Source organism: Hordeum vulgare, chromosome 1H, assembly GCF_904849725.1.
Source record: "Hordeum vulgare subsp. vulgare chromosome 1H, MorexV3_pseudomolecules_assembly, whole genome shotgun sequence".
Classification (NCBI taxonomy): Eukaryota; Viridiplantae; Streptophyta; class Magnoliopsida; order Poales; family Poaceae; genus Hordeum; species Hordeum vulgare.
Window position 1 is genome coordinate 379,377,352 of NC_058518.1, and position 71,140 is coordinate 379,448,491.

General features: G+C 45.0%; 4 protein-coding genes across 5 annotated transcripts; 2 read left to right on the forward strand and 2 right to left on the reverse strand.

The window, feature by feature from the left end:
* Positions 1-22,404: 22,404 nt before the first annotated feature.
* LOC123438693 (linoleate 9S-lipoxygenase 6-like) lies at positions 22,405-26,180 on the forward strand. Its single transcript, XM_045115796.1, has 9 exons — positions 22,405-22,883; positions 22,954-23,237; positions 23,346-23,583; positions 23,659-24,003; positions 24,104-24,189; positions 24,284-24,373; positions 24,463-24,764; positions 24,861-25,124; positions 25,222-26,180. Exons 1-9 carry the CDS (start codon positions 22,721-22,723, stop codon positions 25,982-25,984), a joined length of 2,535 nt encoding a protein of 844 aa, XP_044971731.1. The 5' UTR covers positions 22,405-22,720; the 3' UTR covers positions 25,985-26,180.
* Positions 26,181-26,926: 746 nt separating this feature from the next.
* On the reverse strand, positions 26,927-31,472 carry LOC123438709 (pyruvate kinase isozyme G, chloroplastic). The gene is made up of 12 exons (XM_045115797.1): positions 31,143-31,472; positions 30,180-30,443; positions 29,939-30,104; positions 29,362-29,496; positions 29,168-29,278; positions 28,992-29,080; positions 28,563-28,625; positions 28,237-28,412; positions 27,982-28,084; positions 27,665-27,840; positions 27,372-27,480; positions 26,927-27,243 (listed from the first exon to the last, which is right to left on the reverse strand). The coding sequence occupies exons 1-12, from the start codon at positions 31,338-31,340 to the stop codon at positions 27,130-27,132; spliced, it is 1,704 nt and encodes a 567-aa protein (XP_044971732.1). The 5' UTR covers positions 31,341-31,472; the 3' UTR covers positions 26,927-27,129.
* A 3,087-nt stretch (positions 31,473-34,559) lies between these two features.
* On the reverse strand, positions 34,560-37,874 carry LOC123438725 (NADH dehydrogenase [ubiquinone] 1 alpha subcomplex assembly factor 3-like). Its single transcript, XM_045115798.1, has 6 exons — positions 37,687-37,874; positions 37,516-37,587; positions 35,648-35,764; positions 35,457-35,491; positions 35,037-35,137; positions 34,560-34,889 (listed from the first exon to the last, which is right to left on the reverse strand). The coding sequence occupies exons 1-6, from the start codon at positions 37,794-37,796 to the stop codon at positions 34,803-34,805; spliced, it is 522 nt and encodes a 173-aa protein (XP_044971733.1). The 5' UTR covers positions 37,797-37,874; the 3' UTR covers positions 34,560-34,802.
* Positions 37,875-37,935: 61 nt separating this feature from the next.
* On the forward strand, positions 37,936-40,447 carry LOC123438741 (tobamovirus multiplication protein 2B). 2 transcript variants are annotated; one of them, XM_045115801.1, is made up of 5 exons: positions 37,936-38,127; positions 38,724-38,789; positions 38,869-38,933; positions 39,227-39,377; positions 40,181-40,447. In XM_045115801.1, exons 1-4 carry the CDS (start codon positions 38,008-38,010, stop codon positions 39,357-39,359), a joined length of 384 nt encoding a protein of 127 aa, XP_044971736.1. In that variant the 5' UTR covers positions 37,936-38,007; the 3' UTR covers positions 39,360-39,377; positions 40,181-40,447. The 2 variants fall into 2 exon arrangements, with proteins under 2 accessions (XP_044971736.1, XP_044971735.1); XM_045115800.1 differs by having other exon boundaries at positions 40,184-40,447.
* Positions 40,448-71,140: the final 30,693 nt, after the last annotated feature.

Here is a 71,140-nt window from a genome sequence, read left to right on the forward strand (position 1 = left end):
GGGTTCGATCATGTCTTGCTTGTGAGAGAGGTTTTTAGTAAACGGGTCTGAACCTTTCAGATCCGTGTGTGCTTTACAAATCTCTATGTCATCCTATAGATGTTGCTACGACGCGCCATTTGGAATTATTCCAAATGACTACTCCACTATACAAATCCGCTTTACTACTTAGAGTCATCCGGATTAGTGTCAAAGCTTGCATCGACGTAACCCTTTACGACGAACTCTTTTATCACCTCCGTAATCGAGAAAATTCCTTAGTCCACTAGTTACTAAGGATAACTTTGATCGTTGTTCAGTGATTCAATCCTAGATCACTCTTTGTACCCCTTGACAGACTCATGGCAAGGCACACATCAGGTGCGGTACACGACATGTCATACTTTAGAGCCTACGGCTAAGGCACAGGGGACGACCTTCGTCATTTCTCTTTCTTCTGCCGTGGTCGAGTCTTGAGTCTTACTCAATACTCACACCTCATAACACAGCCAAGAACTCTTTCTTTGACTGATCTATTTTGAACTCCTTCAAAAACTTGTCACGCTATGCATTCATTTGAAAGTTCTCTTAAACGTTTTAATCTCTCTCCATAGATCTTGATGCTCAATGCTCAAGTAGCTCAATACAGGTTTTCCTTTGAAAAACTCCTTTCAAACAACCCTGTATGCTTTCCAGAAATTCTACATTACTTCCGATCAACAATATGTCAACCACATATACTTATCACAAATTCTATAGTGCTCCCACTCACTTCTTTGGAAATACAAGTTTCTCATAAACCTTGTATAAACCCAAAAGCTTTGATCATCTCATCAAAGCGTATATTCCAACTCCGAGATGCTTGCACCAGTCCATAGAAGGATCGCTGGAGCTTGCATACTTGTTAGCATCCTTAGGATCGACAAAACCTTCTGGTTGTATCACATACAACCTTTCCTCAAGGAAACCGTCGAGGAAACAATGTTTTGACATCCTATCTGCAACTGCTAACATAATTCCAACAAACTTTTAGTATCACCACGAGTGAGAAAGTCTCATTATAGTCAACACTTTGAACTTGTCGGAAACATCTTTGCGACAAGTCGAGCTTTCTTAATAGTGACTTTTCACCATCATCATTTGTCCTCCTTTTAAAGATCCACCTGTACTTAACAGTCTTACGACCATCAAGTAGTTCTTCCAAAGTCCACACTTTGTTTTCATACATGAATCCTCTCTCAGATTTCATGGCTTCCAGCCATTTGTCAGAATCTGGGCCCACCATCGCTTCTCCATAGCTCGTAGGTTCATTGTTGTTCAACAACATGTGACAGCCCGAGACCAACGTTCCAGAAGATTCCCCCTTTATTCTGTTTTCGTCGTGTGTGTATTTTAGTTGTCGCATCTTCATCGCATCATCCGCATCATCAGCATTGCATCGGCATCCCGTTGCCGCCAGTTTTCAAAACTTGCATCCGTTGTTAGTTGCCGGTTCTTGTCGTTGTACGTTCTCAGCCCGACCACACACGCACGCGCCCGCGGCATCGTCAAATCCTTTTTTTAAGTGTGTTGAAAACTTTCTCTGATTGGGTTGAGACTTGACGTGCGATCTTAATTAGTTGTAGCTAGGTCGCCTGTCAAATTTCGTCGCAATCGGAGTCTGTTTGGTACCCGAACGGTCGACCGTAGCGGCACCGTATTCGGTCTATCGTCGGACGTCTTTCGGTATTCTAAATCGCGCTGCCGGGTGCCGTTTTCCCTCTCATCTCCGACTAACCTACTCTACGCAGCCACTTAGCCCGTGCCGCGTTCAGAATTGTTCGAATCCGACCGCGCGGTTGAAACCGGGGAGAAATTCCGTTAAACCTAGCCCCCCTTGCCTATAAATAGACACCTCCCCTTCCATTTTTAGCCTCTCCCTAACCCTGCCTCGGGATCCATGCAACCCTAGCCTCTCTCTCTCTCTCCTCCCTCCCTCCTCAGCCGACAGGGCCCGCCCGAGCCCATCGCCGGCCCTCCGGGCCCATCCGGCGCGCCGCCGCCCGACCGAGCTCCACGTGCTTCTCCTCCTCGCATGGCAGCCTCCCGTGCTCCTCCTCCTCGTCTTCCCGTGGGAAGCCGGCCAAAGCCCTTGGTCCCGCCGGCCACGAGCTCGCCGGAGCAGTGCCATCCCGCTCCTCCTCCCGTCCAGATCCGGCCGCCCCATCGCCGGATCTCGCAGCCCTCACCGGTGCTAGCCCCGTCGCCGTGAAGCTCGCGCCGCCTCCCTATCACGCCGCCGCCTCCTACCTCAACCGACGCCGCCAGTGACCCCGCGCTGACCGGATCCCATAGAGCCCTTCGCCGGAGCGCCTCCACCAGAGATGGCCGCCGCCGGAAGCCCGAGGTTGCGCCAGTCATCGCCTCCCGATCGAGATCTGATCGAGGACAAGCGCCCCGTCCTCCGGCCGCGCGTTGACCCCTCCTGGGACGGCCTCCTCTCGTGGCGGCCCAGCTGGCCAGCACCGTCGGCCCAGCTTCTTCGGTCGCCTACAGGCCCGAGCAACTCCTCCCGCCTCGGCCCAGCTTCTCCTCCCACCAGACCGGCTCCGAGGCCCAAGGTAATCAACCCCCTGGCCCCTTTAATGGGCGCCCGAGCGGGACTTGTTATGTTGCGCCCGTGCGAGTTCCAGCCCGTAGATGGTTTAGGCCCAATAGTGTTTTTTTAGGAATTAGAATTTAATTCTATCTCAGGAATTATTAGTTATTTAAAACGCTCGTAGATTCTTAAGCGTAAGTCGGATCGAGGCAAGTTGTATATGGATCTTGTGTAGTTTTGCGTGTAGATTATGTTTTTGCAACTTGCATATATGTTTGAAGTAGTTTGACCCGCCAAATGCCTAGTTTTGCATGCTGTCCCAATAGGAATTGTTCCGTATTTATTTTCCGTGCGTGTCCGGATTGCTCAAACCCCGTAGATAAAATGTTCATGTTTTAGGAACCCTTTTTCCATGTATTTTAGGGTAGTCGTTGGTATTTTTGCATGTAGGATTCCGTAGCTAGTTTGATGTACCGTCTTTAGGACATTATCTCGCATATACGTGTGGCGATTTTCTTGTGTTGCAACCCCTCATATTATATATGTTTTCGGGGTAGAAAAATCCATAGAATTTAACTGTGCTTTTAGTTTTAGCTTTTGAGCAAGCTAGTGCGCGTGATATTTTGCGGTGATGCCCTTTTGTTTATTTTTGTGTGATTTAATCCGTGCGTGTTATGAAGGAGTTGTCAACTAGAGAGTTGCTCTTGGATGTTAGTCTAGCCCCTGGTATTTTTGGTTGCAATAGAAATCCATGTTTAGGTGTGGTTTGCTAGCTCTCAACTTGCTAGGAAATAGAGCTGATTTGGAGATGCTGAAATATTTCTAAGTCTGAATCTGTTATATTTTGTTGCTGTCTTTGCATGAGTTTATCTGGTGATCTGTAGCTCTTTTGAGATTGGTGCAATGGAGTTAGTTGCAGGCTTTAGGATTCTCTAGCATGATGTGAAGTTTCATGCCATTTGGAGTCCTTTAGCTTATGGTTTTGCTGCTGTCAATATGCCTTCAGATCGAAAATTGCATTTTCATAAACTGTTATTTTCACTAAGTCTGAAACAATGTGCGAGAAGCCATTTTGTGACTTCTTTTCCTAGTGATCCATGCTTCCATGCTAGGTGTTATTACTTGTATGTTGTAGTGCTTCTTGCCCTCTACCGTCTCATGTCTTGGTTGTGCATTTTAGATTTGTGTAGCTCGTAGTTGTGGGGTGTAGAAAATGCTATGTGGCTGATTTTGGCAGATTGTAGTGATTTCTTGTTTAGCTCGTAGTTGTTGAACCGTTGCTCCGTTTTGATCGTGTCCTATATGGAACTTTCTTAGAATCTCGTGTAGTTTCATATTATATTGCTGGTTGTGTGTTTTAAAATGCATGTGACTGTCGTTGCACACATTTTGCATTCATGCCATCATATCTTGCGGTGTTTGTATCTTTTGAACCGTAGCTCCGTTGGAGATGTTCTCTATGTGTAAATTGCTTGTAACGACGCGTAGAATCACGTGAACATATTTATTTTGCTGTTTAACAACTATTTAAAAGTGTTAGTTCAGATCTGGACAGAATTACAAATTAACATGTGAGGTCGTTTCGGAGATGCTATATGTCATTTCCGACCTCATTTAAAATGCCTAGATAGGTAGTTTAATTACGCTTCACCTCTTGCCATGTTTAACCACATCTAATATTGCCGTGTATCTAATAGGGATAGAACTAAATAATTAAATTTGGAGTTTCGTCAATATGCAACTCGTTGCATATTGAACTTCACTTAATGTGTAGTGTTTGAGTGTTGTGAATTGCCATGCCATGTCTTGCATATATTCTCCGTTCATGCATCATATGTGTTGTGCATCGTGTGGTGAATATCGTGTGTTGATTCTTGTTTCCGGTTTCCTTCGTCTCGATAGAGTTCCGCAAGCGTGTCGAAAAGTGAGGACCCGTTCGACTACATCGGTTCGTCTGCTTCATGGAGTCATTCTTCTTCCAAGCGGGATATCAGGCAAGATGACCATTTCCCCAGATACCATTACTATCATTGCCATGCTAGTATCATCGTTTCTGTCGCTATGTCTCGTTGCCTACCACATGTTAAATATCAGCCTTTCATCATTGCCATGAAAACCTTCAACCTGTTCACAACCTAGCAAACCACTGATTGGCTATGTTACCGCTTGCTTAACCATGTGTTAGCGTTGCTAGTTGCAGGTGCAGTTGCTTCCATGTGACAACATGGTTCCTTGTTATATCACCCTATTAAATGTTATTTAATTTAATGGACCTATATACTTGGTAACAGGTGGAAGGCTTGGCCTTTCTAGCCTGGTGTTTTGTTCCACCTTTGCCACCTTAGTTTCAGCTACCGGTGTTAATTTCCATAAATGAGCGCTCCTAACACGATCGGGGTTGTTATGGGGACCCCCTTGATAATTCGTTTTAGATTAAAGCTGGTCTGGCAAGGCCCAACTTTGGTACTACATTTGCCTAATAACTAATAAAATTGCATAGGGACCCGCCGGCACCCGCGGAGTAATTTAATCAACCGCCGGGCCAGTGCTCCGCATGAGTGTTGGTCCACCCATCTAACAGTCGGCGGTGCCACCTCGGGGCAACTCGAGCATTTGGCTACCGTACACTATGCATAGACGGTGTGTCATGAGAACGAGATACGCTGCTCCTATCGGGTTCGTCGACACACCGGGTGGCCTTGCTGGATTAGTTTTACCTTTTACGAGATATCTTGTGCATCGGGATTCCAGTGATGCTTTGGGTAATCTCAGAGTTGAGGTTTCCACTAAGGAGTCCGATGAGATCGCGAGCTTCGTGATCAAGGATTTCTATGCGGCTTGTGGTAATTTGTGATGGACTAGTTGGAGCACCCCCGCAGGGTTAAATCTTTTCGGAAAGCCGTGCCCATGGTTATGTGGCAACGTGGAAACTTTGTTTAACACTGGTTCTAGATAACTTGAAGTCAACTTAATTAAAATATGTCAACTGAATGCGTAACCGTGACTGTCTCTTTCGTGAGTTCCTTCTCCGATCGAGGACATGGTGGGTTTATGTTTGACGTAAGTAGGTGTTCAGGATCATTCATTTGATCATTAGTAGTCACGTCCGCTATGCGTAGATCTTCCCCCTCTTATTTCTTGTACTCGTAAGTTTAGCCACCAAATATATGCTTAGCCGTTGCTGCAGCCTCACCACTGAACCATACCTCACCTATTTGGCTTTGCTAGTCTTGATACCTTTGGAAATGAGATTATTGAGTCCCGTGTGGCTCACAGATTACTACAACACCAGTTACAGGTACAGGTAAAGGTTACTTGACGCGAGCGCGTTGATTGTTCATTTGGAGTTGCTTCTTCTTCTTCATCATCAATCTAGGATGGGTTCCAGGCCGGCAGCCTGGGATAGCAAGGATGGACGTCGTTCTTCTTTTCTCGTTTGTTTTCGTCTGTAGCCGGACCCTGCTCGTCTTCATGATGATTATGTATTATACTGATGTGACTATGATGTAGCTTGTGGCGAGTGTAAGCCAATTCCATATATCTCATTTTTTTCAGTACATGTACTTGTAACGATATCCATTCTTGCGAAACGACGAGATGCGCTTCTATCCCTGACGAGGCCCTCGTGCCAAATTAAGGATAGGATCGCATCTTGGGTGTGACAAGTTGGTATCAAAGCAGTACCGACCTAGGAGCCCCCTTGATTGATCGAACTTTGCCGAGTCGAGTCTAGTGAAAAACTACTTTGAGTCTAGTTATATATCGGAGTGTAGGATTCTTTTTTTCTCCTCTTCTATGCTCTGGTGAGGAATCTTTACGTAATAATTTTAATTCTACTGCTCTTCTCGCTCAAAAAAATTTCAGATCACGCGGATATTTTTGGAATCTATATGATGCCGATGTGACGGAGTTCTGTCTTGGTGCCTCCTGTCTGACTTGATTTCTTCCGGGGAGTTGAGCTCCAGGGGATTCTCGAGCACATTGCTATCATTCAGATTTCTTAGTATCTCAGAACGAAGGATGTTCGTAATTGCTTCAATACTAGTGGTGGCGAGATAACCCCGATGTCCCCAGTACTGGTGCAGATTGTTCGGGAGTACTGCCATACTTTGTATCGTTGTGATCACGAGGGTCTGTAGTAGATGAAGGTACGAGATTCTGGTTATGTGTTGACGGATGTGATACACTGGATGGGTTAGTATAGGAGTTGTGTGAAATATTACTCCTTGTATCCGTATACCAGATTGCATGACCAGTAATTTCGGGAGTTCTTAGGTGGGAATTCAAGTAGTTACTTATAGGAAAATCTTCCAACAAATGCATGATGTTCGGTTGGGGTTCGACATCTAGTGGATTCGTTTGTTCACGATCGACTTACAGCGGTTCTCGTTGTGTCTTAAAGAGTCCTTGTAGCTTGCTATGACTCGGGGACGCTTCGTATGTCGTGTGCACTACCTTGCACGGGATGGCTACTGTAAGGATCGATCCCGTGCGATCCTGTCCACGAAAATATCGGACGAAATCTTTCTCATGAATTTGTTCTGGCTTGTTTCATACGCCTCATCCCTTTGTTTTGTTGGAGTTTGGTAAATCGAGTTGCTTGGATGTCAAGTGGTGATTTTAGATCTTTCCTAATCTATGTTCTCATATTTTATGTGAGCGCTAATTCTTTTTCTCAATCAGATTGTCTTATCATTTCTTGTCGACTGGAGTCATCATGTTAATTCTTTTCCACCCGGTGTGTTTCTCTCCAAGTGAACTCAATCATCTCCAATATTTGCAAGATCAATCTCTCTATTCTTATTTCGGAGTTTGTCTCATCGGTCCCAAGTTGTCTTTGTTTTTCCCCGCCCTCCCGCCCTTTTTTCAGTAATTGGATTTCATCCAAGTGTATTCCATTTCATTGTTGCTTCCGCTATCTTTTCTTCTGTGTCCTATCCGGTGATTCGTTGTGAAGATTCTCAGGATTTCTAGTTCATCATTTCTTCATCTTGCTACCTTTTCCGGTGAATTCAATTCAGTTATCCGTGTTCATCATATCCTTGTCTTCCTTTAAATTCTTTCCCATGTTGGAAATTCTTATCAGTCTTCTTGTTGTCATTTCTCTCTATTCTATCCGGTGTGTTGAAGATATCTCAAAGTTCCTTGTTTTCAGATCTTTCTTTATTTCTAGGTTTTCAACCTCATCTAGTTTTCATTTGTACCGGTGCAATATCTCTCTTTCTAAGCAATCTTTCAACGGTGGTTTCTTTGAGTGGGCCCATAACCCACAGGTTTTTCCCAGGATCGTATCTCTCTCTTCTAATCCTTCCAGAGATCTTTAATTATTTTCAACTATGACATAAGTATGAATTTCATCAGTCATATCCCTTCTCCAAGATCAATTTGAATTAACTCTCGTCTTTGGATCAACCTTTCATTCTTCTTTATTCCGGAGTGTCTCATTATCCCTGATTTTGTTTCTCGTCATCATTTTCAGCTTGCAAATTCGAAGGAGTGTTCCTCGTAAATCTTGCTCCATTCTTGTGAAGATGTCATCTCAGCTTCGTGTTATCCTCTCATTATTCCCAATCATGAGTAATCCCTTTCTTCCTATCCGGTGCATTTCTGAATTGTTTCATTCCCGATCCTCCGAAGGCCATCATTTCAGAAGATTCTTCGTTCTCAGCTTTCAGCTTTCATCCTCAATTCTTCTCAAATGTTGTCTCTTCGTTCGTCTCTCGATTATCCGGTGCATTGTTCTAGTTTTCTCTAAGGTGGCTCATGATCTCTTCTTTGTCATGTATCTCCATTCATTCATGGTTGCCTCATTCATTTCAATTCTCACCAGTGTTTCTTTCAAGATTTCTTCTAGTTTGTGCTCATATCTCTCCTCAATAATTTTAAGAAGAATAAGTGGTATGCTAAATCCGTCGCTTTTCATCAATTAAACTTGATGAAGGATAAGCATAACATAATTCTTATTCTTGTTCATAGTGATCTGAATTCTTCTTCCGGACTGGCTCATCATATCAATTCTTATCCCATGTGCTTATCTTTCTTTTCCGGAGTTCCAAGTTCTTTTAAGTATCTCTTTGTGAAGCTTCATCTAAATCTTGGCAAAGTCATAATCTTATTATTTTCTACCTTCATATCTTTGCATCATTCATTTGTATACGGAGGTCCTTCATGGTGATTCATCAAGGTTTCAATCCATTCTCACGAGTTCTTCAAGATTCTTGTGAAAGTAGTTGTCATTCTCTTATTCTTTCTTTGTTCCCAATGATCTAGTTTTATTCTCTTGTTTCGGAGGCATTGTGATGTTGCTCTTTTAGGTCAATCATGTTCTTCTATCAAGATCATGGTGTTCCCTTGTTCTACTTAGTTGTTTGTTATGAATATTGTCTAATTCTCCCATCTTATCGAAATTTTTGTCCCATTTTCCTACCGAAGTGCTGCCGAAATTTTCCGTGAATTCTTGCTTGTTTCTCATATCATTCCTCATCGCTTAGCAAACTTCAAGGATCGTTGGTTTCACTCGTTTGTCAAAGAAGCGATTAAGTTTTACCTCTTGCTTTCTCATCATCTTCCCCTTTCATTCTTGGATCTCGGGTCGAGATCCTCTTGTAGTGTAGGAGAGTTGTGACAGCCCGAGACCGATGTTCCAGAAGATTCCCCCTTTATTTCATTTTCGTCGTGTGTTTATTTTAATTGTCGCATCTTCATCGCATCATTCGCATCATCAGCATTGCATCGGCATCCCGTTGCTGCCAGTTTTCAAAACTTGGATCCGTTGTTAGTTGTCGGTTCTCGTCGTTGTCCGTTCTGAGCCCGACCACACACGCACGCGCCCGCGGCATCGTCAAATCCTTGTTTTTTTAAAGTGTGTTGAAAACTTCCTCTGGTTGGGTTGAGACTTCACGTGCAGTCTTAATTAGTTGTAGCTAGGCTGCCTATCAAATTTTGTCGCAATCAGAGTCCGTCTGGTACCCGAACGGTCGACCGTAGCGGCACCATATTCGGTCTATCGTCGGACGTCTTTCGATATTCTAAATCACGCTACCGGGTGTCGTTTTCCCTCTCATCTTCGGCTAACCTACTCTACACGGCCAATTAGCCCATCCCGCGTTCAGAATTGTTCGAATCCGACCGCGTGGTTGAAACCGGGGAGAAATTCTCTTAAACCTAGCCCCCCTTGCCTATAAATAGACATCTCCCCTTCCATTTTTAGCCTCTCCCTAACCCTGCCTCGGGATCCGCGCAACCCTAGCCTCTCTCTCTCTCCTCCCTCCCTTCTCAGCCGACAGGGCCCGCCCGAGCCCATCGCCGGCCCTTCGGGACCATCCGGTGTGCCGCCGCCCGACCGAGCTGCCCGTGCTTCTCCTTCTCCCAAGGCAGCCTCCCGTGCTCCTCCTCCTCGTCTTCCCGTGGGAAGCTGGCCGAAGCCCTCGGTCCCGCCGGCCGCGAGCTCGCCGGAGCAGTGCCGTCCCACTCCTCCTCCCGTCCAGATCCGGCCGCCCCATCGCCGGATCTCACAGCCCTCACCAGCGCCAGCCCTGCCGCCGTGAAGCTCGCGTCGCCTCCCTGTCTTGCCGCCGCCTCCTGCCTCAACCGATGCCGCCGGTGACCCCGCGTTGACCGGATCCCGCAGAGCCCTTCCCTGGAGCGCCTCCACAGGAGACGGCCGCCGCCGGAAGCCCGAGGTTGCGCCAGTCGTCGCCTCCCAATCGAGATCCGATCGAGGACGAGCGCCCCGTCCTCCAGCCGTGCGTTGACCCCGCCTGGGCCGGCCTCCTCTCGCGGTGGCCGAGCTGGCCAGTGCCGTCGGCCTAGCTTCTTCGGTCACCTCCACGCCCGAGCAACTCCTCCCCATCGGCCCAACTTCTCCTCCCCATCAGACCGGTCCCGAGGCCCAAGGTAATCAACCCTGTGGCCCCTTTAATGTGCGCCCGAGCGGGACTTGGTTATGTTGCGCCCGTGCGAGTTCCAGCCCGTAGATGGTTTAGGCCCAATAGTGTTTTTTTAGGAATTAGAATTTATTTCTATCTCAGGAATTATTAGTTATTTAAAACGCTCGTAGATTCTTAAGCGTAAGTCGGATCGAGGCAAGTTGTATATGGATCTTGTGTAGTTTTGCGTGTAGATTATGTTTTTGCAACTTGCATATATGTTTGAAGTAGTTTGACCCGCCAAATGCCTAGTTTTGCATGCTGTCCCAATAGGAATTGTTCCGTATTTATTTTCCGTGCGTGTCCGGATTGCTCAAACCCCGTAGATAAAATGTTCATGTTTTAGGAACCCTTTTTCCATGTATTTTAGGGTAGTCGTTGGTATTTTTGCATGTAGGATTCCGTAGCTAGTTTGATGTACCGTCTTTAGGACATTATCGCGCATATACGTGTGGCGATATTCTTGTGTTGCAACCCCTCATATTATATATGTTTTCGGGGTAGAAAAATCCATTGAATTTAGCAGTTCTTTTAGTTTTAGCTTTTGACCAAGTTAGTGCACGTGATATTTTGCCGTGATGTCCTTTTGTTTATTTTGTGTGATTTAATCCGTGCGTGTTATGAAGGAGTTGTCAACAAGAGAGTTGCTCTTGGATGTTAGTCTAGCCCCTGGTATTTTTGGTTGCAATAGAAATCCATGTTTAGGTGTGGTTTGCTAGCTCTCAACTTGCTAGGAAATAGTGCTGATTTGGAGATGCTGAAATATTTCTAAGTCTGAATCTGTTATTTTTTTGTTGCTGTCTTTGCATGAGTTTATGTGGTGATCTGTAGCTCTTTTGGGGTTGGTGCAATGGAGTTAGTTGTAGACTTTAGGATTCTCTAGCATGATGTGAAGCTTCATGCCATTTGGAGTCCTGTAGCTTATGGTTTTGCTGTTGTCAATATGCCTTCAGATCGAAAACTGCAGTTTCATGAACTGTTATTTTCACTAAGTCTGAAACAGTGTGTGAGAAGCCATTTTGTGACTTCTTTTCCTAGTGATCCATGCTTCCATGCTAGGTGTTATTAGTTGTATGTTGTAGTGCTTCTTGCCCTCTACCGTCTCAGGCCTTGGTTGTGCATTGTAGATTTGTGTAGCTCGTAGTTGTGGGGTGTAGAAAATGCTATGTGGCTGATTTTGGCAGATTGTAGTGATTTCTTGTTTAGCTCGTAGTTGTTGAACCGTTGCTCCGTTTTGATCATGTCCTATATGGAACTTGCTTAGAATCTCGTTTAGTTTCATATTATCTTTCTGGTTGTGTGTTTTGAAATGCTTGTGACTGTCGTTGCACACATTTTGCATTCATGCCATCATATTTGTGGTGTTTGTATCTTTTGAACTGTAGCTCCGTTGGAGATGTTCTCTATGTGTAAATTGCTTCTAACAACACGTACAATCACGTGAACCTATTTCTTTTGTTGTTTAACAACTATTTAAAAGTGTTAGTGCAGATCTGGACAGAATTACAAATTAACATGTGAGGTCATTTCGGAGATGCTATATGTCATTTTCGACCTCATTTAAAATGCCTAGATAGGTAGTTTAATTACGCTCCACCTCTTGCCATGTTTAACCACATCTAATATTGTCGTGTATCTAATCGGGATTTAACTAAATAATTAAATGTGGAGTTTCGTCAATATGCAACTCGTTGCATATTGAACTTCACTTAATGTGTAGTGTTTGAGTGTTGTGAATTGCCATGCCATGTCTTGCATATATTCTCCATTCATGCATCATATGTGTTGTGCATCGTGTGATGAATATCGTGTGTTGATTCTTGTTTCCGGTTTTCTTCGTCTCGATAGAGTTCCGCAAGCGTGTCGGAAAGTGAGGACCCGTTCGACTACATCGGTTCGTCTGCTTCACGGAGTCATTCTTCTTCCAAGCGGGATCTCAGGCAAGATGACCATTTCCCCAGATACCATTACTATCATTGCCATGCTAGTATTATCGTTTCTGTCGCTATGTCTCGTTGCCTACCACATGTTAAATATCAGCCTCTCATCATTGCCATGAAAACCTTCAACCTGTTCACAACCTAGAAAACCACTGATTGGCTATGTTACCGCTTGCTTAACCATGTGTTAGTGTTGCTAGTTGCAGGTGCAGTTGCTTCCATGTGACAACATGGTTCCTTGTTATATCACCCTATTAAATGCTATTTAATTTAATGGACATATATACTTGGTAACAACTGGAAGGCTTGGCCTTTCTAGCCTGGTGTTTTGTTCCACCTTTGCCCCCTTAGTTTCGGCTACCGGTGTTATGTTCCATAAATGAGCGCTCCTAACACGATCGGGGTTGTTATGGGGACCCCCTTGATAATTCATTTTAGATTAAAGCTGGTCTGGCAAGGCCTTAACTTTGGTACTACATTTGCCTAATAACTAATAAAATTGCATAGAGATCCGCCGGCACCCGCGGAGTAATTTAATCAACCCCCGGGCCAGTGCTCCGCATGAGTGTTGGTCCACCCACCTAGCAGTCGGCGGTGCCACCTCGGGGCAACTCGAGCGTTTGGCTACCGTCCACTATGCATAGACGGTATGTCCTGAGAACGAGATACGCGGCTCCTATTGGGTTCGTCGACACACCGGGTGGCCTTGCTCAATTAGTTTTACCTTTTACGAGATATCTTGTGCATCGGGATTCCGGTGATGCTTTGGGTAATCTCAGAGTAGAGGTTTTCCACTAAGGAGTCCGACGAGATCGCGAGCTTCGTGATCGAGGATTTCTTTGCGGCTTGTGGTAATTTGTGATGGACTAGTTGGAGCACCCCTGCAGGGTTAAAATTTTCTCGGAAAGCCGTGCTCGCGGTTATGTGGCAATGTGGAAACTTTGTTTAACACTGGTTCTAGATAACTTGAAGTCAACTTAATTAAAATATGTCAACTGAGTGCGTAGCCGTGATTGTCTCTTTCGTGAGTTCCTTCTCCGATCGAGGACACGGTGGGGTTATGCCTGACGTAAGTAGGTGTTCAGGTTCATTCATTTGATCATCAGTAGTCACGTCCGCTATGCGTAGATCTTCCCCCTCTTATTTCTTGTACTCGTAAGTTTAGCCACCAAATATATGCTTAGCCGTTGCTGCAGCCTCACAACTTAACCATACCTCACCTATTAGGCTTTGCTAGTCTTGATACCTTTGGAAATGAGATTGCTGAGTCCCGTGTGGCTCACAGATTACTACAACACCAGTTGCACATACAGGTAAAGGTTACTTGACACGAGCGCGTTGATTGTTCATTTGGAGTTGCTTCTTCTTCTTCATCATCGATCTAGGATGGGTTCCAGGCCGGCAGCCTGGGATAGGAAGGATGGACGTCGTTCTTCTTTTCTCGTTTGTTTTCGTCCGTAGCCGGACCCCACTCTTCTTCATGATGATTATGTATTGTACTGATGTGACTCTGATGTAGCTTGTGGCGAGTGTAAGCCAATTCCATATATATCATCTTTTCAGTACATGTACTTGTAACGATATCCATTATCGCGAAACGACGAGATGCGCTTCTATCCCTGACGAGGCCCTCGTGCCAAATTAAGGATAGGATCGCATCTTGGGCGTTACACAACATGACCTCCAAGACAGGGTTATCGTACCACTCTAGAGAAATACGTGACCTTGTCGACCTACGAGGTTTGTAGTAACTTGATCCTGAAGCTTCATGATCACTATCATCAACTTCCAATTTAATTGGTGTAGGAACCACAGGAAAAACTTCATGTGCCCTACTACACACTGGTTGAAGTGACGGTTCGATAACCTCATCAAGTTTCCACCATCCTCCCACTCAATTCTTTCGAGTGAAACTTTTTCTCAAGACAGGACCCGTTTCTGGAAACGAACACTTTGATTCCGGATCTGAGATAGGAGGTATACCCAACTATTTTGGCTATCCTATGAAGATGCATTTATCCGCTTTGGGAGCTTATCAGACTGAAACTTTTTCTCATAAGCGTCGCAGCCCCAAACTTTTAAGAAATGACAGCTTAGGTTTCTCCAAACCATAGTTTATACGATGTCATCTCAGCGGAATTATGTGGTGCCCTATTTAAAGTGAATGCGGTTGTCTCTAATGCCTAACCCAAAAAGATAGTGGCAGTTCGATAAGAGACATCATAGTATGCACCATATCCAATAGGGCGCGGCTATGATGTTCGGACACACCATCACACCATGGTGTTCCAGGTGGCTTTAGTTGTGAAACAATTTCCACAATGTCTTACCAAACTCGCAACTCAGATTTTACCTCCACGATCACATCGTAGACATATTATCCTCTTGTCACGACGATCTTCATCTGAAATAGCTTGAACTTCTCAATATTTTAGACTTGTGATTCATCAAGCAAATACTCTTGTATCTACTCAAATCATCAGTGAAGTAAGAACATAACGATATCCACTACGTGCCTTAGCACTCATTAGATAGCACACATCAAAATGTATTACTTCCAACAAGTTACTTTCTCGTTCCATCTCACTGGAAAACGAGACCTTCAATCATATTGCTCATGTGGTATGATTTGCATGTCTCAAGTGAGTCAAAATCAAGCGAGTCCAAACGATCCATCTGCATGCAGTTTCTTCATGCGTTTATACCAATAGACATGGTTCGCATGTCTCAAATGTTTCAAAAATGAGTGAGTCCAAAGATCCATCAGCATGGAGCTTCTTCATGTGTTTTATATCAATATGACTCAAGTGGCACTGCCACAAGTAAGTGGTACTATCATTACTACTTTGTATCTTTCGGCATCAATATTATGAAGATGTGTATCACTACGATCGAGATTCAATAAACCATTTATTTTAGGTGCAATACCATTGAAGGTAATATTAAAGTAAATAGAATAACCATTATTATCTTTAAATTAATAATTGTACTGCAATAAACACAATCTAATCATGTCTATGCTCAACGCAAACACCAAATGACAATTATTTAGGTTTAGCACTAATCCCAATGGTAGAGGAAGCGTGCGATGGAGATCACATCAACCTTGGAAACACTTCCAACACACATCGTCACCTCGCCTTTAGCTAGTCTCAGTTTATTCTAATACCCTCGTGCTACTAGGAGTACTAGTAAAGTACACATCAATATTATGTATATCCAATATACTTTTGTCGACTTTGCCAGCCTTCTCATCTACCAAGTATCTAGGGTAGATCCGCTTTAGTGATTGTTCCCCTTATTACAGAAGTACTTAGTCTCGGGTTTGGGTTCAACCTTGGGTCTCTTCACTAGAGCAGCAACTTGTTTGTCGTTTCATGAAGTACCCCTTCTTGCCCTTGCCCTTCTTGAAACTAGTGGTTTTACTAACCAACAACAATTGATGCTCCTTTTTTATTTCTACTTTCGCGGTGTCAAACATCGCGAATAGCTCAAGGATCATCATATCTATCCCTGATATGTTATAGTTCATCACGAAGCTCTAGTAGCTTGGTGAAAGTGACTTTGGAGAACCATCACTATCTCATGTGGAAGATTCACTACCACTCGGTTCAAGCGATTGTAGCACTCAGACAATCTGAGTACATGCTCAATGATTGAGCTTTTCTCCCTTACTTTGTAGACAAAGAATCTTATCGGAGGTCTCATACCTCTCAACATGGGCACGAGCATGAAATCCCAATTTCATCTCTTGGAACATCTCGTATGTCCCGTGATGTTCGAAACGTCTTCAGCGCCTCAATTCTAAGTTGTTTAAGCATTACGCACTGAACTATCACGTGGTCATCAAAAACATGTATGTCACTTGTTCGCAACATCCACATACGATGCTCGAGGTTCAGCACATCGAGCGGTGCATTAAGGACATAAGCCTTCTGCGCAACAATGAGGACAATCCTCAGTTTACGGACCCAGTTCGCATAATTGCTACTATCATCTTTCGACTAAATTTTCTCTAGGAATATATTTAAAATAGTAGAGCTACAGCGCAAGCTACAACATAATTTGCAAAGACCTTTTGACTATGTTCATGATAATGACTTCAATTAATCATATTACTTAAGAACTCCCACTCAAATAGACATCCCTCTAGTCATTCGAGTGGCGCGTGATCCAAATCCACTAACTCAACTCTGATCATCACGTGAGTTGAGATTAGTTTCAATGGTGAACATCTCCATGATGATCATATCAACTATATTCATGCTCGATCTTTAGGTCTATTGTGTTTCGTGGCCATGTCTGTACATGCTAGACTCGTCAAGTTTAACCTGAGTGTTCCGTTGTGCAACTGTTTTGCACTCACTGTATGTGAACGTTGAGTCTATCACACTCGATCATCACGTGGTGTCTCGAAACGACGAACTGTCACAATGGTGCACAGTCGGGGAGAACACAATTTTATTATGCAATTTTAGTGAGGGATCACCTTATAATGCTACCGTCGTCCTAAGAAAAACAAGGTTCATAAAAGGAATAACATCACATGCAAATCATAAGTGACATGATATGGCCATGAACTTGTGCTTCTTGATCTCCATCATCAAACCACCGGCATGATCTCCATCGTCACCAGCGCCGCACCATGATATCCATCATCGTGCTGCTATCGAGGTTGCCGCGCTATCTATGTTGTTACTACTATAGCTACTGCCTAGCAATATAGCAAGAGCATCTGCAAGCGCAAAATAAATTTAAAGACAACCCTATGGCTCATGTCGGTTGTTGTAGCATCGACGTGCAAGTCGATATTTAAGTATTACAACATGATCATATCGTACATCCAATATATCATATCATGTCACTCGCCATATCACATCACATGCATACCCTGCAAAACCAAGTTAGACGTCCTCTAATTTGTTGTTGCATGTTTTACGTGGCTGCTATGGGTATCTAGTATGAACGCATCTTACTTACGCAAAACCACAACGGTGATATGCAAATTGCTATTTAACCTTCTCCAAGGACCGCCTCGGTCAAATCTGATTCAACTAAAGTTGAAGAAACATGCACCCGCCAGTCGTCTTTATGCAACAAGTTGCATGTTAGTCGATGAAACCGGTCTCTCATAAGCATACGAGTAATGTTGGTCCGGGCCACTTCAATCCAATAATACCGTCGAATCAAGAAAAGACTAAGGAGGGCAGTAAATTGAACATCAACGCCCACAAACTCTTTTGTGTTCTACTCGAGATATCATCTACGCATGAACCTAGCTCATGATGCCACTGATGGGGAACATTGCATGGGAAACAAAAAAATTCCTACGCAGACGCAATACCTATCCATGGTGATGATCATCTACGAGAGGGGAGAGTGAATCTACATACCCTCGTAGATCGCTAAGCGGGAGCATATATAACGCGGTTGATGTAGTGGAACATATTCATCATCCAAATCGCAGCCCGTCCCATGATCTCATCACGATCCGTCTCACGATCTCATCACGATCCGTCCCGCAATCTCATCACGATCCTTCCCGGTCTAGCGCCGAACGGACGACACCTCCGCGTCCGGCACACGTACGGCTCGCTGACGTCTCCTTCTTCTTGATCCAGCAAGAGACGAAGGAGAAGTAGATGGGATCTCAACCAGCACAACGGTATGGCGGAGATGATGGTGGAGCAGTGTCAGCACGGCTTCGCCAAGCGCTGCCGGAATCGATCTGAGGAGAAAACGGAGTTATGGGAGAGGTAGGGCTGCCACCGGGGCGTGGGAATTAGTGTGTTCAGCCCCTCCCTCTCCCCCACTATATATAGGAGGCTAGGAGGAAAGTTGGGTCGCAGCCCTAGCTCCTCCTCCAAGGAGGGGGCGTGGGCCTAGGGAGGTTTCCTCCCTCCCCAAGGCACCTAGCAAGTGCCTTCCCCTTTAGGGACTCTTCCCACCGAACTGCATGGGCCCTTGGGGGCTGGCCCAACATGGCTTGGGCGCCCGCTTCCAGCCCATTCACGTCCTAGGGGATGGAGGGACCCTTCCGGACACCTGCAGAACCCTCTGGAACATTCTGGAACCTTCTAGAAGCCTCTCGGTACAATACCGATAAAACCCAAAACTTTTCAGGTAGCCAAAATAGGACTTCCCATATATAAATCTTTACCTCCGGACCATTCCGGAGCTCCTCAAGACGTCCGGGATCTCATCCGGGACTCCGAATAACATTCGGTCACCAACATACATATCCCAATACTACTCTAGCGTCATCGAACGTTAAGTGTGCAGACCCTGCGAGTTCGAGAATTATGGAGACATGACCGAGACACCTCTACGGTCAATAACCAATAGCGGGTCTGGATGCCCATATTGGTTCCTACATATTCTACGAAGATCTTTATCAGTCGAACCACGATGTCAAGGATTCAATCAATCCTGTATGCAGTTCCCTTTGTCCATCGGTATGTTACTTGCCCGAGATTCGATCATCGGTATTGCCATACCTAGTTCAATCTCGTTACCGGCAAGTCTCTTTACTCGTTTCGTAATACAAGATCCCGTGACTAACTCCTTAGTCACATTGCTTGCAAGGCTTATTGTGATGTTGTATTACCGAGTGGGCCCCGAGATACCTCTCCGTCACACGGAGTGACAAATCCCAGTCTTGATCCATGCCAACCCAACACACACCTTCAGAGATACCTGTAGAGCACCTTTATAGTCACCCAGTAACGTTGCGACGTTTGATACACACAAGGTATTCCTCCGGTGTCCGGGAGTTGCATGGTCATAGGAACAGATACATTGACATGTAGAAAACAGTAGCAATAAACTGACACGATCATATGTTACGTTCATAGTATGGGTCTTGTCCATCACATCATTCTCCTAATGATGTGATACCGTTATCAAGTGGCAACACTTGTCTATGGCCAGAAAACCTTGACCATCTTTGATCAACGAGCTAGTCTACTAGAGGCTCACTAGGGACAGTGTGTTGTCTATGTATCCACACATGTATTTGAGTTTCCAATCAATATAATTCTAACATGGATAATAAACGATTATCATGAACAAGGATATATAATAATAACCAATTTATTATTGCCTCTAGGGCATATTTCCAACAGTAACGCCGGAACCAACCAGATCTGCCGGTTACAAGATCGCGCGCCAAGCTCTAGGGTGGATCGATGGCACCGACGATGGTCGTAGGCCCGCGAAGACAAATGGGCACGCCATGTTCTCAAACTTGGTGGAATAGATGCAACGCGGGGCTGAGGAGCTAACATATGGTGAGGTGAAGCCGGGGGTAGAAAGAACCGATGGGAGGTGCGGCGGCAAGGAGTGGGGCGGTAACACAAGCATATGGAAAGGAGCTTCATCCCAAGAAAAGGAGATCTGACAAAAGCAGGTGTTGATCCCGAAAAGGACCTTCATGTCAAGGAAAGGCGAAAATGGGTCGCGGTTTGTAGGATACCCGTAATTATTTTGGGATTAACGAATATACGAAATGTATTTGAGTCAAAAAATCGCCTTCATTGATTATTTTGTTAGATGACCCGATTTACACGATCCGTTAGACATGATATAACCACCTCCGAGCTATTCCAGTCGTCGATTCTAGGACAACCAAACGGCTTCCAAGAAATTCCCAGCATCGCTCCTTGCTCTGTTGATCGTTCTATATTTTATATTCTTTTTTGCGTGAGAAAAATCACTTTTTTGACCTTTTTGGACAAGTTCAACTCGATCTGACCCCGATCTAGAAAAAAATCAGATCTCACCCTTTTCCTACCGCCACCTCTTGTGGTGGTAGGGATGTACAGGCTACCGCCATGATCGCTGGCGGTAGGGTCCCGTGAAGTCAGACGACACCTCTGCCGTGCTGATGTGGATTAGGTGCCTACCGCCACAGGCGGTGGTGGTAGGGTGTGCCAGCCTGCCGCCACCAGCTCTGGCGGTAGGGTACTCACACCGGTTAATCCCCGTCGGGTTGCGGGCGGACCCCACCCACCCATCAGCCTAGTTCTTCCCCCTCTTCACGAAACAGAGGCGGCGATGCCTCTCTCCTCCTCTCGATCCCCCCTCTTCAATCTCCCTCTCTCGTTCACCATTTTAGGGGGGGGGGTTAGGGCAAAATGGAGAGGAGGGTATGCTCATCCAATCCCTCAAACTATTTTTTACAATACCATTGTATTTTTGAAGTATTATTTGGCACTAGGTGCCACCTAGGTCTTACTTTTTATAATTTTCTCTAGTTTTAAGATGTGCAGTTGTATATGATGGAGTATTATCGTTGTCTTGATGAATATATAAGAAGAATGTATGAATATTATGGGAGTATTATTAATCTTGGATGAATTATTTATATGGCATAGTCAAGTATTATTGTTCTATGTGTATCAAACGCGTGCCCCCGGTGATGAACCATGCAGCTCTCACGGCATTGCTTGATCGTTGGCGGTTGGAGACATGCAACTTTCATCTTCCTTGTGGCGAGATAAATGTGATGCTCAATGACTTTGCCATGATCACACGGCTTCCCATTGACGACGAGACTCTCATCGGACGAGTGGACAATCAGAACTGGCGTCAGAGGGTTACCGCTCTCATCGGTGACTGCTCTACCTCTCTTTTTGAACAGGGAAGGACTAACAATAGGACAAACGGCGTCCCATTCGCCTGGCTCGAGGCTAATAGGTCGGGATGCTCGGCCGCTGCCAACCTAGAGACAGTGGAGCAGTATGCACGAGCATACGTGTGGCATCTCCTAAGCGAGGTTGTTTTTAGAGATACATTCAAAGACGTTGCTTCTTGGATGTATATTGACTTCTTGGTCAACTAGGATCAGAATTACACCTGGGAGTCTGCTGGGCTCGCCTACTTGTACTGTCATGTAAGTGCAATTCTCAACAACCATGATAGTACATTATAATCTTTGTGAAGCTAACCAGGAAGGAAATGTTGGTTTACAGCTCGACGATGCTTGTAAGAAAACCACCCAGAGACCAGGCATGGGCGGATGTATTTGAGGCCTATCTATTTGGATGTATGAGCGTTTGCGGATTGGAAATTGACCTTAAAAATACGAAACCGTGGATAAGCCTTATTGATGAAGAACGATACCGTGGGAAGCCTAGATTTTCCTAGACTCATAAATTTTTTCACATCGGGTCAGATCCAACTGAACTTGATAAATTCAGCTGAATTTCTTGAGATAAAATCACTGTCGGACCCTTTTGACAATCTTTGTCACAAAGTGAATTCGACATGAAAGTATTTCACGATCTGATCTTTTTTGAAAACGTCAGAAAGCGTGGCATTTTTGCTCCATATGAAAACGCCGAGGTAGCTTGCGTTGCAGCTTCATATAGAAACACCTAGGTAGCTCGCGTTGCAGACCATATGGCAACGCCAGGGTATCTGGGCTACCCAGGCTAGAAACGCCATGGGGTTGACGTTGCTGGAGTAGAAATTGTCAGCAAGCAGGTTAGCACCACGAGGCGCTGAGGCAGAAACAGCAACGTCATGGGGGTTGGCGTTGCTGGAGAAGATATTGTCACTGGTTTGCAAAGTCGACCTGACAAGAAAGAGGAGAGCCAAGATTGTAAAATCAAGATCAACAACGCCCTGGGTAGAGACGTCAAATACTCTAGCGTTGCCATATGATCTACAACGCGAGCTACCTAGGTGTTTTTATATGGAGCTGCGACGCAAGCTACCTCGACGTTTCCATGTGAAGCAAAAACGACACAGATTCTGACCTTTTTAAAAAGGTTGAAATACTTTCATGTCGAATTCACTATGTGACAAAGATTATCAAAAAGTCGGAACAATGATTTTGTCCAATTTCTACACAAAGAGCATATATCAACATGGTCAACACAAAGAGCATAGCACGGCCAATTATCGACATGCGAGAGGTAGCTAGAAATTTCCGGGCTCATAAAGAACTGGAAGTGACCGAGAGCCCAGAAGTTACCACCACACGCCAGGCCCAGAGCACAAGGCAGGGATCCTTTGCGGCTCAAAGGAAGCAGCATCAGGTGCAAGAGGTCAGGCCGAAGGCTGGCACACATTCCCCTCCCCCTTTCTGCTTTTCTCCAGTTCTCCTCCTCCAGCGAAAAGGAGAACAGAGAGAACGATGCCCTCCTACTCCTAGAACACTCCAAGGATCCCCACCGAGATGTATATAGTCTCATGGCACCAATCCATTGGTTGCGACAGGAATTCCGCGGCGGATAATCAGTTAGCATCATCCTGTCCTGTCCTTCTGGTCTAGCTAGCTAGCCCGGTCCATGCAAATGCCGTTCTGCCCCAAGCTGTGGGATCGGAGCCCGGTCCCGCCGGCGAACGCCGTCGCCGTTAATGGCACCGTCGTCGTCGCCAACACCTTCGGCCTCTCCGCGCCCGGCAAGTCCACCACCCTGCGCCTCTTCAGCGGCACCCAGATCGACCACGGTGAGTGCACTGCCGAAGAACACTGTTGCTACTTGTGCGTTCGACTGTGACTGATGCCGAAAGGGTGCAGAGACGGGGAAGGGGAAGCTGAGCGCGGAGGCCCCGCTGAGGGGCGGCAAGAAGAGCAGGCACGGGAAGGCGAGCACGACGACGTACCACGTCACGTTCGTGGTGGACGCCGACTTCGGCACGCCGGGCGCCGTGTCCGTCAGGAACGGGAACCGCGCCGACCGCTTCTTCCTCCGCCACGTGCGGCTGGAGCTCGCCGAGGACCGGAGCATCCACTTCGAGTGCAACTCCTGGGTGTACCCCTACAGGAAGACCGCCTCCGACCGCCTCTTCTTCGTCAACACGGTCAGACCAGAGGCCATCCGTTCGTGTTTGTTCGATTGATATCGTGACCTGGGTGAACTCGTGCATGAAGGTTTCGTTCGTTCTTTCGTGGTGACCACCATTTCGCAGAGCTACTTGCCTTCCAAGACGCCGGAGGCGCTGGTGCTGCTGCGGGACGAGGAGCTGCGGAGCCTGCGAGGGGACGGCAAGGGAGAGCGCAAGGACTGGGAACGCGTCTACGACTACGACTGCTACAACGACCTCGGCAACCCCGACAACCCGGAGCACGTCCGTCCGGTCGTCGGCGGCACCCGGACGCACCCCTACCCGCGCCGCTGCCGGACAGGCCGCGCCATCAGCAAAACCGGTACTGCTAGACTCCAGCCGATTTCATTCCTAAATAACGAACCTTGCATCTCATGGCTGGTTGATTGATTGGAAGACGGCGTGACGGAGACGCGGAAGCACGTGATCAACCTGGACTTCTACATCCCGCCGGACGAGCGGTTCAGCCCGGGGAAGCTGGCGGAGGTGCTCAAGCTGGGGGTGCAGGCGGTGACGCACTTCGTGGTCCCGGAGGTGAGGACGCTGATCCACGGCAACGACTTCAAGTCCATGGAGCTGCTGAGGAAGGACCTGTACAGCAAGCCCGTGCAGCCGGCGGTGGACGGCCAGGTCATGGAGAAGCTCAAGTCCTCCGTGCCGTCCCACAAGACCTACAAGCAGGTGGCCAAGGCCGTCAAGGAGGAGCACCCCGCCAAGTTCCCCATCCCGCAAGTCATCCAGAGTGAGTGACGATCAGTTGGTCTTCCCTCTCTCCCAGTTTTGTCGCCCAATCGTGCATCAAGTTTCATCTTGGATGATGGATGGATGGATGCATGCTGCAGACGATCCTGAGGCGTGGAGGAGCGACGAGGAGTTCGCGAGGGAAATGCTCGCAGGGCTCAACCCTGTTGCCATCAAGAGATTACAAGTAAGTCATCTGATCGTCCTGAATTTTCTTGACCGATCGTAGACTTGCACCACGTGCATTGAGATTGACTGACTTTCAAATGTTCCACTCTCAGACATTTCCGCCGGTCAGCAGTGGCGGGAAGAGGAGCTCGATAACCGCCGAGCACATCAAGAGCCAGCTTGGGGATGTAACCATTGAAACGGTTAGGAAAACTGCTCCCTGTTCTATCCTTAATGTATGTTTCTCTGCTTGGTATGCATGATGCACATACAATATCACTGTAAAATGCAGGCAATGCATCAGAAGAGGCTGTACATCCTGGACCACCATGACTACCTGATGCCGTACCTGAGGCGCATAAACACGCTGGGCGTGTGCATCTACGCGTCGCGCACGCTGCTGTTCCTCAAGGGCGACGGGACCCTGAAGCCGGTGGTGATCGAGCTGAGCCTGCCCAGCGACGGCGAGGGCGACACCGAGCTGAGCCGGGTCTTCCTCCCGGCGAGCCACGGCACCGATGGGCATCTGTGGCAGCTCGCCAAGGCCCACGTCTCCGTCAACGACTCGGGGTACCATCAGCTCATCAGCCACTGGTGAGGATGCAAAGTTCCATTCTAGTCGTAGTAATCAGCAGCATCTGAACAGAAGTGAGGCAAACTGACACGCGCGGGTGGCCAAATGAAATGAAGGCTGTTCACGCACGCGGCGGTGGAGCCGTTCATCATCGCGACGAGGAGGCAGCTGAGCGCCATGCACCCCGTCCACAAGCTCCTGGAGCCGCACTTCAAGGACACGATGCAGATCAACACGCTGGCCAGGAGCATACTCCTCAACGCCGGCGGCATCCTGGAGCGGACCATGTACCCGGGGAAGTACGCCGTGGAGATGTCCTCCGCCATCTACGGGGACTGGAGGTTCACCGAGCAGTCCCTGCCAAATGATCTCCTCAAGCGGTACCCAAACCATTTCCTTCCATTTCGTTTTCAAAAAATTTAGGAGAACAAGTAACAATCTTACGAGCTGTACCTGTCATTCTTGTATCTGATGAAGGGGGATTGCCTCTAGCTCCAAGGAGCCCGGCGGCCTGACCCTGCACATCGAGGACTACCCGTACGCCGTCGACGGGCTCGACGTGTGGCACGCCATCGACGGGTGGGTGCGCAGCTACTGCGCCCACTTCTACCACGGCGACAAGGAGGTGGTCGGCGACGCGGAGCTGCAGGCGTGGTGGCACGACGTCCGCACCGTCGGCCACGGCGACCGGCAGGGCGACCAGGCGTGCTGGCTGGCGCTGGACAGCGTCGACCACCTCGCGCAGACGCTGTCGACGCTCATCTGGATCGCCTCCGCGCTGCACGCGGCGGTCAACTTCGGGCAGTACGCCTACGCGGGGTTCCCGCCGAACCGGCCCACCCGGTGCCGCCGGTTCGTGCCGCTGCCGGGGTCGCCGGAGATGACGCAGCTGGAGGCGGACCCGGAGAAGTTCTTCCTGGAGATGGTGCCAGACAGGTTCACGGCCACGCTGGGGCTGGCCCTCATCGAGGTGCTGTCCAACCACACCTCCGACGAGGTCTACCTCGGGCAGCGCGCGACGTCCACGTGGACGGACGACGGCCAGCTGCTGCGCCTGCTGGACCGGTTCCGGGAGGACCTCCGGCGGGTGGAGAAGCGGGTGGAGGAGAGGAACAAGGACCCGCGGCTCAAGAACCGGAGGGGGCCGGTCAAGGTGCCGTACACGCTCTTGTTCCCGGACGTCGCCGGCCAGGAGAAGGGGCTCACGGGGAAAGGGATACCCAACAGCGTCTCCATATGATCGATCCACGTGTATATGAGTGTGCAAATTTATCTCCATTTGGTTTTTGGGTGGGGTTCATGCGGATTTCTTTCGTTGTTGGCTTGAGTTTGAGTATTTGTTGCGTGAAATGGTGATCGGCTTGAGATTCAAAAACAAATTCAAACAAATTGTGGCTTCCTGTTTGGAAACCGACCACACAAGGGTCATTTACCTACGATTTTTGTACGACACTGCTCAGCCACCCTTGGATCAGATGTATGCATCAATGGTAATCGTAGGATCAGAACGTCGACGTGAATCGTAACTATCAGGTCGTACGCAGAGCAATTCCGTTTACCTTATCAAGACAAAACTGTTCAACACCTACGACGTACTTTGAAATAGGCTTTTGCTTCGGTACCCCCACAAAACATAAAAAAAGTCTCGAATCGTATACAATTATATATTACAGGAAGCCATACATGTACTGTAATCTCAATACAAAATGAATATACGTTCAGCCATACATGTACTGTAATGTCAGTTCAGCCATACATGTACTGTAATGTCAATATAAGATGAATATACGTTCTCCTTTTTGATAGGTCCGCCCGGACAAAGTCGGGATATCCAAAGTTCTCCTTTTTGATAGGTCCGCCCGGACAAAGTCGGGATATCCAAACCCAGATTTGAGAACAAACAATCACCACCCTGTCAAAGAACCAACTAAATAAATACTAGTATGATTCTATTCCTACAAACCAAAGGACTCTAGAATTTTTTTTCCTACACGAATCGTATCCTATAGAATTCCTAAAAAAAATCCTTCAACCCTAAACTGAATACTTGCGGCAAGAAAAAACAAAACAGATATAAACTATTACCACCTTGATAGTCCAAATCTACCACTGTGTTACCTTCTTTCCAATTGCTAACGCCAAAAAATCGTGAAGACATGCCCAATGTCAAACCACGCCAATATAAGAATGAATATTGCATTAAATATTTCAGTGTTTACAAGTAAATTCAGCATAAGCTACAGCTCCGGCATAGCAATGTTGTCGATAAAAAAATTACTCGGGTGTAGTCATAACACGACACAGTAGAATAACACACTTGGTGGCGCCATCAAAACTTTTCTCTCGTGAATTCGTGATAAGGGGGGGAGACCAGCATGTTCTGCATCAGCACTGAACTTTCCTCACTTGTATGTGGTGGGTAGACTCGTCTCTCCAGATCGACTGCGACCCACTCTGAACCAGGGTGACATAGTCCCCTTCATTCATGTATTTCGCATCCTGTCAAAATGTCCAACAAACCAACGGTTGGTCAGAAAGAAACTTAGGGCTTTAGAAAGCTAAACTTCATGACAAACTATCGTCGGAATAATGATAAAAGGTTGACTCTGTGAAGCACATGGTCTTACCAGCAGGCTGGTAATTGCTCTTGAGAAAGTCTCTTCCGCGTCATCTGAGAACTCCATGAGAATAGGAACCACGCCCTGATAGAGTGCCAGCCGTTGCTTCACTCGTACTCTGCAACAACAGTAGAATGCCATCATCAATACTCCAGAGCATCTATTTCCCATTCTGATTTTTAGTTGAGTAGATGCTAGGTATTACGGATCAATGCAAAACCTACCCCCATGGTAGATTTCACTAGAGGAAAGCACTGTGGTTATTCTTTGTCATGGCATGGTTAAAAGAAGAAAGAACTTACTCATTTGTGAATGCATATATGGTGGACGAGGGACGGTAGTGGCTCAGAAGGACAGCCATGGAGCCCACACGTGTAAACACAATGATCGGTGTGCGAAGGGTGTTCGCCATCATGGTAGCATGAGATCCAAACATTTTACTTAATTGGCTTTTGCAGAAGTCATCGTTGAGTAGCGCCTACAAGAATAATCATGAGAAAACATGGGTTAAAAACGAAAGGTGGTAAGATGGTTGGAGTCCAAGTAGTAAAGATCAAATAGAGTAGAAGGCACCATATATTGGGTTGAAAGTACAGCAACTGGAAAAGGGGGATCATACCTTTGGACGTGCAACAAGACTGGGAGCTTTAGTTGGGTCGTATAGGCTGGATTCTGTTCTAAGTGCCACGGTGTGCATCACCTTCACTGCCTTCAATGGGTACCTAAACACATGAAGAAGCACAGATGTAAGTCCAAGGCAATGCTATAGACCAATGTAGACCTGTAGCCTCTAGAAATGCTTCTGTGATTGCTTAATTGATACACACGATCACAAATAGAAGGCATTCAAAAGCGATGACAGGTTAAAACTTACTTCCCGTGGGCAGTTTCACCAGATAGCATAATGGCATCAGCAGCTTCCCGAACAGCAATGGCTATATCAGAGACTTCAGCTCTTGTTGGAGTTGGATGATCTATCATGCTTTCTAACATATTTGTTGCAACAATGACTGGTTTCTGCATGCTTCGGCATGTTCTGATAATCTCCTCCTGTAAAGGTAAAATAGTTGCAATTTAAATGCAACTGATGCTTGGATGCATTTTACGTATATTAAGAAAAAGTACAAAAGGATGAATATTTTTAATCCTTTAAAATTTATAGACATGTTCTGATAAATGCAATGGGATTTTTAGTCTCACCTGTAGTAAAGGAACTTCCTCAATTGGAAGTTCAGCACCGAGATCTCCACGAGCCACCATTGCCTATGAACATTTCAAGAAGTTTATTTAGCAGTAATAAATTAGTCCACTAAGGTCGCAAATTATATATTTTTCGTTATCACAAACATAAGACCTGCATGCAGCATATGCAGGATAAATCTAGATTTAAATAGACCTATGGAATTCATGCAATATAAGAATGATATGTTTGAAGTTTCAATTAACATGATCCACTAGACTACTCACTCATGACAGCTATCTAAGGAAATGTACATGTGGGAAGGAGTTGCTACTTGTTTTAACATGAATGAACACTCATGACAGCTATCTAAGGAAATGTACATGTGGGAAGGAGTTGCTACTTGTTTTAACATGAATGAACTGATACATGCAGTTTCAGGGCCTTACCCCATCTGAAGCAGCAATAATGGACTGGAGGTTTGGAATTGAATCAGCACTCTCAATTTTTGGAATAACATGTATATCCGCATTAGCACCTGGGTATTTTTGAAAGAGCAAAGAAAATATTGAGCAAGCTCCCAATATAGATATCCAAGACTTCAATAGATGATAGAGAACATTACTTTTCAGGTAAGCCTTGAGTTCATGAATAACTTTGGCATCCTTCACAAACGAAACAGCATAGAAATCAACACCATTTTCAACACCAAACTTGATATCTTCCCAATCCTTCTCTGTTAGGGCAGAAGCAAGTCATGTCAGGATTTCGTGCACAACTATGTGACAATTGAACATGTTAAGGAAGAAACCAATTAACCTGTTATAGATGGCAGAGTTGCGCTCTTTCCGCGCACATTAAGGTGGCGCCTTGATTTCAACTCCCCACCATCGACTACTACACACTTGACTGTGTCAGATGTTTTTGACTTTACAGCAAGCGACATCATTCCTCCTGATAACACAAGCAATAGAATGAAGAGTTAGTAACTGTAACGTTCTGTATTGTTTACCTGCAAACAGGACAAATTGATTTTAAAAGACAGCCAAATATTCTGATAGACTGAAGAGTAGAGCTCCCTCTGATTCACAATATGAGTAGTCTAAAGCACAGAGACACACTACAAAGTAACACTTTGACCATAATTTTCTAAAAGAACATGTTGCTCCCTATGCCTATTTAGTATTTCTATATTGATGTTCAAAACCAAAAAAATGTTTGAGTGGCACACATTTTAAAACTGCCTATATTATGAAATAGAAGGATTAGACAACACAACAAAATAATTTTAACCAGGAACAGTTGTAGAGCAAATATGTGGACATGCACTTGCTTTAAAAAGAAGTTAATCATCGATGTAAAATTTTGAGCTAAATGGTGTCAGGCCAGTCCTCACCGTCCACCAACAGTATGTCACCAGCTTCAACATCGCTTATGAAGTCATCGTAATTTACGCTGACGGTGTCTTCGGTGCTCACCCCTCTTTTAATCGTGAAATTGAACTCTTGACCTTCCGCAAGCATGATTGGCTCAGGAAGATCCCCACTTCTCACTTCCGGACCCTGCATCGCCGAACCTTAATCATCTTAAAGCATTTGACTGCTGCATTTAATTTGATGAATTCAATCGTGACATACCTTTGTGTCGAGCATAATAGCAATCGTGTTGCCATCAGTGTTCTGTGCATTGTACTCCTTCACCAAATCAATCACTTTTTGGTGTGACTGGTGGTCACCATGGGACATATTCATACGCGCAACATTCATTCCAGTCTCTGCAAGCTTCCATATCATCTCACGAGTGTTGGTCGAGGGGCCTATGGTGCAGACTATCTTTGTCTTCCTCCGGGGAGTCACATCCACTGCTTGTGAGGTGGCGTCAGTACTGACATCATTATTGCTCTGCATGCAAACAAAGATAAATCAGTCACTGAATGAACCACATGTTTCGAATGGCTAAATCTCTCATCGCGTTCAGCATACTGCAAAGCAAAAGTAGCATGGAAACAAATGGGCTGTTAGCTAAACAATCTAAAAATTGCTCAGGAACTGCTGAAGAGGCTGAATTGCCTAGGAATTGGAAACCAAATATTTCGAGTCCAATAATCATCAGCCAGCCATTTTTCAAGTTCGGACTGCTTTTTTTTTGGTTTACACTAGTTGTAGTCAGATCAGACATCGGACCAGGAGCATGAAGTCCTCCGAGTGTAATGTGGTGGAGATGAGCAGATCAAAAGCCCTATACGGCGAGCCTACCGTAAGCTGGAACAGATCACGTCAGGCACTGCGCTCGGGATCAGAACATCGACCACTAACAAAGTGCGCGGCAAGGACGACTCCACGACGGTACAAGCACAAACAGACAAATCCCAGCAAGACAGGAGATGGCGAACCCAACCGCGGTGCTCTGGATCAAAATCGCCGAACACTGCAAGAGCGCGGGGCGACCAGGCCAGCCGCTGGCTGGAGCGACCCGCGTCGAACGCCGAGAGCATGAGGCCGGTCTCTACTAAGCGCGCACGGAGCAGCGCCAGGGAAGCAGGAAGAAGCGCGCGCGCAGCAGCAGCAGCAGGGACGGAGAGAGAGGCAGCGGACGCTCACCAGAGCGGAGAGGGAGCCGTTGGTCCCGACGACGGAGAGATCCGCCGCCACCTTCTCGGAGGCGGAGGTCCGCAGCACGCGCGCGGCGACCGCCCGCCTCGGCTGCGGGGGCGCCGGCACCGTCGCGGCCGGCCTGGCCACGCGCGCCGTCGCGGCGAACCCCCGCACCATCTCCGCCGCCGCCGCCGCCGCCGCCATTGTTTGGAGGACGCCCCGCGGTTCGCGCTAGAGACGGGAATAGGGAGGGCGCTGGTGGTCGCGGAGGGGGGGGAGGGAGGGAGGGAGAGGCCGCGGGCGACGCGAGGGTTAATGTTGGGACAGGCGAGGGGAGCACCGCCCGTTCCCTCCGTGGGCCGGGCCTTTATACGCCGGAGGTGGTGGTGGTGGTGGCGGGGGGCCGGAGGGCCCGGAGGCCAGGTGGGCGCAGCGGCGCGGTCCATACGATGCGCTCGTCGCCTCGGTTCCAACGCCCAAGAGAACCGGAGACTCGCGTGCCTGCCTGCCTGCCTGGCACGAGCCAGTTACGGGTGGGACCCGCTGGCTGCAGCGAAGATGGCGGACTGGTTGTTTTCTTTTCTGAACATCTTTTTTTTTTTGTACACGTACACGCAACATTGCACCCAAGTCAAGTCAAGTGCACCTCACACGTGGTTATTTTTTCCTTGCTAGTAGTACTAATTTTATACTATTGCTCATCGGAAACAGGGTTACAGTCAGCGGTGCGGCCACCGGCCCGACCAGAACAAGCTATGCTCCAGAACAAGCTACTTCCAATACAAAGCCGAACGTTGAACCGGTAATGTGAATTTTGAGTGTGCTAACCACATGTCTCATGCGGTGTTTGAACCATTAATGGGAGACGTCGTGGCTCATGATTCCGACACTTAACCATGGTGCAGCTATTATTCCCGATTACAGTTGAGGTGTGCAGGCACAATAATACCGTCAACGCACGTATATCACGCACGGGTGTGCCGAATAAATTAGGTGACCTTTTCATGAAGATACACGTCAATGTTCCTCTTCACAAAAGAAGCATAGGTGGATTTCATGTCAAGAGAAGAAGAAGAAGAAGTGTGAGTGCTACCCGTATCTGAACCCAGTCCGTACCAGTGTCCTGTAATGGGTGGATTTTTTCACGATTTTGACCCATGGGATAAAGTATTTCACGAAATGAATTTTAATTGAAACCATTTCACGATCTGATCTTTTTTGAAACGCCAGAGTCCGTGGCGTTGCAGATGCACATAGAAACGTCAGTCTAATGTGGCGTTACAGACGCACATAGAAACGTCAGTCTAATGTGGCGTTGCAGGCCACGAGTGAAACCCCATGGTCCATGGCGTTTCAGCAGTACACATGTTGCTGGCAGCATGCCGTGGGCTGGCTGGATGTCGTCGCTGCGTTTCATAGTGGGTCTGCAACGCCAGCACTGTTGGCGTTTCACAATCGACCTGCAACGCCAATCTAATGTGGGGCAGCAACGCCAGCACTGTTGGCGTTTCACAGTGGGTCTGCAACGTCACTGTAGACTGGCGTTGCAAAAAAGAAAAAACGTCACGGTAGACAGGTGTATCACTGTAGGGCAGCAACTCCACGGTAGACAGACGTATCACTGTAGGGCAGCAACGCCACGGTAGACAGGCGTTGCATAGTGGGGCAGCAACGCCACGATTTGTGGCGTTTCTAAAAGGGTCAGTTCGTGAAATGGTTTCAAATCTGAGAGGGTGTTTGTTTTCAGGGACTTATTGGTTTTGGGACTTAAAAAAGTCCCTATAAGTCCCACCTAAACCAAACACTAGGGACTTATTGGGACTTATTATGGTTAATTGGGACTTATGAAATAAGACTCTCTAATAGGAGCTTATTGGGACTTATTCTGGTCCCATTACGCTCGCACCGCCCTGCCTCGATCGCTCAGGACTCCAGGACGCTCGCACCGCCCGCCGCCGGCTTTCCCAATCGCCGCCGGCCGCCCGCCCAGTCGCCGTCCCGCCGCCCCGCCGCCCGCCCGCCGCCGGCTTTCCCAATCGCCGCCGGCCGCCCGCCCAGTCGCCGTCCCGCCGCCCCGCCGCCCGCCCGCCCAGTCGCCGTCCCGCCGCCCCGCCGCCCGCCCGCCCAGTCGCCGCCCGCCCGCCCAGTCGTCGCCCGCCCCGGCGCCGCCCGCCCGCCAAGTCGCCGCTCGCCCCGTCGCCGCCCGGCCGCCGGCCCGCCCAGTCGCCGCCCCGCCGCCCCGCCGCCCGCCCACCCAGTCGTCGCCGCCCCGCCGCCCGCCCGCCCAGTCGCCGCCCGCCCACCCAGTCGTCGCCGCCCCGCCGCCCGCCCCGTCGCCTCCCGCCTCCCGCCCGCCGCCCCGCCCCGTCGCCGCCCGGCCGCCGCCTCGTCTCCCTTGGTTGCTGCCTCGTCGCCGCTGCAGTTCATCTTTTCTGCAGGTTCAACATGGACTTATAAGTCCTGTAAACAAACAGGTAGGGACTCGGGACTTATAAGTCCCTGTAAACAAACAGGTAGGGACTTATGACTTATAAGTTAGGACTTAAAAAAGTTCTAGGACTTATGAAACGAACAGGGCCTGATTCATTTTGTGCTCATGTTTAGAAAAAAGTTTAAAACAGTGAAAAAGTCCGCAATGGATGCTGATTGGCCCCACCAGTGGTCGGTACACTAAGCCAGAACGGCCGCGTGCGCGGAGAGGAATATGCCACGCGAGGCGGATCCTGTTTGGGGGGGATGGGCGGTTGGGGACTTCGCGGGCCACGCGGAGACGGCAATGTGTCCAGCCCGACAACGCAGACAAGGACAAGTTGGCTGGAGCGAGTTCCAAACAAACGAAAAAACAATGACAAATTGGCTAGAGCTCGTCGCGCCTGCCCTGCCCCGCCCCGCGTGCGGAGCTAGGCCAGGCAATGCGAGTACACGTTCCCGTCGAGGCGATGTGGACGGAGAAAACGATGACAAAAATCCTTCTCCCTTTCGTGCCTCCATCGCTCTGTGTGGTGTAGCTAGCTACCTATATCTCGCCACCTTGTTCGAAGGAAAGAAAAAGGGAAGTGCACTCCTATATATATACTCCTATATCTCAGCCTGTGGAGTCCAGGCGTATGGTTCTCCGAGTTTCGGCGTGAGGTCTGTACTGCCTCACCCAAGTCGGCAAGCATGACTTTCACGCCAAGAGACACACGCACGGCCAGGCAATTTCCTCCTCGCGCTAAGAACTGGCGGCACTGGCGCAAAATCAATCTGCGCCACCAAAATTTACTCTATTGTGTAACTTTCCATGTTGTTATGGGAGATACGGGACAAGCAATAATAATAAACACGTCGATGCCCACGCCGCTTGCTCGTCGGCTCATCGGTTTGGACGCAATGGCAGATGGATCCCAGGACCAACAAGGCCAATGAATAAACCCCGGCCAATTCGAAAAACACCGTCAGGCTCGTGCTGATTATTCTGATGTATACAAGGTAAACTGCTTTTCTCGGTCACCATATAAAACACTTCACAATCAGGGTGATACCTCCTAAGGGACAGCAGAAAAAAGGGGGTGGGCAACAACGCTTGCCACCGACAGTTACAGGTTTCGACGCCGAGGTACAAGAGAGGTCTTGTGTCAGCTCTATAGACTTCAAGGAGAACACAAACCGCTCTACTTGACATAATTAAGAGTCGAGTCCAAACGGAAGAACCGCGGCCGCCACTGCCCTCCCCTCTTCGTTTAGAATATTATAGGTCGAAGCCGCGTTCCTCTGCCAAACAAATATGGGTCATTATGCACATGCAGAGCCAACAGTTTGCATCACAGTATCCAAATTTGTGTTTTTGTGTTTTGAATTGAGGTTTTCAACTTAGACGCTATGTTGTACATGAAGGGGAGGAATGCATTTGATCTTTACCGAATCGATAGCCTCCAGTTTCATCCCTGTTGACCGAATGAACTTGCGCAGCTCAGGACTGACTGGCTGGACGTATTTCCCGCAACCAAGAATCAGAATCTCTGGAGAAACACGGTATATTGGATGTTAATAACCCAACAACACTAATTTCGTTCAGAAATACGAATAACAGAGCTGTCCACTCCTGGCCCCTGAGGAAACATTGTTAATTTTAAACAATGAACTTGGATATAAACTGCTAAAGCAACATGCTGAGCCACAACATGGAAGTAAAAAAACAGACCGCAATATCTTGCATGCATAAACAATATTCATTTTGATTAATCATGGAATGCCCACCCATGGGAACCATGATCATTTGACACGGTAACATTAGCATAAGGAAATGCCATGTAGAACATAGAGCACTGGCTAAGATACCTGGGATCGGGTGTACAACTTTGAAGATTGATAAACTGCATTATTGAAGGAATATAAGTTGTCAGTAAATAACTAACAAACAGGAATAGACTCAACAGCACTACTGCAAACAAACGGTATCACACGGCCTGATAGAGTCATTGCTCAAGACATATATACAGCAGATAGTACATTACTGGGCAAACCTTTACCTTTCAGCAGTTATATCTGCAAATGTTTTGGGTGTCCAGGTCATTATCTTGTTTTCTACTATCAGCAAGCTTCCTTCATACTTTACATTGTTAATCTTGAATCCAGTGTCATCGTAACTGCAAAACATTTCAGACATCTGATCAAATATACAAGTTACACAGAACTAAATGAGATAGTACAATGAATTTTTCTTCAGAACAGTACACAGAACTGAAAGCATAACAAGAGAAATCTAAGCCCCAAGTCATGGCAAAATTCAAGTATGTCCCGAATTACTGTTTCTGACAATTTTGGTTACTCTTGCCAATCGCATATATGCGAGACTGACACGATGATTCTCAGGAAAGGAAACCAAAGTTAGCAAATTAACGGGGAATTTTGAAGAAAAAAATCCACTATATGTTGTCCTATCCATCCCTCATGACAGTAGTGCAAAGTGATCTTATAAGAGAAAATGAGAAACCAATGCACCTCTCCCAGCTTTATATCGAATCTAAAAACAAGATCAGTACAAGGCCAAGTCATACTATGCTGCTTAACAAGGAAAACAGGTATGCCCTCCTTCCCAAAATAAGTGTCTCAACTTTGTACTAGCTCTAGTACAAAGTTGTACTAAGATTGAGACAGTTATTTTGGGACGGAGGGAGTACAATAAAACATCCATGTGACAGCCTTACTCATCATACTATTAGAATAATGGCTCCCAAAACCAGACATGTATACAAATCTGAGGTTTTGAATGCCCAAACCACTGGATGTTTCTCTTATGCATATCGGCTTCCAGCTACCGACAGCATTTCTGTTTGTTTTCCTTATCATTCAACCAGCCCCGGTACCCCCAGGATAAGAACTAAGAAACCACTTCTACACCTAACCATTTTCCTTGTGGCTTTCTAAATAATACTCCCTCCGTTCACAATATAAGATGTTTTGGATATTTCAATATGGACCAGATATCGACTGAAATGAGTGAACAAACACACTAAAACGTGTCTATATACATACGATTCCGAAAAAAGTTAGAACATCTTATATTTGTGAATGGAGGGAGTAGTATTGTGGTCTTCTCAAAACAAAAATAATTTGAGAGGCAAAAATGACCATTTGCAGCAAAAAAAAAAAAAAAAGTCACCCAAACATGTTGTGTTCCCCTCCATCCAACCAAAAAAAGGATTGATTCACTTTTGTTGAAGTTAGTGGCCAATTCTCAGAAATTATTCATTGCAGTACATGAGTACAGCATCAACTTCAGATTCCTAGCAACTAAAGGATAAACAAAGGAAAAATGGCAGCTGCATCCCTTTGCTTGCAAGCAATACTATGAGTTAACCATCTTATATCAAGATGATCACTTGGAATCAAAACCTCTTCAGTCTCACTACATCTGCTAGAAAATGTCACTGCATTTCGTGATATGAATCATCAACGTATGTCTCTAAAGCATTCGTCTGGTTTAATCCTACAAACCGCTACGACTAGTACCTAGAACAGAACTCTCCTGTGGGCAGTATCTGGTTTTAAGAAAATAACACCAGTTTGTAACCAAATTTCCGGGCACTGATCAACCACAGGACCCTTCAGATATAATTTTGTAATTAAACTTCCATGAGTGATATTTTGTAGTTAATCTACTGACCGATTTGAGTCATATTTTGTAACCTGTTATTTTGGGAAGAGAGTACATCGATTAATCTACCATGATGATTCTTCAACCATACATCAAACATTCAGCTTAAAACGCAACCACGGTCAATCTCATTCCACAAGTATACAAATTCGCGGATATATTTTGAAGGTCATCTTGCTATTGCACAGGAAAAGCTGAAAACAATTGAAATGGAACGTGGAAGGTGCAAGGAGAGGTTACGATTGGAAGCGGAGCTGGTCTTCGGGGACGGTGTCGATGAGGTTGATCTGGTCGTAGAGCGAGAAGGTCCTCCTGATCAAGCCAAATCCACGTCCCGGTCAAATCAAATCCAGCACGTATCATCCACCAGCATCCCCTACGAAGGAGTGAACGGGGGAAGCCGATGCGTACCTGAGAGACGGGAGGTGCCTGAGCCTGGGAGCGTTGGAGCTGGAGATGGAATCGCTCCGCAGCGACCTCACCAGCGTCGCCAGCGACTTTTGCCCCCGCGCCGCCGCCATGTCCTCCTCCTCTTCCTCGCCGCCGGTCGATGGGGGGCGTGTCGTGTTCTAGGGGGGTCGGGAGCTTTGCACCCACCACCTCTGGAATGTTTTGAATTCCGAATGGCTCCTTAGATGGACAGCCCACGTGGCCCATGTTGCAGTTGAGTCACTGGGCTGGGCCTCGAATTATTCTGAGGCTGCGGTGTGCGACGACGACGACGACCAGGAGATGGCTGCGGCGGCGGGCGGCGGCGGAGGAGCGAAGGCGACGGTGGCGGAGCAGATAGGGCAGGCGGTGCAGTCCACCTCCAACCTTCTCCAGCTCATGGAGCAGTCCTCCCCTGCCCAGGTCTCCTTCCCCCTCCCTTCCTCTCATCCTTGTCTGTTTCAGCTGGCTACGAGCTCCTTGCTATTTCCAATCCGTTTGGATGTGATCGAAGAGCAACAGTTTGTCAAATCTGGGAAATTTTGACAGGAAGTAGCTGCTGATTCAGGCGATAGATATGGTAGTTCATCCTTGCAATTAGGTTTTGCATGAATTTTCACGCCATTATGATTGATTGCGAGTTAATCTGTTGCATCTTGTAGTGAACATTTATTGACATTTATGATTTATCAAGCATGAGAGCTTAGATTGGCATTGAAAAAGTTGCAAAAATGCTGCTCTGGAGTGTGCAGATGCAGCATGGTATTACAGTTCTAGATTACTTGTGCGTCTTCATTCTTGTCCAGTCCTCGTGGAGTTTAACCAATTAGATTGCTAGTGGAATTGTCCCTGATTACGGTAATCTTCTGTCCCCCAAAATATCGAAGTTACAAGCCTACAGCTACAAATATGCCAGTTCACTGAATTCAGGAGTCTCAGTATATTTTTGACTACAGTATCTGTGTCCAGAGTAAATATTTTGTGTTCATTGTGCTAACACAGGGTCCTTTGTGTTACAGATCCACTTGGCTAAACTCCCTAAGAATCTCTTGGCAAAAGCATCTCTTACAAAGAACACAGAGCAAGTAAAATGTCATTTTGCATTGATGTGAAATTATATCCCTGTAATGTAGCTATTAACATTTGTATCCTATTATATTCTAGGTGCTACAACAGCTACCTAATGTAATTTCTTCCTTGGATGCTTTTATGGACAGTAGTTTGCAAAGGTGACTTTCCCAACTTCATGTCACTTACAGTCATCTTTGCTAAATACTCCCTCCGTCCGGAAATACTTGTCCTAGAAATATACAAAATGGATGTATCTAGACTAAAATAAGTCTAGATACATCTACTTCTAGGACAAGTATTTCCGGACGGAGGGAATAATATTCTAAAGCAACTGTAGCTTTTCCAAAGAGCTTCTTTTACCATAATTGATTCTCTACATATTTCTACCGCATGGTTGAAGTTACTTTTCCTTATTGTCACCTGTAGTAACATCAATTTTTAAACAATGCAGCGCATCTCAAATTAAGACTGTCACACAACTGTTGTCAAACATGGAGAGCACCCAACTTAAATCTATTTTGCCTGCCTCTCGATTACAGAAAGATCAAAAGAATACTGAGCCTGGAGAACTCAGGGTTGACTGATGTGTTCACTGCAAAAAGGTAGTTTAGTTCTTTCTTCTTAGGGCAACCTCTTATTCTTGTTTGTTTGGTGCATAAATGCATTTATTTTTGTTTGCAAATTATCTCCAATTGAACTAATCTTTGCTAATATTTATTTTTTAAAATTCAGCGCGACTGAAAGCAGACTAAAAACTAGCTTTGGGTTGTTCATGAAATTTGCTTGGTCAATCATCACGTCCTCACTACAGTTGACATGTTTCAGTGATTGCCTAAAACTCAGAATTTTCTAGTTCATTTCTGTTGGCCTACCGTAATCACTTTAAATCGCATATTGTTGTATTGGATGTGGACCGTCTATTTCTTTAATGTGCGGGGCAGTAGGACAACATCATGCATGAAATTGTGTCTGAGAATCGTTTGGGGAGTGCTAACTACAAAATGTGGAACTAGTAAAGATCTAAGCATTACTTGCTTGCTCCTCAACTGGGTGTGTTTGGTTTGTGCCCGTGTTTGCCCTACCAAAATGTGGCTAGCCAAAATTTTGGTTGAGGTTTTCCACGCCCATGAGTTGACCAACATTGACTAGAAAAGGTGAACGAGAGGAAAGAGCATTGACATGCCAAAAAGTTGGCAATCATCCAAACAAGGATCAATGTTTTGGTCATGACCAAAGATTCGGTAGGGTAGACGTTGGTGGCAATTCAAACATACCCTTAAATCTGCACAAAAAATTAAATCATTTTTCTTTTGCAAACTTTTAGTGTGTGTGTGGAACCTTATTTTTTTTATTTCAAACGGAAGGATTCCTTCATCTAAACAAACTGATTCATCCCATTTCATAGCAGATCTTGACATCTCACCAAAGCCCGGGCTCAGCTGACTTCTGCTGGAGAACAAGGTAGTAACTGAAGAATTGTATAGTTGGCAAGACTCGGGTGGCAGGTGGCGCTGGAATGTGCAAAAAAGGGTCCTTGTTGCTTACTGGTGTTTCGAGACTACGAGATCTACATAGTGCGCTTAGGGTTACTTCTTTTAAACTTCAGACCTTTGGTGTGGGTTCTGTGGAACTGTCAAACCATTATATATGTTTATTGTGGTTTCGCAACGAACCTACCGTCGCTGTCCTAATGCTTACTGCAGATTCTGTTTTTTTTTCTTGAACTGGGCTTTACCCCTGTCCATTACTAATGAACGGAAATACATAAGTTCCAGAAGAACAGGGGGAGGGAAAGGAGAAAAGCGAGTTCGATGCATCATGCAGGAAACCCACTGTAACCGCTCGACATCGAAACGACCACTATGGGACTAAAACCTGGTGACACATAGCTCAAGCAAACTACCAGCTAACAGTTCTAATAGGAAACTACATATTACAAATTCGACCAGACCAAAAGAGGACGAAAACAACCAGAGAAGGACCAAGTCTCTCAATGTAAAAAGCACTCCGTCTTGAACACAGGACTCGCCCACGATCTCTCTCGGGGGGGGGGGGGGGGGGGGGGCTTCATTTGCTTTCAACAGATTTAGCTGCATCACAAATTCTCATCAGCGTCATAGCACCCTCTCGGATCATCTGAGTCTCGCTCCTCATATTCTTCGCTTCTTTGTCGGATTGAAGACCTGCCCAGTATAGCATGAAAGAACATGCAGTGAACACAATCTCAAAAGGTGATTTTATCAGTTTTTTTCTCAAATATGGCCCGGTTTCTAGCCAGTCATATCGCCCAGGTAATAGCTGCTAAACCAACGGTATACAAGCTCTCTTCACGAGGAATGAAAGCATAACACGAGGGGAAGAGTTGCCAATGGTTGTTTGGGCACAGATCACTACCCAGAGCTACCCCAATAGTTCGCTAAACCACCCGAGCTACACGGCATGTGAACATAAGATGTTGCACAGTTTCCCAGGAAGCACAGAAAGAGCAAGATGGATTTATGGACCATCTTGTGCGTTTCATAGCATTGTGAGTTAGAATTGCATCTTGGAACATCTGCCAGAGGAAAATGTTGATTTTGAGAGGAATTTTAGCCTTCCAAATCCACTTGAAATGGTAGCCACTGTGAGGTTTCTCCAGCCATTTCTACAAATATTTTGTAGTAAATTTACCAGATTCATGAAAACCCCAAATGACCTGATCGGGACTAGGTGATCTTGGCAGATTTTCCACCAGGGAACAAATCTTGCCCCATTGATGAGATACTCCGGATTCAGTCTTCTATGGAGAAAGGAAGCAGGGGAGATCTCCTCCCACTTGTTCACAGTGCATTCCTGATCATTGCAGATCTCAAACAGGCTAGGATATAATTCGCAAAGAGGAGCATTACCATCCATGGAGTCTTTCCATAACCTAACCAAATCACATGTCCCAGCCTAATTCTCATCCCCATCATAGACATCTTTTACCTTTAACAGTGCTTTCGAGCACGGGGAGTCAGAAAATTTAGATTTGACTGTGGCCACTGTTTGGTTAGTAAGGTATCTAGCCCTCACAATTTTTTGCCAAACCCCTTCTTGTGTATCCAATTTCCATCACCATTTCACCATGAGGTTGATATTTTGTTTACGTAGGTCTTTCACCCCTAGCCCCCCCTTTATTTTTGGATCTACAAATTTTGCTCCATCTCACCAGATAGTACATTCTCTTTTTATTACAACATTGCTAGAAGAAACGTCTCCTGTGTTTATCCAGTTTTTCAATGAGAGTTTTGTTCATGAGCCACATCGACATGTGGTACATAGACAATTGTGTCACAACAAAAATGAGGAGTGCATGCCTTCCACCCATGGAGGCAGCATTGCCCATCCAGGCGTCAAATTTCTTGAGATATTTCCCGTCAAGAAAGTCCCAGTCCAGAGACTTTAAGGAGGTGAAACTCACTCGCATGCCTAAATATTTGAGGGGAAAGTTACCTACTTCACAATTGAACAGATCAGCGTAGACTTGGTTGATAGTCTCATCACCACCAACTGTCAGAATTCTGCTTTTCTGAAAGTTGACTTTAAGACCTGACATCTTCTCAAAAATATGCAAGAGAAGTTTCAGATTACGTGCTTTATCAATATCATGATCAAGACAGATGATAGTATCATCAGCATACTGTAACACTACTACCTCATTAGGAATTAAATCCGAGGCCAGCCCCATCAGAAGACCCTTTTTTAGCGTTATTGATCATTTTGGATAGGCATTCTACTGCCAGGTTAAACAGGAAAGGAGACATGGGGTCGCCCTGACGGACCCCCTTCGCGCTTTGAAAGCAAGGACCCACACAATTATTCATCTTGATACTAACAGTGCCATTGAACAGGATTTTCATCACCCAACCACACCAGGTTTCATTAAAGCCTCTCATCTTGTGACAATCTAGAAGAAACTCCGAGTTAAACTTATCATAAGCTTTCTCGAAGTCCATTTTCAACACCACACCAATCTTTTCCTTAGCATGGGTATAATTAAACAACTCATGAAGGGCCAAGATGCCATCCATAATGTTGCGCCCTTTAACAAAAGCATTCTGGGCGGGGGCTGGTTAGCTTGTGGGCATAGATCCCAACACGGGGATCAAGGACCTTAGTAACTACTCCCTCCGTTCTTAAATATAAGTCTTTGTAGAGATTTCATTAGTGGACTACATACGGATGTATATAGACATACTTTAGAGTATACATTCAATCATTTTGCTTCGTATGTAGACACCTATTGAAATCGCTTAAAAGACTTATATTTAGGAACGGAGGGAGTACTTTATAGGGAACTCTAAGGAGACAAATGGGGCGGAACTGCCGAATGCGGTCAGCACTCGACACTTTAGGCAGGAGAGTGATAACACCATAATTGAGGCGTTGAATGTCAAGCTTCCCCGCATGGAAGCTTTTAAACAGATTCATAATATCTGCCTTGACGGTTTCCCAGCCACATTGATAAAATTACGCAAGAATATTATCAGACCCAGGAGCTCTGTTAGATTCCATACTGGACAGAGCAGCTTTCACCTCTTCCTCTCTTAGATTCCATACTGCAGATTCTGTTGATTGGCTTCAGTGCTAATTAAGAAACATTAGTGTTCCCTCCTTTCATTTAGATGTTAAAGAAGATACGATGACATCTGATATTGCGATGCCAATGCCCGATGCAATTTAGTTCTTCAGTTAATAGGGAACGATTTAGTTAAATCGACAAAAAATTGATGGAGAAACCACTTTACAAATAAAGGTAAGTTGGTTGATGGCTAAAATCAGCTATTTAAAAAAAATCATGACCAAAGTATTGCTCTTGGGTGGTTACCAATTTTTTCATTCTATTCTTTATCTTAACTAGCAAAAGGGCCCGTGCGTTGCAACGGAAGAAAATCAATTATAATCTTCAATGATGCTGATCATATTATGTCTTTAAAATTTTAGGACATTTCTTAAAATGCATGAACATTTTTTGAATTAGCAAACATTTTTTTCAACTGCACTCAAAAAATAGTACACAATTTTTTTTTAAATCATGGAATTTTATTGTTTTCACCAACATTGTTCTCAAAATTATGATCATTTTTCTAAATATGCGAATATTTTTACAAAAATCCCGAGCATTTTTTGAATTCACAAACATTTTATGTTTTCTTCAAACTTTTATTTCAAAATTCTAAGTTTTATAAATTGCAAAAGTTTTTCAAAGTTCTAAATTATTTAAATTAAAAAATAGAACAGAAAAATGAAAATAAAAAACGAGACTAAAAACAGAGGTACAAACTGTTTTTAAGATTTTTTTACACGGACTTTTTTTATTTTATGGACATTTTCTTAAAATTTAAACATTTTTTTGTACATGCAAACATTTTTCAAAACTCCTAAGTAGTTTTTGAATTCTCTAAAAAATTATGTTTTTTGAATATTTTATTTCGAAATTCTCAGTTTCTTAAAATTAAGAAAAGTTATTTGAAGTTTTAAATTATTTAAAGTAGAAAAACAAAATGGAACTGGAAAGAAAAATTCAAAACTAAACTAAAAAACAGGCGCCCACGCATGGGCCGGCCCAAACAGGAGCGTAATATAGGAGGTGCCTACATGGGCCGGCCCAGTCCAGAGGTTTTCCTGTTTGAAACTTTTTCTATGACTTATAGGTGACATTGGTTGGTAATTTTAGCCAACTTTAGGGGTAATTTAAATGACGTACAACAGAAGCAATATTTGCTTTATTAATAGGTAAGATACCATTTACTTTTCTTGTCACCATGGGACAAAATATACACAGGTAGTATTTTAACCAAATTGTTAGGGCAACTCCAACACACGGATGTCTTTCGTCTGTGTGTTTGTTTGGGTCCGTGTGGATAAAAAACACGGTCCAACATGCCGACGCAGACGGATGGGTGCTCAGGCAGCCGCGACCGTTTCTGGTCCAAATATGGGCCAAGTTTGTGTCTGCGCGGATGCTCGCGATGTCTTCCCCTTGGCCTGTCCGTCTGTGGTACAACGGCCATTGTTCGCCCCCCCTCCTCATCTCCACACCAACACCTCGGCCTCGTCACCCTCATTACCGTCACCCACTTCTCGCCGATTAGCCACTGCCCCAGCCCTCGTGGCCACATCGACCGACTACCCCACCGTCACTTCAACCACTGATGCCCACTCTTGTCGGCGTTGTAGCCGCTTTCCGCCGCCGATAGAGTACTACAAGTCACACCTAGCCCGGGGTCACCGACAACCCACCACCTCTACCTCCAAGAACATCGTCGGAGGGCGCGTGCTTTGACATGCCTGCTGCAATAGGCCAAGGACGGTACCCTTCATCGGCCACAACTCGCCCATTCCCCTTTGTTGCCGCCCACAATGTGTTCGGTTGTCTGCCCGAGGCTCCTCCATGCCCACAAGGTACGGAATCATCATTATGAAGGATAAATGATGGATAACTCGGATGTTTTTTTAACATCTTATGTTCATCGTCCGACAATGAGAACGAGGATGAAGAATTTGAGGTTGCTATCTTGGTCGTCAATGAACACATCTTGAGCCAACGACCATTGTTTAGTGGATTGATCCCGAGCCATGCTCCGGGTTGAATGGTAACATAGAAATCGGCCATTGTCTACTCTACAACAACTAGTACAATGTATGTGTCGTTGCAACGGGCCTCTTAAGACTTGTACTAGTACAAATGCAGTATTTCTAAACGACTATAATAATATTGGTATCCATATAGCTAGAACTAATAAATACAATAATTAGAAGACTAGACATCAAATATCAGGTAGCCCCATGTAAATTGCATACAAGAATCCTTGTAAATGTTTTTTTTGAAACTTTTGCTTCAAATAAACTTACATTAGGCTTTTAACGCACTGTTTTAGATCTTCGATACGAAACACCGAATCTCAGCAGCAAAGATCAAATGCATGCTTCTCTACGGAGGTATAAATATATGTAATTCTTAATTGACGCGCTTTTGAAATCTTCTAGCTACCATAATTCCAGTGACTGTGTATATATTTTTTGGAACTTATACATAAGCACTTATTCACCCCGCAATATTTTGTAGGTGGTCGAACTGAAAAGTAAAACAGAAACTGTAAAGGGCGAGTTTGGTTGCTGTTAGGGCATATTTCGTCCTAAGTGATTTTGGTGATTGATGACAGTACCTGTGCGGACTAATCGTGTGCATTGAGCATTTCAGATAATATATGGCAAGGCACAGGACGATTCGTCGCCCCTGGGTGGTATTGAAGCGCGGTGGTTTCTACGGTTCTCTTTGGTGGTTTTGAGTCGTAGGAAAGCCGTACTATTAAGAGGGGGTCCGCGTCGGAAAGGTTTGGGTGGAATCAACACACACATGCACACTTTTTCTTTCCACCACCTTTTGTTTGCGGCAATGGAGCTCCCGCATGTTCTCTACCTGTCTCTGCAAAAAGGTGCGGTGGTAGTACCGCTCGTTGAGCGGTAGTACCGCTCCGGATGAGCGATAGTACCGCTTCGGGACGGTAGTACCTCTCTCTCTCAGCGGTTGTACTTCGTCAGACTTTTTGCGAGTACTTTTCCAGCGGTGGTAGGCCCAGTAGTAGCATTTTTACTACCGTGGCTATTTGCCTACCAAGCGGTAGTACCGCTGGGGCTGGCGGTTGTACCGCTCCCCACCAAGTGGTAGTAACGCTAGGGGCAGCGGTAGTACCGCTTCCCCCGAGCGGTAGTACCGCTAGGGGCAGCGATAGTACCGCTTCCTCCAAGTGGTAGTACCGTGCTGCGGGTGCTGTAAGTGGGGATAACGGTTGGATTTGTTCCCTCACTATATAAAGGGTTCTTCCACTCCAAGAACCTTACCTTTGACTTTCCAAGACTCCATTGTTTCTCCTAAGCTCATTTGGGCCCGATCTCTCTCCCTAACCAATCAAACTTGTTGATTTCCTAGGGATTGGTTGAGAAGGCCAAGATCTACAATTCCACCAAGAGATATTTGATTCCCCCACTAATACCTTGCGGATCTTGTTACTCTTGAGTGTTTGAGCACCCTCGACAGTTGAGGTCACCTCGGAGCCATATCCATTGTGGTGAAGCTCCATGGTCTTGTTGGGAGCCTCCGAGCATTGTGTGGAGATAGCCCCAACCTCGTTTGTAAAGGTCCGGTCGCCGCCTTCAAGGGCACCAATAGTGGAATCACAGCTCCTCCCATTGTGTGAGGGCGTGAGGAGAATACGGTGGCTCTAGTGGCTTATTGGGGAGCATTGTGCCTCCACACCACTCCAACGGAGATGTACTTCCTTACAAAGGGAAGGAACTTCGATAACACATCCTCGTCTTCATCGGTTCCACTTGCGGTTATCTCTTACCTTTACTTTGTGTATATTATTGTTGTTGTGTATTTCTTGTTTGCACTAGTTGTCATGGTAGTTAGCATCATATAGGTTGCTCACCTAGTAGTTAATTTAGAGAACCTTTGTGTTGCTTTCTCTAACTTGTTAAGAAGAGCTAAAAATTGGTAGTTTCCTATTCACCCCCCCTCTAGTCAACCATATCGATCCTTTCAATTGGTATCAGAGCCATGTTTCTTTATTAAGGGTTTCACCACCCGAAGAGTATGGTTGATGATGGAGAGGGAGTCAATGGACTACCCGAGGTCGTGGCCTTGAATTCGATCACAAGGGACGACTTGAATGAGGCTATGGCCTCCCTCAGGTCATCCTTGACGAACGAAGTCAAGTCCATGTTTAAAGAGTTGCTTGAGGGGTTAAAAAATTCTCCCGAACCGGCATTGGTGGTTAAACCTACCAACTCGGAATCGGAGGCCAATTCCACCAAGGAAGCGGCTAAAGGTATGCAACCTTCTTCCCCTCTCAACAAGAATGGTACATGAACCTTTGCCTCGGTTCCACCTCCCCCGGTCTATGGAGGACCGGTTCCTACACCGCATATTAATAATCTTGGTCCTCCTCCTAAGCTTGTTAAGGGGGAGTTTGCTAACTGGGTGTTTTGCATTAAGTCTCATTTGAATCACAGCTCAACAAATTTATGGAGAATCATTGAGCAAGGCATATACCCGCATGACCCAAGAAACCTCACGCCTAGAGAAGAAGCAGACAATCAATATAATCATTCCGCATTGTTCATTCTTCAGTCCGCGGTGCCTCCTGAAGATCTTCCTCACTTGCGTCCTTTCACTCGTGCCAAGGACTGTTGGGAGCACATCATGGTGTTGTACAAGGGAAGCTCAAGCAGTCAACGGCCCAAGTATGAAGTGGTTCTTGATGAGGCCGATGAGTTTGTGATGAAGGAAGATGAGTACCCTCGAGATCTCTATCGAAGGGTGACTGCTCTTGTTGTTGCTCTCCAACGGGAGTAAGGATGTGGATGACACATGGATCAAGCGCAAGTTTCTCAAGGCCATCATGCCATTCAACAAAGCCATGTCATCTGTCATTCGTCAACGGCCAGATTTTCACTCCTTGTCCTTCGGTGAAGTGTTGGATGAATTCATTGCAATGAAGATCATGAACAAGACTGCTGATAATGCTCTTGCTCGCGTTCGGTCAAAGACAACTTCACCCAACCTTGCCTTAAAAGCCAAGGCTATTTCTGATGAAGAAGAGGAAGAGGAAGAGGATGGCTGCCCTAAAGACACTAAGTATGCTTATCACGAGCACATGGCTCTTGCGGCAAGGCAATTCTGGGGCAACAAGAGAAACTCAAGGCCCAACTGCTCCAAGAATAACTCGATTGGGTCCAAGACCAAGCAACATGTGAGGACATGCTATAACAGCGGCAATGCGAGTCACTTCGTGGCAGATTGTCCTTATGAGAAGAGGGAAGACAACGGTGGCAAGCTCATTTGCAAAGACAAAGCCAAGTCATTCCCAAACAAGAACAACTTTGTCAAGAAACCCCATCCAAAGGGTATGGTGGCACTTGAAGAGTACACCTCCGATGATGATGATGATGATGATGATGATATGGTGGCAACGACTACTATAGCCATTGCCACCTCCTGTCCCAAGGTGTCTCTCTTTGGCGCCCCCAACGACAACCGCATCGCCAAGTGCCTTATGGCCAAAGGTATCGATCAGGTAACACCCAACATTAAGACCACCATCACTACTGCTCCCTCATTGTTAAACTGTGTTGATGATAATGATGCTGTGGAACTTAATGAGCATGATTTTGAAAAATTTCTGTGTAAAATCAAAGGAGAATCCAAGAAGCATTTTGTTGCTCTTTTGGAACAACTGGGTGAGGCTAATGACCTCATTGAGTCTCATGAGGAGACTATCTCCGAGTTGCAAGGACATAGTCGTGACTATGCCGATGAGATTGCTGAATTATCTATTGCTTTAGAAGAAGAGCGCAGTCTTGATTTGGCTCTTGAGGAGTCACACAACGATGATTGTGCTAAATTACAAAAAGATCTAGATCACACAATTGTTCTTACCCGTGTGCTTAAGTCTGAAAAGGCTGCACTTGGGGTTGGCCATGAAAGACTCAAGGGAGATTTTGTTACACTTGACAAGGCCCACAAGGTCTTGAAAGGTGCACATTTCTCCCTGAAGGAGTCTCATGATCAATTCCAAGCAAAGCTTACCAAGGAGATCTCTACCTGTCCTCCTTTTGTTTTAATTGATAATGCTTGTGCAACTAACCCTTGTTGTGAGCATGTACATCTTGTGGAGGAAAATGCTAAGTTGAAGGATCAACTTGAGAAGGGCCTTGTGTAATGCATCCAAGGCGAGAAGAACCTAAACGACCTTTTGAGTAATCAAAAGAAAGTTGTAGGAAAGGAGGGACTTGGACTTACATCCAAGTCAAAAAGAAAAAGGAAGAACAGGAACAAGCGATCGCTTACTCTCAAGGACATCTTTGTCAAATAGGGTGAGGCGACTCAGAAGGAGAACAAGAACAAGGTAGGGGATGGTAATGCCAAGAAGGGCAAAACCATCCCTACCAACACAGTCGGCAAATTTAAGCCTTTTTATGTTTTATGTCGTGCTAGTGATGGGCATGTCTATGCCAGATTTGTTGGTTCTTATTATGAGTTCATTGAATGGGCTATTTGGGTTCCCAAGACCCTTGTTTCTAACATCAAAGGACCCATTCAAGAATGGGTACCTAAAACCAAGCCTTGATCTGTTGCAGGAGTTTGCTTCCGGTGAGGTGTCATGGTTGCTCGATAGTGGAGCAACAAATCATATGACTGGAAGCAAGGACTTGGTGGTGGACGTGCATCCTACTCCATCTATGCCCACCCATGTCCAATTTGCTGATGCTTCAATGTCTAAGGTACTGGGATTTGGTAAGGTGGTCATCTCTCAAGATTTATCTATTGAGAAGGTCATGCTTGTTGAGTCCCTTGCTTACAATTTACTTTCTGTTCGTCAACTTGCAATTATGGGCTTTGCCACATTCTTTAATCTTGATATCGTGGCCCTTTTGTGGAGCAAGACTCTTAAAGTAGCCTATGTTGGATATGTCGAAAATGGTCTCTATGTGGTGAACTTTTCATAGGGACCCACTAAGACTGCGACTTGTCTAATGGCTAAAGTTGATGTAGGTTGGCTTTGGCATCGCCGGCTAGCCCATGTCAATATCAGATCTTTGCAAAGTCTTCTCAAAGGGGACCATGTTCATGGACTAACAAATGTGATTTTTGCCAGAGATCGTGCTTGCAGTGCTTGTATTGAAGGGAAGATTCATGAAACTGCTCATCGTCTTACAACTCTCATTTACACTAAGAGGCCCTTGGAGCTCCTTCATATGGATCTCTTTGGTCCTCCATCTTTTGATAGTCTTGGGGGCAGAAAGTACTACTTGGTGATTGTTGATGATTACTCAAGATACAAGTGGGTATATTTCTTCAACAGGAAGAGTGAGACTCAATAGACCGTCATCAACTTTGCTAATGAAGCTCAACGTCAACATGAAGCAAAGATTTTGATGATTAGAAGTGACAACGACATCGAGTTCAAGAACTACAACCTGCATGAGTTTCTCAGTGATGAGGGGATCAAGCATCAATATTCAACACCATACACCCCTCAACAAAATGGTGTGGCGGAGAGGAAGAACCAGACGTTGATGGACGCGGCGAGAACAATGATGGCGGAATTCAAATCTCCGTACAACTTTTGGGCCGAAGCCATCAACACAGCATGCCATGCATCCAATCGGCTCTATATCCGCAAAGGCTTGAACAACACTCCATATGAGATCCTCACCGGAAACAAGCCCAACCTCAAGTACTTCAGGGTTTTCGGGTGTAAGTGTTTCATTCTCAAGAAAGGTGCTCGTCTAGCTAAATTTGATTCTAGAGCTCAAGAGGGCATATTTTTTGGTTATGCTACAAACTCTCATGCTTACCGTGTCCTCAACAAGTCAACCGGACTCATTGAGGAGACGTGTAACGTGGAGTTTAATGAAAATAATGGCTCCCAGATGGAGCAAAGTGGTCTTTGTGATGTAGGTGATGAAATTCCTCCGCAAGCCATAAGAAGAATGGGGATTGGTAAAATACTCCCCATTGAGGAACCCCTTATGGCTGAAGGAGAAGGACAATGCTCTACTCAAGCGGAGCCATCACCCTCGCTAGCCCCACATGCTTCCGATGAACAAAGTGAGATCCTCAACCAGCTGAACATGATCAAGGACGAGATCAACCACACGAAGATGGTGATGCACCAAATGATGTCCAAGTTCTAACACAAGGTTCCAAATCTGCTCAAGATCAAGATCAAGTGCCGCCACAAGATCAAGATCAAGAGAAGCCACAAGATAAAGAACAAACCAATGAGCTTGCTCAAGACGAAGATCAAGTTGATCAGGTGGTTGCTCCTCAATTTCCTACCGCGGCACCTAAAAGGGGTCACGGTGCCAAGGTAGGGTCAAAACCCAATGATAAGGCCAAACAACGTGATCAAGTTGATGCTCCTCAATTAACTAACACAGAACTCCTGGAGCATCGTGCAAACAAGATAGCATCCAGGCTAAGGGTCAAATCACATCTTATGAAGAATGTGCTTGGAAGCTTAAAAAGGGGAGTATCCACTCGTCAACAAATTTCAAATTATTGTGAGCATCACGCGTTTGTTTCGTATTGTGAACCTCAATAGGTACAGGAAGCGCTCGAAGACGAGGATTCGCTTATGGCCATGCATGAAGAACTGAACAACTTTGAGCACAATCAAGTTTGGGAATTAGTGCCAAGACCAAAGGTGGAACATATTGTCATTGGGACCAAATGGATCTTCAAAAACAAGCAAGACACCAATGGGATTGTGGTTTGAAACAAGGCAAGACTGGTGGCTCAAGGCTACTCCCAAGTCGAGGGTATCGACTAGGTGAAACCTTTGCCCCTGTTGCTCGTCTTGAATCTATTCGCATGCTGCTTGCATTTGCCTCTCATCATGATTTCAAATTACAATAAATGGATGTGAAGAGTGCATTTCTTAATGATCCTTTAAATGAGTTGGTATATGTCAAACAACCCCCGGGGTTCGAACATCCCAAGCTCCGCAATCATGTATACAAACTCAACAAGGCGCTCTATGGCCTTAAACAAGCCCCACGTGCGTGGTATGAGTACCTTATCGAGTTGTTGCAAGATCGTGGGTTTGAAATTGGGAAGATCGATCCCACCCTTTTTACCAAAAAGGTCAAAGGGGATTTGTTCATATGCCAACTATATGTTGATGATATCATTTTTGGTTCTCCTAACGAATCTTTCAATAAAGAATTTGCTGCACTAATGACCGAGAAATTTGAGATGTCAATGATGGGTGAGTTGAAGTTCTTCCTCGGATTCGAGATTAAACAAGGCTTAGAAGGAACCTTCATCAAACAAGCCAAGTAGACCCAAGACATGCTCAAGAGGTTCGAGCTAGAGGACGTCAAGCCGGTCAAATTTCCCATGCCAACCAGATGCAAGCTTGATAGTGATCCCGATGGTAAAGCAATGGATCAAAAGGTATATCGCTCCATGATTGGACCCCTTCTTTACCTTTGTGCATCTAGACCCGATATCATGTTGAGTGTAGGGATTTGTGCACGGTTTCAATCTGCACCAAAAGAAAGCCACTTTGCGGCTGTTAACCGAATCTTTTGATATTTGGCTCATACCCCAAACTTTGGCCTATGTTATCCCAAAGGAGCAAGCTTTAATCTAGTGGGCTATTCTGACTCAGATTGGGCAGGAGACTATGTGGAGAGGAAGTCAACATCTGGAGGATGTCAATTTCTTGGTCGTTCGCTGGTAAGTTGGTCTTCAAAGAAGCAAAGCTGTATCTCACTGTCTTCCATCGAGGCTGAGTATGTTGCAGGTGCAAGTTGTTGTGCACAGTTATTATGGATGAGGCAAACTTTAAAGGATTACGGTGTCACTTGTGACAAAGTGCCTCTTCTATGCGACACTCAAAGTGCTATCAAGATTTCCCTTAATCCGGTGCAACATAGCAAAACCAAGCATATTGATATTCGTCATCACTTCATCCGTGAGCATATCAAGCGTGGAGATATTGAGGTCAAATTCATCAACACTCAAGAGCAACTTGCAGATATTTTCACTAAGCCCCTAGATGAAGCAAGGTTCCGGGAGTTAACGCATGAGCTAAATATCATCGATTCAAGGAATGTAGATTGAAACTAGGCACTCTGCACCTCACTCTGCATTATATCTTGTTCTAGGTGTAGGCATGGACATAGGGGAAGTGTTGTTCAACCAATGAACTTCCCCTCCCCCCATTATGCATAAATCGATCAAGTCTTTCACATTAGCCATTATTGATGGCACTTGTGCTTCAAAGTTGAGCTTTGGTCATGAACCCAAGTATAATTCTTCGCGGTGTCATACCATTTGTCTCAAACATAGGTGGCTCCGGCCCTCGCCCCTAAAAGAGGGTTATGACAATACCAGCCAGTGTATTTTGTTTGGTTTTTCTATTCTAATTTTGTCTGGTATGTGCCCATAGTGTTTTGGATTTTTTTGTATTTTTCTGGCACGGTACTACCGCTCTGACAGCGGTACTACCGCCTTTAGAGTCTGTACCGCCTCAGGGGGAGCGGTACTACCGCCGCATGAGGTGCTACCGCGATGACCCGAGCCGTACTACCACAATGACCCGGGCGGTACTACCGTGATGACCAGAGCGGTACTACCGTGGCAAGCGGTACTACCCCTATGCCCAGCGCGGTACTACCGTCGTGCCCGTGCCCTGGGGGGTATATAAGAAGAGGGGGCAGTTTTTCTGCTCCATTTGTTCCTCTCCCGTGGAGCTCTCTCTCTTTCTCTCGAATCTCACTAGAAGAGATCTCCCCCCGTGGCGCTTCTCCTTCCGTACCAGTTGAAGGGATTGCCCCCTTCCTCCTCGTTGTGCCATGGATCCCGGTACTGCCCCTATCCTCCTTCTCTTGTTTTGGTGTTCTTGGTTCTAGGGTTAGGGGCTTGGTGTATTGGCTCCATTGTTATGGCATGATTTTGTCTCATAGATGGATGGGAGGAGAGATCTTGGGAGTGTTCCATTGTGTTTTGTTGAATAGGTTATGCATAGTTTGGGTCTCCGGTTGTATTAAATCTGCAGCACCGTGGTTAGATCTATATTTTGCTCTGTGAGATCTGTAACCATGTGGTACTACCGCTCGTGGAGCGGTACTACCGCTCGTCAACGAGCGATACTACCACAATGCCTTGTATGCATGATCTAAGTTGGTTCCATCTGTGTTTTCTCCTATGTTCTGGACTTTGCCATGACTTCTTTTTGTCGTTATCGCGTGTTTGTGTTGCGTGTCACAGGTGATGGCTCCCGTCGCTCAAACCAGGTTCGTGACACCCAGTCCAAGAGGTTCCGCAACTCTAACGACCCGAAAGGTTCCAATCCTCCAAAGCGCAATATCAAGAAGACTGCATCGAAGGACAAGGAGGCCAACATTGATTATGACACTATGCCTCTTAAAGAGTATGTGCGGCGCCAAAAGATCAATCCTTATGTCACTGAGAGGGCTCAGATCAAGGGTTGTGAGATGTTCTGGTCCAAGCAGCAAGTCCTAATATATCAAGATGTCGTCCTGACTCGGAAGAAAATCTATGTCCCGGTGCAGTGGATTGATCTCAATCATCTCCAGAGGGATCCTTCATATTTTGGAGAGGCCCTGAATATGATACAGTAGATGGGTATTGAGGACCTCATCACCTTCCGTTATGACTTCGATCTAGAGGTAGTGGCTCAATTCTATGTCACTGTCCACTTTCATGCTGATGTGGATCGTACTATGACCTGGATGACTAATCACGAGAAGATGTCTGACTCTTGGGTTGAGTTCATGAAGCTTCTGAATGCCCAAGATGAGGGGTTGCATAAAACTGTTGGCTTGCTCCCTCATGCAAACCCCGGTGCTACCCCCAAGGAGAAGCTGATGCCCTTCTATCTCAGGAAGAATGTGCTCCCCTCCTTCTTGGATGTCATGCATGCATAGGATCTTCCCCAACACTCTGTTCCCTCGGGTTGACAACAAAGACCAAGTTAATTCTTATCTGGTGGACATGATCCTTATGTGTGAGGAGGGACGGACGAAGAACACTAGGCCACTTGATGTGTCTAATGTGATGTTTTGCGAGCTTCAGATGGCAATATACAACCGTAAGGTTCCCATCTATGGGCCTTACCTGTACTACTTCATCAAGACAAAGTGGTCTGAGTACTTTCCTCGCGTGCCCTCCCCTGCTGCCACTGGGTGTTTCCGCCATGAGCCCATCAAGCTGCGCCAAAAAGATAAATGGGCCAACACCTCCAGTTCACGTAGTGCTGATCGCATGGAGAATGAGGAGGAGGCTGCTGCTGCTGAGGATGAGGGCAGCCCTGCCTCCCATACCCGTTCTTCTGCTCAGCCATCTTGGGCCACGAAGCTGAAGGACCAGATGAGGACCTTATTTTGCATGCAGGCGAAGGGGCAGTATCTGACTCATGTGGCCTAGAAGGAGAGCCGTTAGAGGGATAAGCGTATCATGAGGAAGCTTGACGTGCACTTCTCAAGCCGATCTGAGGAGGTCATCACTCTAGAGGCTGATTGGATGCAGGCGAGAGACTTCGAGTGGGCTGAGTCTGATCAAGAGGAGCGTGATGAGGAAGCTGAGGAGGAGACTGATTCGGAGGCTATGGAGGAATCTGATGAGGAGTCCGATAATTGAGCTACCACCTGTGTCGTTCGCATCCTCCCTGTCTTTTTGGTGTTCTGATGCCAAAGGGGGAGAGAGTGTAGGGGTTTGCTTTGTTTTTTTATATTTTCCGAGTCCTTCTTTGTTGAACTTGGTTGGTTTTATCGTGTCGGATAATTTATCATGTGTGTGAAGACTCTTAGTCATATGGTGTGAGACATATGCTATCCCTATACTATCTTTATTATCTCTCTATATGCTTAGCCTGTGAGTTCATTTATCTTGTGCCATTATCTTTATACTAACATGCTATACCTTGCTTCCTTACTTAGCATTGTATTAGGTCATTGCAAGGAGTATCCGTCTATGATTTCTAGGGGAGTGCTTTTCCTTGGATTGTGTGCCTTGCTTTTCATAGCACTACTTTAAACATGCACACATCCAGGGGGAGCCAGTCTCTAGTTCATAGACTTTGGGTTTGCATATGTATTCATTATATTCTATTTTGTGCAAATCCGGTGTTGTCATCAATTCACCAAAAAGGGGGAGATTGTTAGGGCATATTTCGTCCTAAGTGATTTTGGTGATTGATGACAGTACCTCTGCGGACTAATCGTGTGTATTGAGCATTTCAGATAATACATGGCAAGGCACAAGACGATTTGTCGCCCCTCGGTGGTATTGAAGCACGGTGGTTTCTACGGTTCTCTTTGGTGGTTTTGAGTCGTAGGAAAACCGTACTATTAAGAGGGGATCCGCGTCGGAAAGGTTTGGGTGGAATCAACACACACACATGCACACTTTTTCTTTCCACCACCTTTTCTTTGCAGCAATGCAGCTCCCGCATGTTCTCTCCCTGTCTCTGCAAAAAGGTGCAGCGGTAGTACCGCTCGCTGAGCGGTAGTACCGCTTCGGGACGGTAGTACCTCTCTGTGGGCAGTTGTACTTCGTCAAACTTTTTGCGAGTACTTTTCCAGCAGTGGTAGGCCCGGTAGTAGTATTTTTACTACCGTGGCTATTTGCCTACCAATCGGTAGTACCGTCGAGGCCTAGCGGTAGTACGGCTGGGGCTGGCGGTAGTGCCGCTCCCCACCAAGAGGTAGTACTATTAGGGGCACCAGTAGTACCGCTTCCCCCGAGCGGTAGTACCGCTAGGGGCAGCGGTAGTACCGTGATGCGGGTGCTGTAAGTGGGGATAACGGTTGGATTTTTTATCTCACTATATAAAGGGTTCTTCCACTCCAAGAACCCTACCTTTGACCTTCGAAGACTCCATTGTTTCTCCTAAGCTCATTTGGGCCCGATCTCTCTCCCTAGCCAATCAAACTTGTTGATTTCCTAGGGATTGGTTGAGAAGGCCAAGATCTACACTTCCACCAAGAGATATTTGATTCCCCCTACTAATCCCTTGCGGATCTTGTTACTCTTGGGTGTTTGAGCACCCTAGATGGTTGAGGTCACCTTGGAGCCATATCCATTGCGGTGAAGCTTTGTGGTCTTGTTGGGAGACTCCGAGCATTGTGTGGAGATATCCCCAACCTCGTTTGTAAAGGTCCGGTTGTCGCCTTCAAGGGAACCAATAGTGGAATCACGACTCCTTGCATTGAGTGAGGTGCTCCTGGCTACGCCTATAGGGATTTCCTTGGAAAATATGCAAAGGATTCCCCCGCAGCCTTGGAGCCTTGTGTTGGTGTTCCCTTGAAGAGGAAAGGGTGATGTAGCACAGCGGCGGTAGGTATTTCCCTCAGTTTGAGAACCAAGGTATCAATCCAGTAGGGGGATCGCGTCAAGTCACAAGTACCTGCACAAACACAAAGAGCTTGCACCCAACGCTATGAAGGGGTTGTCAATCCCTTATAGATTGTTTGCAAAGTGAGAACTGAAAGCAAAAAGTAAACATAGCAAAGTAAAAGTAAAAGCTGAGATGATAATTGTGAATAGACCCGGGGGCCGTAGTGTTCACTAGTGGATTCTCCCATGAAAGCAAGTAGACGGTGGGTGAACGAATTACTTTCCAGCAATTGATAGAATCGCGAAAAGTCATGACGTTATCTATGGCAATGATCATACATATAGGCATCACGTCCAAAACAAGTACACCGATACTTTCTGCATCTACTACTATTACTCCACACGTCGACCGCTATCCAGCATGCATCTAGTGTATTGAGTTCAGAACAGAGTAACGCCTTAAGCAAGATGACATGATGTAGATGGACAATCTCAAATCTATGATGAAAGCCCATCTTGTTACCCTTGATGGCAACAACATGATGCGTGCCTTGCTGCCCCTTCTGTCACTAGGAAAGGTCACCGCACAGTATGAACCCAAAACCAAGTACTTCTCCCATTGCAAGAATCATAAATCTAGTTGGCCAAACAAAACCCAAGACTCGGAGAGACTTACAAGGATATCAAATCATGCATATAAGAAATCAGCAAAGACTCAAATATAGTTCATAGATAATCTGATCACAAATCCACAATTCATCAGATCTCTACAAACACACCGCCGAAGAGGATTACATCAGATAGATCTCCATGAAGATCATGGAGAACTTTGTATTGAAGATCCAAGAGAGAGAAGAAGCCATCTAGCTACTAACTACGGACCCATAGGTCTGAAGTAGACTACTCACGAGTCATTGGAGAGGCAATGACGTTGATGTAGAAGCCCTCCAGCTCCAAAGTCCCCTCCGACAGGGCACCGAGAAGGGTCTCCAGATGAGATCTCGCGGAAACGGAAGCTTGCGGCAGCGGAAAAGTGGTTTCGTGGACGCCCTTATTTTTCTGGGATTTTAGGGAATATATAGGCCAAAGAGCTAGGGCAGGGGAGCTCCAAGGGGGCCACAAGCCTGGTAGCCGCGGCCCCCTGGCCGCGGCTACAGGGCTTGTGGCCCCCCTGTGGGCCTCCTGCCTTGGCCCTCAAATCCCCCGATCTTCTTGTGTTCTGGAAAAATTCATTTCGGGGATTTTATTCCGTTTGGACTCCGTTCCAAAATCAGATCTGAAAAGAGTTAAAAACACAGAAAAAACAGGAACTGGCACTTGGCACTTAATTAATAAGTTAGTCCCAAAAAAAGATATAAAAGGTATATAAAACATCCAAAGTTGACAAGATAACAACATGAAACCATCAAAAATTATAGATACGTTTGAGACGTATCAAGCATCCCCAAGCTTAACTCCTGCTCGTCCTCGAGTAGGGAAGTGATAAAGAATGAATTTTTGATGCTTTCATGATACCTAGCATAGATGTCCTTTGTAACTCCTCTTATGTGACATGAATGTTCAGATCCGTTAGATTCAAAACAATAGTTTGCTATTGACATGGAGACAATAATGCTTCAAGCAAACTAGCAAGGTAATCATGAACTTTCAAAATAACAAGGCCAAAAGAAAGTTATCCCTACAAAATCATATAGTCTGGCTATGCTCTATCATCCTTGCACAACGAATTTAAATCATGCACAACCTCGGTATTGGCCAAGTAATTGTTTTCACACCTTTTCTTTCTCAAAGTTTTCCAACTCTCACGCAATACATGAGCGTGAGCCATGGTTTTAGCACTAAAAGTGGAATGGAGTGTGGTGGAGGTTGCAAGGCAAACAAGGAGAAGATGGTCACGTTGACTAGGCATATCAATGAACTATGGAGATGCTCATCAATAGATATCAATGTGAATGAGTAGGGATTGCCATACAAATGATGCACTAGAGCTAAGAGTACGTGAAAGCTCTTAAAGAAAACTAGTGGGTGTGCATCCAACTTGCTTGCTCACGAAGACCTAAGGCAATTTTGAGGAAGCCCATCATTGGAATATACAAGCCAAGTTATATAATGAAAATTTCCCACTAGCTATATGGTGGTGACAAAACGAGAGACTCTCAATCATGAAGATCATGGTGCTTAATAAGCACAAGTGTGGAAAGATAGTAGCATTGTCCCTTCTCTCTTTTTCTCTCATTTTTTGGTGGGCTCTTTGGCCTCCTTTTTTTGGTGGGCATCTTTGGCCTCTTTTTGTAAATGGGCTTCGCTGGCCTCTTTTATTTCCTCAAATGGGACAATGCTCCATCAATGATGATCATCACACTTACAACTCAAAACTTAGAGCAAGGATGACTCTATATGGAATGCCTTCGGTAGTGTACCGTGACAATGATCTAGCATGGCATAGACATCAATGGAAACATCATGCTAGCTATCTTATGATCATGCAATGGCAATGTAAAAGCTGTGGCACATGTCATGGTGGTAGTTGCATGGCAATATATCTCAAAATAGCTTTGAAAAAGCCATAGTAGGTAGGTATGGTGGCTGTTTTGAGGGAGGCTAATGGTGGGTTTTATGCACCGGCGAAAGTTGCACGACACTAAAGAAGATAGTGATGGTGGAAGGTGAAAGTGCATCTAAACCATGGACTCAACATTAGTCATGAAGAACTCATATACTTGTTGCAAAAGTTTTAGTAGTAATCGAAACAAAGCATTCAACGCATACTCCTAGGGGAAGGGTTGGTAGGTATAAACCATCATGCGATCCCGACCGCTACACAAAGGATGACAATCAATAAACTAATCATACTCAGACTTCATGACATAGTGGTTCACCATACGTGCATGCTACGGGAATCACTAACTTCAACACAAGTATTTCTAGATCCACAACACCTTACTAGTATAACTTCAATATTACCACAACCACAACTCAAAACTAATTGAGACGAATCAAACTTCTCTAACTACTCAATGCACATGAAGGTGGAAGTTTTCATATCCCTTTGGATAACTACCCCTTTTGAGACTACTTTCATAGCATAGATCAACTACCACGCCACGCACTTCCGTGCTTCAAAAGATATAAGTGAAGCACACAGAGCAAAATCAACTAGCTCAAAAGATATAAGTGAAACACATGTGAGCTGAATTGCCTAACGAAAGGATATAAGTGAAGCTCGACAAAATCACGGTGAGTGCATGTATCTCTCTCTAGTTGTGCAGCAAGGAAGATTGTGACACAACAAAAATAAAAGACTCCTACGATACAAGACGATCCAAGCAAAACACATAACATGTGGTGAATAAAAATATAGCCCCAAGTAACGTTACCGATAGATTGAAGACGAAAGAGGGGATGCCTTCCCGGGGCATCCCCAAGCTTAGGCTTTTTCGGCATCCTTGAATCAACTTGGGGTGCCGTGGGCATCCCCAATCTTGAGCTCTTGCCACTCTTTATCTCTTTGTCCATAAGAACTTCACCCAGAACTTGAAAACTTCACAACACGAAACTTAAACAGAAACTCGTGATATCATTAGTATAAGAAAGCAAATCACCACTTCCTTAGGTACTGTAGCAAACTTAAATTCTACTTATGTTGATGTTGGGTTACTGTATTTTCAATCATCCATGGCTAATACCCCCGATACTATCCATAGTTTCATCAAAATAAGCAACCAACTCAACAAAAACAGAATCTGTTAACAACAGACTAGTCTGTAGCAATCTGTATACTTCGTATACTTCTGGTACTTGAAAAATTCTGAAAAATTACGACAGTCTGAAGAATTTGTGTACCAATCAGCATAAAAAATAATCAGCTCAAAATCTCTCACAGAAAAAAAGGAAAATTCTTTTCGTGAGCAGAAAGTTTTTGTCTTTTCTAGCATGATCAAACGATCATTGCCAAGACTAATCATAACGGTTTTACTTGGCACAAACGCAAAAGAAACACAAAAAACACAATCATAACAGAATTACGAAAGTGTGGAAAACACAAAACAGAAAGAAAAAGGATAGATTCGTTGGGTTGCCTCCCAACAAGCGCTATTTTTTAACGCCCTTAGCTAGGCATAAGGTGATGGAATCACGTATAGTCATCTTTGGTGCTCAAACCATAAGTAGCCCTCACCATAGATTCATAAGGCAATCTTATTTTCTTTCTAGGAAAATGCTCCATGCCCTTCTTTAGAGGAAATTGAAATCTAATATTCCCTTCCTTCATATCGATGATAGCACCAATAGTCCTTAGGAAAGGTCTACCAAGAATAATGGGACATGAAGGATTGCAATCTATGTCAAGTACAATGAAATCCACTGGTACATAGTTCTTATTTGCAACAATAAGAACATCATTGATCCTTCCCATGGGTTTCTTGACAATAGAATCCGCAAGATGCCAATTAAGAGAACACTCTTCAATCTCATGAAAACCAAGAATATCACATAAAGACTTTGGAATCGCGGAAACACTAGCACCCAAATCACACAAAGCATTGCATTCATAGTTTTTGATTTTGATTTTGATAGTAGGTTCCCACTCATCATGAAGTTTTCTAGGTATAGAGACTTCTAATTCGAGCTTCTCTTCAAGAGATTTCATCATAGCATCTACGATATGTGCGGTAAAGGCTTTGCTTTGGCTATAAGCACGTGGAGAGTTTGCAATGGAATGCATCAAGGAAATGCATTCAAACAAGGAGCAACTATCATAATTGAATTCCTTGAAATCCAAAGTGGGAGTTTCATTACTACCCAATATTTTGATTTCTTCTACTCCACTCTCCACACCTTTATCATCAAGATAGGTGGACTCCAAATCATTGGGGCATTTTTCAACCAAAGTGGATTCATATCCAGCCCCTTCATCAATAGGTTTGACTCGCGAAAACAAAGATTCAAGAGGAGTCACACCAAGCACTTTAAGATCTTCGTGATTTGCATCACTAGAACGCACCCTTTTAAACCATTCATGCTTAGCGCGAATTTGGGCGGTTCTTTCTTTGCTCTCATTCATGGAGACACGCATAGCTTTTAAAGTTTCATCCAAGTTGACCTTGGGAGGAGCACATCTAACTTTCAAAGCATCAATATCACAAGACATCCTATCAACGCTCTTAGCCAAATCGTCCATTTTTAGTAGTTTTTCCTCTATGGATGCATTGAAAATCTTTTGAGAGTTGTTGAACTCTTTGATATTACTCTCTGAATCAGAGGGTAATTTGTTATGATTTCCATAAGTGTTGTTGTAGGAATTGCCATAGTTGTTAGAGGAGTTACTAGGAAAAGGCCTAGGAACATAGTTTTCTCTAAAAGCATTGTTTTTGCCAAAATTGTTCCTACCAACCAAATTAACGTCCAAACTAGTGTTGTTACTCTCAATCAAGGAAGATTGTGGCATGTCATTAGGATCTAAAGGAGCATTTCTACTAGCAACCAAATTCATCAACTCGTCCATCTTAGCACTAAGCGAGTTAATTTCTTCTATAGCGTGTACCTTTTTGCTAGAAGGTGACCTTTCAGTGTGCCACTGAGAGTAGTTGGTCATGATATTGTCTAGGAGTTTTGTAGCTTCTCCTAACGTGATTTCCATGAACGTTCCACCTGAGGCGGAGTCCAAGATATTTCGAGAAGCAAAATTCAAACCAGCGTAAAAGATTTGTATAATCATCCACAAAATCAAGCCATGAGCAGGACAATTTCTAATCATTAACTTCATCCTCTCCCAAGATTGTGCAACGTGTTCATGATCAAGTTGCTTGAAATTCATGATATCGTTACGAAGAGAGATAATCTTAGCCGACGGAAAATACTTGGATATGTAAGCATCTTTGCACTTATTCCAAGAATCGATACTATTTTTAGGCAAACAAGAAAACTTAACAACATCATTATCCACATCTTTGTTCTTTTGCATATCGCAAAGCTCAATGAAAGTATTAAGATGGGATGCGACATCTTCACTAGGAAGGCCAGAAAATTGCTCTTTCATAACAAGATTCAGCAAGGCAGCGTTGATTTCATATGATTCCGCACTAGTGGCGGGAGCAATCGGAGTACTAATAAAATCATTATTATTAGTATTCGAGAAGTCGCAAAGTTTGGTGTTTTCAGCCATGACGACTTCAACAAACAAACAAGAACACAAGCAAGCAAGAAAACTGGCAAATGAAAACGGCAAATGAAAACGGCAAAGGAGAAAGGCAAATGAAAATGGCAAATGTGAAGTGGGGGAGAGGAAAACGAGAGGCAACTGGCAAAAAAGGTAAATGCAAGAGATGAGTTTGTGACACTTACTTGGATAGATCTTGACTTGATCTCTCCCCGGCAACGGCGCCAGAAATCCTTTTGCTGTTGGCTACGCCTATAGGGATTTCCTTGGTAAATATGCACAGGATTCCCCCGCGGCCTTGGAGCCTTGAGTTGGTGTTCCCTTGAAGAGGAAAGGGCGATGTAGCATAGCGGCGGTAAGTATTTCCCTCAGTTTGAGAACCAAGGTATCAATCCAGTAGGAGGATCGCGTCAAGTCACAAGTACATGCACAAACACAAAGAGCTTGCACCCAACGCTATGAAGGGGTTGTCAATCCCTTATAGATTGTTTGCAAAGTGAGAACTGAAAGAAAAAAGTAAACAGAGCAAAGTAAAAGTAAAAGCTGAGATGATAATTGTGAATAGACCCGGGGGCCATAGTGTTCACTAGTGGCTTCTCTCATGAAAGCAAGTAGACGGTGGGTGAACGAATTACTATCGAGCAATTGATAGAACCGCGCAAAGTCATGACGTTATCTATGGCAATGATCATACATATAGGCATCACGTCCAAAACAAGTAGACCGATACTTTCTGCATCTACTACTATTACTCCACACGTCGACCGCTATCCAGCATGCATCTAGTGTATTGAGTTCATAAGAACAGAGTAACGCCTTAAGCAAGATGACATGATGTAGATGGACAATCTCAAATCTATGATGAAAGCGCATCTTGTTACCCTTGATGGCAACAACATGATGCGTGCCTTGCTGCGCCTTCTGTCACTGGGAAAGGTCACCGCACGATATGAACCCAAAACCAAGCACTTCTCCCATTGCAAGAATCATAGATCTAGTTGGCCCAACAAAACCCAAGACTCGGAGAGACTTACAAGGATATCAAATCATGCATATAAGAAATCAGCAAAGACTCAAATATAATTCATAGATAATCTGATCACAAATCCACAATTCATCGGATCTTGACAAACACACCGCCAAAGAGGATTACATCGGATAGATCTCCATGAAGATCATCGAGAATTTGTATTGAAGATCAAAGAGAGAGAAGAAGCCATCTAGGTACTAACTACAGACCCGTAGGTCTGAAGTAGACTACTCACGAGTCATTGGAGAGGCAATGATGTTGATGTAGAAGCCCTCCAGCTCCAAAGTCCCCTCCGGCAGGGCACCGGGAAGGGTCTCCAGATGAGATCTCGCGGAAACGGAAGCTTGCGGTGGCGGAAAAGTGGTTTCATGGACGCCCTTATTTTTTCTGGGATTTTAGGGAATATATAGGCCAAAGAGCTAGGGCAGGGGAGCTCCAGGGGGGCACAAGCCTGGTAGCCGCGGGCCCCCCCTAGCCGCGGTTACAGGGCTTGTGGCCCCCCTGTGGGCCTCCTGGCTTGGCCCTCTAGTCCCCCGATCTTCTTCTGTTCTGGAGAAAATCATTTCGGGGATTTTATTCCGTTTGGACTCCGTTCCAAAATCAGATCTGAAAAGAATCAAAAACACAGAAAAACAGGAACTGGCACTTGGCACTGAATTAATAAGTTAGTCCCAAAAAAATATAAAAGGTATATAAAACATCCAAAGTTGACAAGATAACATCATGAAACCATAAAAAATTATAGATACGTTTGAGACGTATCATGAGGGCGTGAGGAGAATACGGTGGCCCTAGTGGCTTATTGAGGAGCATTGTGCCTCCACACCGCTCCAACGTAGACGTATTTCCTGTTAAAGGGAAGGAACTTCGGTAACACATCCTCGTCTTCATTGGTTCCACTTGCAGTTATCTCTTACCTTTACTTTGTGTATATTATTGTTGTTGTGTATTTCTTGCTTGCACTAGTTGTCATGGTAGTTAGCATCATATAGGTTGCTCACCTAGTAGTTAATTTAGAGAACCTTTGTGTTGCTTTCTCTAACTTGTTAAGAAGAGCTAAAAATTGGTAGTTGCCTATTCACCCCCTCTAGTCAACCATATCGATCGTTTCAGTTGCCCACATAAGGCCCAATCAGGCCTGCGCGGGAAGGGAATGAGGTGTTTGGTTGGCCTATATACACTGTTCGGCGTGCACGACACGAACTTTACAACACTTCGAGCGAGGTCCGCGACCTACGCCCGAATCGACAGTTTCTCCAGATCCAGGCTCGTGCGAGGCAGGGGAGGGGAACGTGGCCCTGAGCTCGTGCGATCACGGAGATGGTCCGAGCTCGCGCGTGTCTCCGAAGAATGGACGGGAGGATTTCGGCTCCACTTCCACCGATTCGGTCGCCCTATTTAGCCCTCATCCTCTCACACCCAAATCCCCACCACCCTTCTCCCCCCTTTTGCGTTTTCTCACCGACGCGCATCGGCATCGACGACCAGGTAAGCGGAGCTCCTTCACCGGTCGGCAATACACTCATGACCAACAAGTATAGGGGATCAATCGTAGTCCTTGCGATAAGTAAGAGTGTCGAACCCAACGAGGAGCAGAAGGAAATGATTAGCGGTTTTCAGCAAGGTATTCTCTACAAATGTTGTAAGTAACAATGATAGATAGTTTTGTAACAAGATAGTTCGTAACAAGTGTCACGTAATAATAGTAGCAAAGGTGCATCAAGGTATCCCAAACCTTTTTGTAGCAAAGGATAGGCCTAAAAGTACTCTTATATTAAGCAAGTGCTCCCGAGGACACATGGAAATTTTTGTCTAGTCAGTTTCATCATGTTGAGTTGATTCGTGTTTGCTACTTTGATAATTTGATATGTGGGTGGAACGATGCAAAGATGATGTTCTTACTTGAACAAACAACCAACTTATGATTACCCTCTCTCGCAAGCACCCGCAACTATGAAAGAAGAATTAAGATAAATCTAACCATAGCATTAAACGTGTGGATCCAAATCAGCCCCTCATGAAGCAACACATAAGCTGGGGTTTAAGCTTCTATCACTCTTGCAACCCATCATCTACTTGTTACTCCACAATGATTTACCTTAGGCCCATAAAATGGTGAAGTTTCGTGTAGTCGATGTTCACATGAGACCACTAAGAGAAGTAACAACATACATATCATCAAAATATCGAACGAATACCAACTTCACATGATTACTTATAGAAGACTTCTCCATGTCCTCACGAACAATAGTAACTACTCACACCTCATCAACATGTTCAAGATCAGAGGTATAATAATAATGATTAAGGATCTGAACATAATATCTTCCACCAAGTAATCCAACAAGCATCAACTACAAGATGTAATCACCACAACTAGTAACCCACATGTACTAATCTGAGGTTTTGAGACAAAGATTGAATACAAGAGATGAACTAGTGTTGGAGATGAGATGGTGCTGGTGAACATGTTAATGAAGAACAATCCTCTCATGAAGGAGGAAGCATTGGTGATGACGATGGATTTGATTTCCCCCTCACAGAGGGAAGTTTCCCTGACAGAATCTCTCTGCCTGAGAGTAAAAGGACATCTACCCAGGTTTCTGCCTCGAGATGGTGGCGCTTCGTCTCGAAAGGTTGCTTATGATTTTTCTAGTGTAAAACACACCATATAGAGAAGAGGGGCATCGGGAGGCCTGCAGGGCCCCACAAGCCATCAGGGCACGCCCAGGGTGGTGGGTGCGCCTTGTTGGCTTCTGGCCAGCAAGTGGCCCCCTTCTAGTATATTTTTGGACAAATATTTCTTAAATATTCCATAAAAGTTCTCCGTGAAGTTTTAGGTCATTTGGAGTCTGGTGATTTTTCTGCCTTTTTCTTGGTTTCTCGGTCGAGAATTCTAGTTTCCAGATTTTTCCCTCTTTGTGATGTACCTTGCATATTTAGAGAGAAAGGGCATAAGAATTGTACGATAATAGGGAATAATGGACAAGGATAACACAAATATCAATAAGGAATCATGATGCAAAATGAACGTATCAACTCCCCCAAGCTTAGACCTCGCTTGTCCTCAAGCAAAAGCCGAGCTAAAAAATAATGGACACATGATTTGAGAGGGAGAAGTCAATAAAAATAAAATACGAACATGAGAGCATCATGAATATTAGAATAGCAGCAAGTATTTTATCATATTTCTTCTCATAAACAAGTAATAATCCATTCACAATTATTGGAGCATGAAGGATAAACTTTATTGACAATCAATAAACTATGTTCTCACTCATTGGGACAATCATAATTCATCATATTTCAGAGGAGAGCCTATGTATGATCTTTCTTATTGGCAAGTTCACATACTCAACTATCATTTAATATTTTATGATTGCTCACGCTCAAGACATATTTTTGGAGCTCATGTTTCCATAGGACACATAGGAAGATAGAGGCTTAAATGATGTGCCACCCAACTCATTTACCTCAAGGATAATGTCAACAATAATAAATCATGATCATCTACATCCACTTGGATATATAAGTCTCAACTTTTCCTCAACACATGATGCTTGCCACTATAGAGTTAATAGGTAGGAAGAGGAATAAACTTTTATTGACTCTTGCACAAAACTAGACTCATGAAGATACAAGATAGGCCCTTTGCAGAGGGTAACAAAGGTTGTCATTCACTTTTAGGTTTGATGTGGAAACTCTTAATGCAAAGGAACATCACTTTATATTGGCCCTTATGATAACAAAATTTATTATGCACTATGTCGCTTTTATTTCTTTGCCATCAGAATATCGTACAAAGCTTAATTTCTCTTGCAATAAAAGATCGTACATATTTAGGAGGAGTTTTTATTGCTTGATGCACCGATGACAACTTACTTGAAGGATCTTACTCAATCCATGGGTAGGTATGGTGGACTCTCATGGCAAGAAACCGGGTTTGAGGGTTATGGATGCACAAGTAGTATCTCTACTTAGTGCGGAATTTTTGGTCTAGCAAAGGATATAAAGCAAGCGTCACATCTTAATGTGTAACATCCCAAATTTTGGAATGTTAAAAATAATTATTAGATTGTTTGTTTGTTTGATTGAGTGATTGAAACTTGAGTGGAGTTTGAAACTTTTCAAAAACTTTTGAATGAGAGGGAATAAAATGACTTTCCCCTTCTCCGGTAAATTCAAATTCATCCAATTAAAAGCAATGAGAGAAGATGACATGACCTCTTCAACTATAAAGAATTTGAACGGAGTTTTGCATTTGAATTCTTTCAAATATTTTCCCTTGCTTCTATATTTTTCTTCCCCGAGAAATACCCCGAAAATAATTCTTGCCAAGCAAGAAAGAGAGGAGGAACATGACCCTCCAAACCGGGGATATTCCTTTGAAATATTTGGACCATAAAACCCAAGGTTTATTTGAAAAATATTTGCAAAAAGAAAATAAACCAATTTAGGGATTTTCTAAAAAAACATTTTTTGAAGTATTTATTTTGGTAGTGGAAAAATGCCCATCTTTTTGGATTTATTTTTCTGAAAATTTTAATATATTATACCCCTATATTCCGAGGAATATTCCATTTACTTTTAATAGTTTTAATTCCTGTTTTAATAATTATGGAAAGAGATCTTTATTTTAGGAAAGTCCTTGGGCCATATTGGGAATGTCATCTCGCCCATATCCCCACCTTCTTCTTCCTCTCAACGTTTCCTTCTGTAGCCATGGCAGAAGCTTCCGAGGAAGCTTCCCCTCCGGGATTCGCGAGCTATTCTCCCTCCCGGCGCCTCCCGTCACCACTATAAGAACGCCCCGTCTCTCCTCTTTCCATTCCCCTAGAGAAATCCTCGTTTCCCTGCCCGTAGCCATCTCGCCACCATCTCCACCTTCCCTGCCATAACCGAGCTCTGCAGGAGCTACACCCCGTCGCCCCCCTGCAGGTCCCTCCCCTCCCTGCCGAGCCTCCCTACCTCGCCGCCACCCCCCACCACCGCTCCTCCACACCCCCTCGCCCTGCAGCCTCGCCGGAGCTGCGGCCTCCTACGCCGAGCCCCCCTGCCAGGAGAGCCTCGCCCCCAGGGACTCCCTCGCCCCTCCCAGGAGCGCCCCCTCCTCCACCGACCCCTCCCACGCCGGAGCCGCCCTCCCCACCTCGCCGGCGTAGTCCCCCTCGCCGGAGTGCCTCCTCCTCGCCACTGCTCCTCCCTGCCATCGTGCACGAGGTAACTCCCTCTCCCTTTTGTTTTTTCTTTTGTTTTACTTTCTACCGCTAGATCTTTAGTCAACGCGTGAGATTAGATCTGAAGATACCCCTTCGGTTCTTTTAAAAGAACCGGCGGTTATTTTTTATTAGTAAGTTTAGCCGAAGCGGTTTCTTATATAGCGGCCATACGCTGTTTAGCCTACGCAACGCACACCCCTGAGCCAATCACAACACGCCACGTGGACCCCCGCTCACTAATTAGCTATTCAGTTTTTTTAGTTTTAATTCAAAAACAAAGAGAGTTCCAATCTTGTTTCCTCCATAACTTTTGATACAGAACTCCAATGGAGTTGAATCGTTTTCGAGTAGATCACAATTTTTCTGTAGTTTGCAAAAACATATTATTTGCCTATGTTTGAAATTTTCAAATTTGAATTAGAGCAGATTTAGTTTAAACCTTGTTTTGCTTATTCTGGGAGTTTAATAATAGATTTTTAATTAATTATTTTTGCTACTGATCGCTAGTGATCTTATTTATCAGTTGTAAAAAATTCAGTATTGTTTGAGTATTTTAGCTCATTATTTCTTGTGAAACACTTTCTGTTTCACTTCTTTTAGGATTATGACTATATTTCTTTCTTTAGTTGTTTTTAAATTATTTTTCTTTTATATTCAGAAATATTAAGTCTTGTTTCTATTAGTTAATATTAGGTTTGCAACAAGTTTTGATTTTATTTTTATATGTTATCATGAAATCAATTCTAGTTCTCTAATAACTTGCAATTGGTTTCTCTAGTGTTTCAAATCCCGTTTGGAAATACTTTCAAATAGTTTTGTGAAAAATACTTTATTTTATCTTAGTTAAATTTATATCTTTGTTCCCTGTTATTTAAGTATTTTATTTTCTGTTAGACAAAAACTATTTAGTGTTTGATGTAGTAGAAGACTCCCTAGTCTTATTTGAAGTTTCCTTCGGATTCTTATTCGCTCTCTCTTTTGTTTTGATTGCTAGTATGAGTGCTTACGTGAATGATATGGTTGTTATATAGATTTCATCGGAGAGTGACGAGTAGTCT

Coding starts and splice junctions, on each gene's coding strand:
- LOC123438693 (XM_045115796.1), top strand. CDS start 22,721: ATGCAAATGCCGTTCTGCCCCAAGCTGTGGGATCGGAGCCCGGTCCCG. Junction 22,884..22,953: donor CGGCACCCAGATCGACCACG/GTGAGTGCACTG, acceptor GAAAGGGTGCAG/AGACGGGGAAGGGGAAGCTG. Junction 24,004..24,103: donor CATCCCGCAAGTCATCCAGA/GTGAGTGACGAT, acceptor TGCATGCTGCAG/ACGATCCTGAGGCGTGGAGG.
- LOC123438709 (XM_045115797.1), bottom strand. CDS start 31,340: ATGGCGGCGGCGGCGGCGGCGGCGGAGATGGTGCGGGGGTTCGCCGCG. Junction 29,279..29,361: donor AACTCTGCCATCTATAACAG/GTTAATTGGTTT, acceptor CTGCCCTAACAG/AGAAGGATTGGGAAGATATC. Junction 27,481..27,664: donor ATATATGCATTCACAAATGA/GTAAGTTCTTTC, acceptor CTGTTGTTGCAG/AGTACGAGTGAAGCAACGGC.
- LOC123438725 (XM_045115798.1), bottom strand. CDS start 37,796: ATGGCGGCGGCGCGGGGGCAAAAGTCGCTGGCGACGCTGGTGAGGTCG. Junction 35,765..37,515: donor GACCAGCTCCGCTTCCAATC/GTAACCTCTCCT, acceptor AATGTTTTGCAG/TTACGATGACACTGGATTCA. Junction 35,492..35,647: donor GCAGATATAACTGCTGAAAG/GTAAAGGTTTGC, acceptor TCAATAATGCAG/TTTATCAATCTTCAAAGTTG.
- LOC123438741 (XM_045115801.1), top strand. CDS start 38,008: ATGGCTGCGGCGGCGGGCGGCGGCGGAGGAGCGAAGGCGACGGTGGCG. Junction 38,128..38,723: donor AGCAGTCCTCCCCTGCCCAG/GTCTCCTTCCCC, acceptor TTTGTGTTACAG/ATCCACTTGGCTAAACTCCC. Junction 38,790..38,868: donor TTACAAAGAACACAGAGCAA/GTAAAATGTCAT, acceptor ATTATATTCTAG/GTGCTACAACAGCTACCTAA.